Genomic DNA, 72,089 nt, shown 5'->3' with positions numbered 1-72,089 from the left:
AAATCTACATTCATATGCAACAGCTGTCACCTTTTGACTTCTTGGGGACAAAGGCTGATGTCATTACAGTTTCCACGTGTCAATCTGCCAGTCTACTTGTGCCTGTCTCTTACCCACACCTCATTTTCCTTTTTATGAGAGTGATCTGTTCTGTACCTTGCTGCAGGAAGTGGGGTAAATCCTTTGCCTTCAACTAACACAGCTACAGCCCTTGGCTGTACAGTTCTTTCACCCAGATGTGCTGTCAGGACAGCTCCACAGAGAAGGCCATGGTCCCAACAAGTATGAAACAGTGTGTGCCTCCAGGCAAGCTGAGTGTGAAGCATCCTACCTTGACTGGTTTTGGCTTATTGCTGATGGCAGACCAGGAGGAAACTGCTGAATGATAGAGCCTGAATTTAAAAAAAAATAAATAAAAAAGCCAGTGAAATCCATCAGCCCCTTCAGTTTTCTTGCAAGAGAAGAAGCTCTTTCAGAACCTCATGAGGATACAGTTCTAAGTGTTTGTTCTTGCCACAGAAGCAAATCTGTGCACTGCAAATCTGTGTACTATTCATGTCTGTGATTGCCCTGACCCAGGTGCAGCACCTTGGTTTTGCTAAACCTCATGAGATTCCCACAGGCTCACTTCTTGAGCTTGTCCAGGTTCCTCTGGGTGGCATCCCATTCTTCAGGTGTGTCAACAGCACCACTCAGCTTGGGGTCATCTGCAAACTTGCTTGAGGATGCCCTTTGTATATGTCAATAATGAAGATATTAAATAACTCTGGTCCCAGTACAGACCCCTGAGGGCACCACTTGTCACTGACTGAGACTCTGAGTCATTGACCACTACCCTCTGGATGGGACTGTACAACAGATTCTTTATCCAATGAACATTCCACTCATTGAATCCATCTCTTTGCAATTTGGAGAGAAGGATGTTGTGGGGAAACATGTCCAAGGCTTTACAGAAGTCCAGGATGTCCACAGCCTTTCCCTTGTCCTTTGATGGAATCACTCCACCACAGAAGGCCACTGGGTTGGTCAGGCAGGACTTGCCCTTGGTGAAGATGTGCTGGCTGTCCCGAATCACCTCCCTCTCTTCCATGTGCCTTAGCACAGCTTCTAGGAGAATCTGTTCCATTAACTTCCCCAGCACAGAGGCGAGGCTGAGAGGTCAGGAACTCCCAATGACTCAAGAGGTGTGGGAAGAGATATTACCATTAAAGAGTGAGACAAAAAACTGGTTGAGTACCTCCACCTTCTCCTCACTGATTGTTACAAGTTTCCCAGCCTTGTTTATCGGGGTGGTGCATCTTGTATGTCTTTCCTTTCCTGGTTAACATACCCATAGAAGCCCTTTTTGGTATTCTTTGCATCACATGCCAGATTCAACTTCAGCTTCGTCTTGGTCTTTCTCACCTCATCCCTACACAACAGAACTTCATCTCTTTATTTGCTTCTTTCTCTTGAGTTCCTCCAGCAGGTCCCTGCTCAGCCATGCTGGTGTTTCACCTTCCTTGTCCAGATTCTTTCTCCTGAGGACTGTTAGCTCATGTACTCTGTGGAAGATTTCCCTAAAGATCTGCCAGCTCCATTCCACTCCCTTAGCCCTGAGAGCAGTCTCCCTGGGAATCCTCTTGACTGTCTCCTTGAGGAGCTGGAAATTGTCTTTCGTAGAGTTCAAGGCCCTGACTTTACTCCTTACCTGAGCCCTATGCTCAGGATTGCAGACTCCACCAGTGCATGGTCACTGCAGCCCAGCCTGCCTTCAATCTTGATATCCCAAATAAACTCCCATCCAGAGTATCCATGATGGGAACAAATTAGTCTCCTGCCATCTATGGAGATTAAAATTTTCACAGTAGTGTTTGAAATCATAGGTTTTTTCTCTCTTCCTCCTTGGTCAAATTTCAAGTTAGACAGCATGCTGTCAGCTTTACTTTATGTAAAGTTTTCTACAGATTGGAATCTTTTTCCTTCATCTCCTCTTCTCCCAGACTGAACTTCCTGTACTTGCTGATACCATCTCAGAGGTAGTCATGGAATCTGAGGATAATGGTACTACTCACATTAAGGTCTAACTTGCAACTGAGTTTTTATCCCTGCAATGATAGTACAACTTCAATATAAACCTTCAAACTTTATGCCATATTAGCCCCTCAGGTGCCTTCATATGTTCACCTCCTACAAAATTTTCTGCACCACTGGTTATTATAACATTTTGTTGTGGTTCTTTTTGCTGTATCCCAAACTCAAAGGTAGGGTAAACAGTGGCAAATAAAGGAATCATGGTGTTGGGCAGGTCAGTAGAGGGTGAGATAAATAGGTGTGTGATGCTGCAAAGCCACTTGCAGAGCTGGAAGGAGCCCTGTCGAGGCAGTAAGATGTAAGAGTAAGAGTAAGATGGTGTGGGAGTAAAGAAACACATTTTCTTCCATGTTGCTAATCTGAGATGGTTTCCTCAGTATCCAGGTGTTTGGATGTGAAGATTAAAGAGCTGAGTGCCCATCCTACCCCTTAACTGCCCCCAGTCCCAAAAGGGCAGCTTAACATCCTTCTAGCACATCATAAATGGGTCTCACACTCACAAGAATGTCCCAAGGTCTCATCAGCTGGGCCTGAATCTCACAGGCTTCATGACTGATTGTAAAGTGGTTTTGTTGCTCAAGTTATGTCGTAGTCTGAGAGATGCTGATCCTGTCAAAAGCTAATTATAGTTCCCTGAAGTTCAAAAAGGAAATAGAGTTTTAAAAAGTGATGGCATGTAGATGCTACTTGTGGAACAGTATTCATTTCCCTCTATTGTGATAACATGGATACAAAAAAAATCACTTTGACAGACATCAGCCATTACATGCTTCTACCACTATCTCCAGAATTCATGTTTGTGTGTTTTTGCTTAGAGACACTCAACAGTGACCTTTTTCCATTACTTTTTTGGTGCTTGCCATTTTTCCTGCCTTTTTTCTGCTGGTGTTATTCTTCCTGTTTACTCTTGAGGCATTAGGTTATCTACACACAACTTCATATTATTTCCTCCTTATTCACCCCATGCTTATTTTAGCTATTTTTCTTTCCTCTTACTTTTTCTACCAACTTCCTGTGTGCATCTATGGATTCCTTGCTTTCCTCCACACTTTAGGGAGTTTCCTCCTCAGAAAACTCTGGTATTTGGAGTTTGTGATGTGCATGTGATTCATTAAAAACATTCAGAAACAAGAACAGTTTCAGCCTCATAAACAGTGTTCTCATTTGTTTGTGACAACATTTGCCCCTACATAAACCATCTATTTTACCTAATGAACATCAGTTCCCTGACTGGGTACAGCACATTGGAAGAAATGGGTCAAGAGGAAGGCAAAGCCACCAGGAGGGGTGGCAGTGGCTCTCTGACCAGGCCTCAACCAGTGGGGACAGCTTAGGCCAACCTAAACTGATGATGAAATGAAAGCTGTTCTCAAGGTGACCTTTTTGTGGCTTGTCATTGTCAGCAGATAGATGAGAAAGCTGAGCTCAGGCCAAGGACTCTGACTTCTCAACTAAAAGCTTGAGTATTTAATATTCTGTATCCACTTTTGTACCAGCCCCAGTCAGAGCTGTGCTTGCCTGGAGTTAAGGAATGGAACTTTCCAACCTGGTCAAACTAATAGTGACTTTGCTGTAAAGAGGCTATTCATAGAGTGCATGCATTACTCTCTCCACAGCAATGTATTTCTCCTCCACCCTTCTGCATAATCTTGCAGAAAGATCTTTATTTACCTGCTTCCTCGCTAGGAATATCAAAAGTGTGCATGGAACAGAATTAAATAAATGGAGGAACACAGAGTGCACATAAAGCAGATCACAACATTAGTAACTATTCTAGCAAGCTCTCTTGTACTCTACACTGCAAGTTGAATCACATCTACAAGAAGAAGGAACACCTGAATTTGGGATAAATTGTTCTCTTTTCTGTAATTTTATTCCATGTTTCAGAATTTCAGTGTTTTACTCCCACTTCACTGGCAGAAAAAATTAAATCCCAAAGATTTTACAAAAAATTCTATACAGGCTTACTGTTTACCTTAGAAGTAGAGTGTGAAAAACTTTTTTATAGTGTATGGCCAAATTTTTTTCAAAGGAAAACAGCCTGTGTAACATATTATAACGTGTTCACTCTTAGCTGGTTCCTGCATGCAACAGCGGTATTTTTTAATATATAAAGCATTTAATTTCTTACAAACAGAAGTCATCCAAAACACAGCACTTTGAAATTTTTTGTAATGGGTAAAATTATTTTTTCCTTTTTTCCTGCCATTCTGGAAGAAAAAAAGACCTTTTGAGTCACCAGCCAGAAAGAATGTTTACCTTTATAGGTTCAGATCTCTCCTTTTCACTTGAGACCTTCTCCTGGCATATTGCAGGCATATTGCAGTTATAAATCCAGGAAAATCCTCCTTCCCCTATCTGGCTATTGTCTGATACATTTTTTGTGTTGTGCTATTCATCTTTCAACTTGAATAACTCTAATGTTTAACAGCACAAAATTTTAGAAATTTTATTTATATTACTTTATAAGGGTTACTATATTCATGTTTGTCACTGGTGTCCCTGGAAGTCAATGATGAATACAAGTAATATTCACCAAAATATTAACCAAAACTATGCAGAAAGCTTGTATAATATTATTACCTTAGAAAAATTCAAATAGCAAAATTCTCTGTGTCAGGAAGCTGGAGCAAACAAAGATGCATGATAAATGAGGAAATGTTGTGGGGTTTTGTAGCATTCCGGATGGTAAATGTCTGGAGGAAATTGTCAGGAACAGTGATACAATCAAATGCAATTATGTACCCTGACAGTTCCCTGACTCAGTTTCCTTGCAGTAAGACAGGAATGCTCGTCATCTACTTTCACATCCTATAGAACATACTAGATCATCCTAGTTCCTGAGTGGGATGGCACACAGGCAGCCTCTGCCCTGGTGTCAGCATATAGCCATGAGGGCAGACACTGATGTTTTATTTGTAGGACAGGGTCACATACTTTGCAAAGGATACGTCCTACCATCTTGACCCTACAGAATTTCTCATGTGCGTAAGAGACACAATCAGATGAGCAAGAGATGGCAAGTGATCACTGAAGAGGAGATGGATATCCTGGAGGGGTTCTCAAAAGCAAAAACCACAGGTGGGGTTTAGAGCTGCTCAGGTGGCTGGATTGCAGCCAGGACACAGCCAGGCTGTGCTGCACTGTGCAGGGTGTGCCACTGGACACACCACATACCCAGCCTCCTAGGCTTGCATCCTAGGCTTGCTTCTTCCCAGTGCCAGGGAGGGCAGCATGGCCTCACAAATGGGCATTCAATGAGTCCTGGTTGGGAACACCAAGTGAGCTGCTTGAGAGCTGCCAACAGCTTAGGAGACAGCTGTAGCCCTTCCTTGCTGCAGCAGAAGGGCTTCCTGTCTTATCTGCTCAGCAGCCAAAACAGAGATAAATCTTTACCTTAGACATAGAAATAGCAGATGCTGGGTTAATTGGGTCATAAATAAAGCAAAATTCAGAAAGATGCACAGGTTAATGTTCCATGTGAACCAGATTTCCTTTTAGATTATATCTTCTTTGCATAGTCTGGGCTTTTAAGTTCTTTTCCGTCTGGGACACTGGATAATTCAATTAGGAGATTCATTTCCAGTCAGAACCTCATTTGTCTTTTGGAGGTAGCACAATAAATGATAGCCCTGTGAACCACAGCACAAGACAGTGGCTCTGCCTTCCACCTTGCTCATTGATCAGACTGACAAGAGCACATCTGTCTCCAGGGTCTGGAGTTGGTTTTTGCTCCCCTGGCAGCCTGGCTCCAGGAGTGTGAGCAAGAGCCAAAAAACTGAAGCAGAAATAACACCAAGCAGGAAAAAAGTAATTTTCATGCCACTGGAAATGCATGTGCAGAGAGCAATCACCTGTAGCCTGCAACAGTGTTTGTGAATAAGTATTTCAGCTATCATTCTTAATATGAGTTTATTGGTGGCAGTGGCCTTGTGCTGAGCAGTCGTGTCACTGGAACTGAGCTTAGTATTTGAGCTCAGCTGAAAAATAACAGCAATGCATGTTTTCTGCCAATTTTAATATGAATTCAGCAACTGAGCAAAGCACTCTTTACAGATACAGCATTTGGGGAGCAGCAGGGCTGTTTTGCAGAGCAAGTCAGAGAATTGGGATTAGCCAGCAAGGCATCTCTATCAGCAAACACATTTTCTTTTATAGGGATTCCCTAAGGGATAAACTACTTGAATTTATGTGTTTGTGATGTGTCTTCATTGTCTAGCCATGACCAGGATTACCTCACCCTGCTTTGAGGGTGGCACACCCTCTAAATGCATTCAACATGCATTTAGACAAACAGTGCTATCCTATAAATAAGATCTTGACTGGACTCAGATGACTGAAAATACAGAACTGTATAGACTGGGACTGGAAAGTGGCAAATGAGGAGAGATATTAAAGACATTGATAAGATCATGGATACTATGAAGAGATTTATTATTACACTCTTTTCTTTTTTCAGTATCTCAACAAAGTACCAGGTTGTTTTGTCATGCACCATAGGAAGTCAGTCAGGCACCATAGGAACTTACTCATGAAAAAAATCCCATATGTTTAAGGAGTAACTAAATGACACTGCAGCAGAGAAAGCCCCCATAGGAACACATGAGCAAATATTATGTGTGCATCCTCTCTTGATTTGTGTTTTGGTAGGTATCCAGTATTGGCCACAGGATAGTGGGGTAGATGGATCTTGGCATCTCTGTGGTGCTTGTTATATATATATATATATCTTCTTAATAGCCACGGGAATTATCCCAGTCTTCACAGGTTTGTAAATCATGTGTGGATTTGGTGTGCACAAGACATCTTGAGAAACTGGTGATAACAGGGAAGAAACTCCACTATTTTTAAACTACCCATGGGAACTACACCTCCAAATGTCTTAAAACTCTTACCCAAGTGAGAAATTTTTAAAACATGCTATGTCTCTGTCACGCTCAACGCGTTTTTCTATAAATTAATCTCTTTAATCAGAAGGAAACACTAAGAAAGCCTTGTGAATTTTAGAAATAGCCTGAGTTCAGGAGAATACTAATGTTCAAATGGCACCTTCTGCTTTGTCAATTTGTGTAATGCTTGTAAGTCAATATGTCACTTTGTCTTGATAAAGGTTAAGGGCAGGTAATGAATTAATTGGATTATTGGGTGTAATGAAAAAAGTCCCAGGAGACTAGAGATCTAAAGGGACATGAGCAAGACTGTGGACTGCCCGGCAACAGCTGAAAACACTTCTATTTCAGACACGCAGATCATGATCTGACTTTTAAGTGTAGTGATCCAGCAAATGGTTTACAGTGGAGTCTTGGAGGAATAATCACCAGTGGTGGTTATTTTCTGGAATGTCAAGGAAGATACATGACTCTCCTGGCATCACTCAGTGTATGAATATTTCAGTCTTCCTGGATTAACACCGTAGCTTTTCTACTGGCAAGTATGACACAGTAAGCACTCTTTTCCTCATTTTAAGTAACTCAGACATTGTATCCTACAGATGAAATGACAGAAGTAATTTAAAAGCATTTTACAATGCTCTCTCCTGGTTTATCGTTTTTAATTTATGATCTATGGACTATTTCTATGATGTTCACCAGCAGCAACAGAAAGGAAAGCCAATTGTCAGCAGGCTTAAATTCCCTCTCAACGAACTGTATTTTTCCATGCAGTGGAAAAGACTGGTGACATTTGCAGATGAAAAAAATAAAATAGAATCAATTTGTGCCATTTCAAATAGAACTTTTTAAACACCTAATTTTCTCTGAAAACAGCCCCAGTTTTATAAAAGGTACCAAGGAATTGATTTATCAATTAATTCAGTACTACCATACTTCTCTGCAGAGAAGCAGAAAAAGGTGCTTTTGTTACACATTGCTCAATATAGGAAACTGCACACAGAAATTGATGCCTTCCCTACCTTTTAACTGTTAATGCATAAACCAGCACAAACTCTCATGACCTAATGTCTGCATGAGGAACTTTCGTGTTCTCTCACTTCTTTCTTTCACTTTGGGACTCATGGAGGTTTTTTTCTTCATGCTACCTTAAAATATCGCAACAGAAAGAAGGAAGAAAAATCAATTTAGACAGTCAATGTGATATAAAAGATCCTTTTTTCACACCTTTTGAAATGCCTAAAGTATGTAGGGCCAAATTCTAAGCAGTTTTAAAAGTGAAGGCAGAAAGTATAGTAATAATAATAATTTTAATTTTTTAAAAGTATGTATTATTTATATGCAGAAAAATTTCCATATTGGCCAGATTATTTATTCAAAATTAATAATTCATCTGGATCCATTAAATAACTTTAAATCATTGCAGCCTCTACATCAGGCTGTCCAGATACCTCTCTTAAGATCTCAATCACACTAAAATGATTTTATCATCTGCAACACTAATTCTGAATATTTAAAACACACTTTTAATTCTGCCCCCATTTAAGGCTAGAGTAGCCAGTATGGGATCAGGAACTGAATGTATATAAATCAGGTTCCTTCCATTGAGATGAACTAATCTGAATCCCTGAGGAAGTGAAGGACTGTCTTGGGTTCTTCATTTTTGAATGTGGGTCCTCATTTGTCTGCCCAGGACTGCTAGATCATGGTGCAGATGTACTCTGTCATTCAGTTCAGTTGTGTGCAACTAAGAGATAAACCTTTCCTTGTTTCTCACAGGAGTCACCTTATCTATTCTCTTCTACCTGAGCAAAACAGTTCTAAAAAAACAGTTTTTAAAACTCAGTTTGGCAGGTTAAAATGCACCTTGTTGAGAAACTGGATTTAGTGCAGGTAGCCTCAGCAGCACTTGGGATGTGTGGTAATTGTAGGACCAGACCTTTCTTTCAGGAGACAAACCCCAAGAATTTTGACATTTCTTTTAAAAATATGTAAGAGCTAAGCCAGTAGATTAGTTAACAGTTCCTTTTTGCTGGCAAAGAAATCTTTTCAAACTTACTCAGCACTATGTGTCAGATGCTGAATGTCTGTGGTCATTATCTCGAATTCCTGTTTGTTTTCAGTCAGCTGTTTTGCCTTTTTTCAATAAAAACAAGTAGTTTAGCAGGACTTAGTTTCCCCAGATGTCATATTTTCACAAGCAGGGTGTAAGTCACTTGTCCTCCTCAGTGCTGAGGTCATGAAAATCACTCGGGTCACTTGTTTCTCTCCACTCATTTCTCTCCTGTTTCCTTCACACACAATGCCCTCCTGCCTTTTATGAGCAGACCTGCCTATTAATGGCTTGCTTTATAAACATAAAAACTGCAAAAGCCATTCCCTTCATGTCCTGAAGAATAATTCAGTGCAAAGGGAATTAGGAAACCAAAACAATACATGTGAACACATGTATTTTTGATAGAGTGGCTAACATAACTCACTGATGAAAGCTATATATGACTGTGAAGCCACTGGGATTCTATATTCTCTCATCATCCACGATCCATTTAAGCATTTTGTTGCTGTATTTTGCTGATGTGAACAGTCTCCACTCTTTTTTGATAAAGAACCATGTCCCAGACTGATTTTATATGTGAAATCTCCCTGGGGGCTTTGCAGTCCCACAGAAGGTGGGACTATTTTTCAGATAACAGTGCCAGAACAGTAGAATATACAGCTGCAAGCCACAGGGCACTGCTGTACCTGTGCTGTCATCTCCTCCAGTGGAGTGAGTCTCCCACAGGGGAAAAGCCTCTATTTTCAAAGAGGCTAAAGATTTTGGAGCTTGTGTACTTATTTCAACATAGTGTCCAGGAACTGAAACATTGCCCAAAAAGGTGGTGTGAAGTGATGCTGCCACAAGCTGCACCACTGTGTACTGAGGGTTAGCAGTGCACTGGAGCACAGGGAATACAGTTGTGCCAGGTGGGACAGTGCTAAGGAATTGACCAGTGCTGTGGGATATGCCTAGGCAGTGACACTTGATGGTGTTAGATCATCAGGATCACCCTCAGTGAGGTTTTGGTCCAACAAAACAGTTAGATTCCCAAAACTTCCTAGACAGGGTAATTTCCAGTTGTGGCCATCACATTTGGAAATACAAGTGGGGTTAACAAGCTGTGAGCTCAGAATTCCAAGACAATTGGCCTCTGTGCCATTAAAAATCTCTGTTATGCTTGATTTACAAGCATAGACAAAATCAACAAATTGAACTCTTACTTCAATGACTCAATAATTGTGATCTCTGGATTTTATTATTACAATAGCTGGTATCTACAAATCATATTATGGCCCCTAAATCTGCCCCAGAGCATGCACAGCACAGCAGGGTAGAACCCATAACTGTAATGCCTCTCTGTCTGCAAATATCCTCACTTAACCTTGGGTTAAATCAAACTTTTCCATCTTCTTTCTGAGGCTGACACAAATGATGTGAGAATTTGTCTTTCCACGATCACCTTCCAGTGGAACTGATAACTGCACAGGCAGGACTTGGTAGTCCCAGTACACATCTTTCTGGACCGCTAACACAGGAAAATGAAACTTGTTTTTTGGGGGGAAAAAAAAAAAAAAAAGAAGCACTGACAAGTTCTTGTGCTTTTGGAATGAAATTTAAAAGTAATTTTTCCTGGATGGGAAGAGAGAAAAAATACTGGCAATAGCAGCTCAGTCCAAAGAAGCCAATAGAATTTTTGTTGTAGGCTTTTTTACTAACAGACCACATATATTAAAATAACCACTCTTATAAAAATTGGCTGCTTTTCCCCAATTTTGCTCTTCAGATGCAGTTGCAGCAATAACTCTGCAATTGTCATGTAATCAACTTGTTATGCCAGAATAAATTGAAAGAGTGCAAGTTTCAGAGAAAAGTGAGTATCATATAGATGGTCACCTTTCTTCAGTACATCATCCACCTAAATCAGCAAGAATCATATAGAAATAAATACATTGATAATAGATAAGTGATGCTGTGCTGATTTTTTTTGCCTTTTTCTTTTATATATTCTCTGTATTCTTTACACATGTGTTTGTGGCCTATTATTGCATAAGTGGCTAGTTGTCCTAGTAGTTTTCCCTACCTTTTCCCTAGGCAGAAAGACAAAACATATTCCAGAGTTCCAGTCCTGTTTTGGTGCTCTCTGGAAGCCAAGGCCGAAAAACAGCTCTTCAAGATACATTTTCCTAAACAAGGTCTAGTTCCCAGCTGAGAAGGGAGGATTTAGAGAGGGTTGAACTGATATATAATTACCTCACCACCTATGTCTCCAATTGACGTCTTTTTGTTAATTATGCTAAGCTTATAAAACTGTATTCACCCTATGGAGGGTGGGCGTTTGTGGGCATTTTTCCATATTTGCCCATGGAGGCTTTCAACCAAAAACAGCTTTTATATTACCTCCTATACTAATATTATCTCAAAAGTGAATACACTTTCATTTCTAGAGTCTAAGAGGCATCATAAGGACTACCTTATTCTTTGTGCATTTTGAGGCTGCCTTGTTAATAAAGCTCTCAAAAATTACTTTTTCCACAATCATTTTTTCCTCCTGTGTTTCCCTTTCATTCTTTATCTCTTGATCAGACCCATGAAAAATAAAGTTGGAAAGCATAGTTGCCCATGGAACAAAGGGAAAACAAAGCACTATTGGAGTGGAGGAAAGAGGGAATCTGCAGTAGAGGATTTAGAGTAGTTTGTAGCATCATCTTTCCAGACTGCCAGCAAGAGGCCAATTGCTCAACTCGTCATGTTTCAATGAAAGAGAAACCCATGACTATTGCAATCAGGAAATGTTGACATAATGGAGTTACTGAGAAAACCTGAATCTTAGTCATTCTCCATGTTAGACACATTGCAAGCAAAGTCGCACAAGTTTTATGGACATAAGTACCACCAATTTTTTTGTTGTTTCTTTGTTTGTTTTGTCTTGAAAGGGCTTATGATAATCAGGCAAAACACCCTTTTTTTGTCAGTGCACAAAACGAAATGGCATTTTCCACGAGCAGATGAAAAAGAACATGTTGAACAGGTAGCATGGTTGTATCCTCTGAATAGATTCATTGCAAGGAAGGGGCATTGCAGAGAACTGCCACAGGACAGATTCAGACACGTGTGGGTATCTCCTCCTCCAGTTGCTATCATTATTGCACTTGTAATGCCCTTGAAGAGACAGTAATCCTGTATTTAACAATTCTCATTCAAAGGATTGAAAATTCTGGACCATGAGCTGCCTACAAGACTACACCAATACTCTACCACACGTTGAAAAAGTCACTCCTGGGAGTAGCAGTAGCAGGATATAAGGAAGATGAGCCAGTTAAATTCAGCTAAAGGGAGTTACTGTTGTAGGCAAGGCCTCTGTGGCATAAAGCAAAGAGGAGAAAGGCAGAATTAGGTTCTGTGATTTGACTAGGATGAGCAAGGCAAGGAGAGAGATGGAAAAAGACGTGATCAGGTGTGGGACCTTATGCACTTGTGATACTACAGGTGGTTATTCCCACTGTAGTGGGAAAGGAGGGGGTGGATGCCACTGTAGGGCACAGGACGTCTGGGGTGATTTGCATGAGAGGAAGTGAGAGGAGTTGCAAAAGGCAGTAGGGCTGAGCCTGTGCCTCTGTCTTGGCACCCAGACTGCTGTAAGTCCCTTGTAGGGACCTTTGGTTTCAGATCAGTTTCACATCTCCCACTTCTACACTCTGCTGTTAGCAGCAATTCACTTTCCATGCTCTCCCCCTTTTCTGAGACTGTAATATGGCTGAATTCCATTGATTTAATCAAAATAAATATAAAAAATCTTTTTAAAAAATTAATATGTAAATCTTGGTGTCAAATCAGTGAAGATGATGGTTATCACTCAAGTCAAGAAACGTATTTTGGGACAAACAAAAGATAAAGTGTAGGTGTTTTTTTAGCCATTGTTTTTTGATGATCTTCACTTTTAGGCCCTGAAGATGTGTGCAAGTGGTCTCCATAGTAAAGAGCTTCAGCCAAAGACATTGACTAAGTCAGTCCCAGTCAGCATTAGAAGCCAGGATTTCTAAAATCTTGATAGGCATATTTAGCTACCTCCTATTACCTACAGCCTTCAATTCAGAGCAAGTGACCACAGAGAAGTCACAGATCTACACATTTTGCAAATAATGTAAAAATTGTGGAAATAATTGAACTGAAGTATGAGGAACGTATAGTCAGAATTTGAATTGCTTGTCTTAACGTTCCTGCCTGCTGCTAAGTTTGAATCCTCGAATCCTCTGCTCTTCTAATCAGTACAGCAATACAAAATGTGCCTTTTGTTTAAGAATTCACTAGTATATCAACTTCAACTGAAATAATCAGAAATGAAACAAAAGCTTATATTTTCCTGCAAAGATGAGTGACCAGCAGTAAATTCTGGGTAATGAAAGGGGTGTATTTCATGACAGAGAGATCTCAGGCAGAACAAACCAGAAGTATATGTCGTTCTTTATTTATTGTGAAGTTGAAAGGGGAAAGTTAGTCTGCCTTTAACATCTGAAAGCCAAAATTCATACTCAAAATATTTTCAAGTAATTGATAAAATTAAGGTTCTTATACCTGCTATAATTCCCCAAATATATAAATACTCTGCTTTGAATATGTACTTCAAATAAGTTCATACCATTACCAGTATAACCCAAATAATTTCGTACATTTTAAAACAACCCATTAGGAGCCTTTCTAATTGATTGGCAAACAGGTTTCTGCTGGGATGGCATTATCATCTAATGGCCCTAAAAAGCATAAAACTACTGAATTATTGAACATAATTTAAATTCCACTCAGAGGTAGAAAACCCACAACAAATCTGTTCTTGCTCAAAATAATTTTTTGTTGTTCATTTGTGATTTCAATGTTTAAAGAATTTTCTCAAACCCGACTTTATTTATTTTGCTGACGTATCATGCTTATAAGACACTGCATATTTTTATACTGGGAAATGCTCAAGTCATTTACTTTTTGAGCTGCAATTAATAGTATCCTTATTATTTCCCATACTGCAATAATTGTCATTGTTTTCACCCTAAGAGTTTAACTATTATAATTCAAAACAGCAATACTTAAAGAGAAGTGAGCCTTTAAAAGTAAATCATCTTGGTTTTATTTGTATTTCCCTTCATTTAATTTGACATGAACATTTATTTCCTGATTCAGAAGCTCAGGATAGGCACAGAGACTCATAATGTGGGGCTCTGAGCAACTGTGTCTAGTCAAAGATGTCCCAGCCCACGGCAGGGCTTTGGAATTAGGCAATCTTTTCAGGCCCCTTCCAGCCCAAGCCATTTTCTGATTCCATGATAAAAAATACAGCAGTACCCAAAACTTGGCATCAGGGTGTTTCACAACATTTTTGTCTGAGAAAAAACAAAACCAAAACCACAACCCCAACCAGAAACCTTACCTAGTTTAACATTTCCCCAGAGGTTTTGGCCTCTTTATCAATTACTTTGATAATTTCCACTGATATCGACACCTGTTCTTTGGATACCTGATTTCATTGAGGACACTAAACAGAACCTTGATGTTATATAATAAAAATGCTTTTTAGGAATTTAAAAACAGAGTGAGAAACATCTTTTCTTCATTTCTCCAAGAGCGTGAGCTGTATACACAGTGTGAAAATGCAGGACAAATCAGGTAATATATTTTTCTCTGGTGGTGTAGACTCTTCCTTGTCTTGCTCATTGAGTCATAGCTTCATTTAGGAACATATACTAACATAATTTCCTTTCCAAAAAGAGTAGTGATTTCTTCTGTTTAAACATGGAGAAGAACCTAAATGTCTCTGCACTGGTCAGTCGGAGAGCTGCTGCGCTCAGGGAACACAGCACTGGGAGGGTTGTCTTTGCTGGGCTTTGCACAGGCATCCAGATGCAGCCAGATGGTTACTTGACTCTTCCAAAAAAAGTATTAATTAACAAAGGCCTAAGGAAGTACAAGTCAGCCCCTCCAGCTTTGCTCTTTCCTTGCAAGCCCTCAACTTCCCTCCTAAACCAAAACTTCACTAGTCTTTGAGAAAAACATCTGCAATGACAGAGACTGAGTGCACTGGGGCCAACATTTAAATTTAAGGTGTCTTTGATTAGACTCCAAAAATGCCTAGCAGAATACTTATATCATAGACTGATTCAAAGAGGTAAAGAGCATACTATGGCTCTGTTATTTTAGAAGAACTTGAGATGCCAGCCTATTTGTCAGAGCAAAATGTGAAACAGCCAAGGCCCGAATGATCATCCCACCACTTCAGAAGTCCATGTAAACATATGGCAGGACCCACTCCCACTGGACCTAGAAACCAGAGATTGTTGGGATGTGAGAAAGTAGAGGCCAGGAAAGGGAGAAATCCTATGCTGTGCCCATGAGGATGTACTCAGGCATCAGGATAGGCCAGCCATTCATTTCCCCCTCCCTCAAGCAGAGGAGGTGAACAGATCCCTTTGCTTTGCTGGCATTCCTTTTTTACCTCACCCTTTCTGCAGGGCATTTCAGCTTGACAAGGCTTTGCTCTGTCCTTGAGTTTATAATTTTTCAGACTTTAGGTCTAGTTAAGCCTATGAATGTCTTTGGGTCTTCATATTTAAGAAAGGCTTAATATGAAGGCTTAATTTGAAGACATCCAAGTAAACAAAGTACAATGATGTTCCCATGTATGTTTTTGCAATACTTAAGCTGTGCACCAGAAACGTTTTCTATTCCCTCTGCCTTTTCCTGTAACCTCTGTTACTTGTTAACTTCCCAAAGGCCATTGTCAAGACAGATCTTGGTCATTTCTTGTAAAGCAAAACATTTGTGGCTTATTACTCTTCTCAGAAGAGGGAGAAATTTGGTTTCCTCAAATATCCCTCCTCACTGTAACACTCTGGTTTAGGTTCCTCTCCTACTTCAACTACCTTTCCAAACATGGACATCAGCATTGAAAAATCTAATTCATTTAGCTCCCAACAATGCTGCACAGAGATAATACTTCTTTCTTAAGCTACTAGAGCCAAGGATTATCCTCTTTGATCTAAAAGACTGGGCTGCAGATCAGGTTAACCTGGTCAGGTTTTCTACTGTCATGTGTATTCTTGTACAGTTCCTGTTCAGTGTCAATGATTTTGAGAAAGAGGAAAAACTCCCTTTTGTGTTTTTTTCTTTTTCCTCTGATATGGTTATGTGTGGATGCAGTTGGGGATTTTCAAAAGTCCAGTCTCTCCTTGCAACTAAAGCACAGAGAAGAAAAAATGGAGTCAGAATTTGGTGGGGAGAAAATAATAACCCAGTAAGTAAGACTACCACAGGAAGAAGAAATGAGAAGGAACTGTAGCAGCATGTTAATTAACATTTATAACATTTATCTTTGACAATCACAAAACATGTTTTAAAACATTATGCCTCATTCTTCAATTATCTACAAAACATCATTTTACTAGGTTCCTTCTATGTAGCTGTTTTACATTTCAGTCTTTCAATATATGCAACACTGTAAAATTCATTTAACTCTGAATTGTTTCTCTTCCTTTCTAGCTTGTTTTTCCATAGGAACTACCCCTGTACAACCAAGCCATCTGCCCGTCTGCCTCCCAGCTCCTTCAGTGCAACAGCCAACCTATGCCAAATTTGAGAGAGGTCCAATGTTCTCAAAGATGCTACGTTCTTACAAGCTCAGTGAAAAATTAGCAGCCTGAAAACAGAATGAAGCTCAATTTAGTATCTCATGGTGAGTCAAAGACAGATCCAACTCAGTGTCTCTATTTGAAGAGGCAGCAGCCATCTGGCCACTGTGTAGGCACATTTTGGCTGGTTTGTCAAGACACAGAATCACAGAATCCCAAAATCACTGAATTATTAATGCTGGAACAGATCTCCAAGAGCAGCTGTGACTGATCACGCCTTGGCAACAAGATCATGGTACTAAGTGTCATGTCCGGTCATTTCTTGAACACCTCCAGCAACAGTGATTCCACCTTCCTGGACAGTCCATGCCAATGTTTAACAACCCTTTCCATGAAGAAATTTTTCCTGGTGTTCAACCTGAACCTCTTCTGGCACAGATTGATGCCATGTCCTCTCGTCCTGTTGCTGGTTGCCTGGGAGAAGAGACCAAACCCCACCAGGCTACAACCTCCTTTCAGGCAGGTGTAGAGAGTGATAATGTCTGCCCTGAGTCTCCTTTTCTCCAGGCTAAACACCCCCAGCTCCCTCAGCTGCTCCTCACAGCACTTGTGCTCCAGACCCTTCCCCAGCTCCATTGCCCTTCTCTGGACTCACTGCAGCACCTCAATGTCTTTCTTGCAGTGAGGAGCCCAGAGCTGGACACAGCACTCGAGGTGTGGCCTCACCAGTGCCCAGTACAGGGGGACAATCCCTGCCCTGCTCCTGCTGGCCACACCATTGCTGATCCAGGCCAGGATGCCATTGGCCTTCTTGGCCACCTGGGCACACCCTGGCTCATGTTCAGCTGCTGTCACCAGCACCTCCAGGTCCTTTTCCACTGGGCACTTTCCAGCCACTCTGCCCCAGCCTGTGGCACTGCCTGGGGTTGTTGTGATCCAAGGGCAGCACCCAGCACCTGGCCTTGTTGAACCTCACACCATTGGCCTCAGCCCATGGTCCAGCCTGTCCAGATCTCTCTGCAGAGACTATACATAGAGCTGTGAATCAGTGACAGGAAGCACTGAATATTTTCTATGTAAGACTGGTGGGGAAGCAGCTGAAGATGAACCTGAAGAAGAGCAGATCCAGGGCCTGTAAAACACACAACCACAGGAAGCCAGACTTCATTCATTTTGCTGCTCCTCATGCTCCACCAATTAATTTTAAAGAAATTACCAATTTGTTAAGGAGAAAAAGCAAAGGAGAATCACTGGTAAATTTTGGACTCAATACCAGATCATCAGTGGGTTTAGTTAGTTATTTCACTATAAGAAGGAGTACCAGCACAGACAAGACACTAGGAAATTCCATCAAATCCAGAAAACTCAATGAAGAGATGACAGCATTATACAAACATACCTGTTGTGTCAGCTTTTCCCAATGCATAGTCATCATTTTACACCATCCTTATTATATGTAAAAGATCACTGTACAGACTAAAATATTTGAGCTGATTAAATTTATATTAATTTAATTCCAGTTTTAAAAATCATTTTTATTTACACTTGATGAAGGACCTTTCTTTGTTTGTGTCAATATTGCTGCTAGCCTGTTTGTAGCTTAGACATGTGTAGCTCTTTGTATCACTTTCAGCTAATTACAGGACCAGGTTTTGAAATGCACTGACCCGAGAAACCTGATGGGAAGTCACAAGGGATTCTTAAGTTGAACCCCACACTCTTATGTTATTATTCCCACGCTCTAAAAGCAGCATTTAATAAAATTTCATTCTGCAGCAAGTTTGGGCAGTGTTCTGTGAAGGCTGTGTCCTGCATTTTTAAAAGCAAGTCAAAATACTTTCTTGCTAAGTGGTTCCAAAACAGCATGGGTCTGTGAGTGTGATTTTGTGTTGTACTTACCTGAGACAGAAACTCCACCATAGTGGATTCACATCTGCTGCCAGCTGGGCCCATTTATTGGATGTTAGAAAAAACAGTAGAATATGGAGCCACAATAGAAAAACAATCTGTCAAGACAAAGATATAGATGAATATAACCCATCAAAACTTGAAAACAAAGTAAGCATTGTTGCAAAAGCAACGGGAAAATGTGTCTGTTGGGTAACTGCTGTGTGGCAGTAAAATGTCAGAAAATTCGTTTTGCCTGAAGCTGCAGGAAAGTGTGATAATATGATTTCTGTGGGACTGTTTATGTGAGAACTGAAGATAACAACAAAAAAGAAGTCATCAAACAACAGAGGAAAAAAACCCTTGGTATTGACATCCACAGGTGGTTGTCTGGAGAAGAAAATGCATGCAGCGCCCGTGCTGCAGAGCACCTGAATACTTACACAATACTTACACAACTCTTTGCTGGGAGGCAGTGGCTTTATATTTTTAAAAAAATTACAAATAAAACCAGTAAGCTAGTGTGTTAGACACATGAACTCAATATACACAGTCCAAACCAGCATTAGACATCTGAAAAAAATTTTCATAGTTGCTACTGATGTGGGCCTGGAGCTGCCTGTGCCAACCAAAAGGAACAAGGTCTGTATCATGAAAGGGATAAAAGGGATAAAAGTTGGTTCCCAGCAGGGGGCTGCAGGACAGGGCCAGTCTCCATTCACCATGGACTGCCAGCCCTCCCCAGTCAGTGACTCAGGTAACAGCTAAGCCAGCTCAGCAGTTTTCCCCAGTAAGCCCTGGAGGTTCCTCAAGAGGAGAATATATTTTCCCTTGCTTTATGCACCCTTGCTTTTTGCTTTTTCTGCATGGAAAGAGCAGAACCCTCACCTGGCTTACTGAAGTCTTGACCCTAGTTCTCCGGAGAGCACCCTACATTATTGTTTAGTGCCCTCTTGCTCCTTCAATATTTTTGCAAAGAGCCCGTATGGCTCACAGGAGCCATACTCTCCTCCTTTGGACTCTCCTCTGGGATTGGAAGGGTACATTTTCTCAGTCAGAGGCAGAAGATTTAAACCTGGATCTCCCCAGTATTATATCAATGCCCCAGTCACCATCCTTACCTAACCACACCAAGACTTTCCCAGAGTATATGGGATTTGCAAAGCTGGTGGCAAGTTGTAGGCTAGAGCTGGATCATTTGATACCCTGAATTGCCAGCCTGGGCTCTCCACTCCATTCAGCAGAGAGAAAATCCAAGGCAAGACCAATGAAAGGCCAGTCTGATTTCAGCATCCTCTAGTGAAAGGCGGCACTGCCAGAGCTCCTACTGGACTGTTGAAGGTTTGGTGAATTCTGGTGCATGTCATCAACTATGCAGGTGATTCCAGGTCCTTTTTGTGCTTCAACATCAGAGTGAAAGAGCTCATTAGTTGCTCTTCAATTTTATCAGTGGCTACAGCCAACACACAAGATTTCACAGGCTGAGCAATGCCCCAGTGACAACAGTGCTTGCTCCCATTACACCCCCGTGAGAAATCCCTCTGAGTCAGGTTTGAAGGAGCAAATTGACACAGAGGAGTCACTTCCATTCAGAGAGGCTATGGATTTGCTGTGTAGCTATCTGCATTTCCAGCACCCATTCTATTTTCAAAGGATGTAGGAGTCCGGTTTGCCTGCCCTAAAGCAAGAGAGGCCATGCCATTTCCTGTGCCTGTGGAATCTTAAAAGGCAGTTTGCAGAGACTTTGAGTCAGGCATCTCTCCAATCACATGCTTCTGTGGAACCTATTAGTCACTTGTGTCATCTGTTCTAGCACGGGACAAAAAGTTGAGCTCAGTGAAATACTTTGTAAATACAAGTATCTCCTAATTGGAAAACAACTTCCATTCCTCTATGGAAACCGTAAACAAGAAAATAAAATACCTTCTTGAGATGCTTGCTGGATCCACCGTTGGTATTTCTCAAGCACAAGCTGTCAAGTATAACCAGTTGGATGATTTATCCACACAGCATCCAAAACACATTTCCAGTTACAGCTGCTCTGCACTTGCTAAAGAAGGGCAGTCAGTCTCAGTGGACTCTGCACTGGCTGCACAAACAACTGGCTTCATGATTTTTGCTTTCTTTTGTTTATTATATGAATAGCTAAGAAAGAAAGTGGTCCATGTCTTGCATACCATAAAAGAATGTGAAGACAAAATACATTTTACTATTTCTTTCAAATTATTCTACAGTTAGCTGTGTGTAGCAGGGTGAGTGTGTTTTTTTCCAAAGTAGTAAGAGCTGGAAAAGTTGCCAACAGCAGCCATGCTGTTCCTTGAAATAGACTTATCAGCTCCAAGAGGCCTGGAGTTAGAAACTTTCAATCATTTGGAGTAATAGAAACTTTGTGTTCCAAAATCTATGCACAGGAACATCTTCTAATTGAACTTTCCCATAAAATAAACCTATATTGGTGACCTGTGGCCAGTGAGCAATTAAACCATGTAATAGCTCCATAACAGAGACAAGTGAATTCCTAGGCAGTCAGACTTGCTAAAGAAAATGACAGCACCCACAATGGAGAATGACTTAAACTGTCACTGAGGTAATGGGCAAAGCTGCATTCAGGTGTGTACATCCATCCTATACAGATTCTAACTCTAGTGCCTAGAACTCTACAGATTCTAACTCTAGTGCCAGAAGAGATGCACTGTTTACAACTATTACAATTTCTGAGAAAAGGTCTGATTTCTATATGTGCTTATATATTATTCTTCTCTGTTTGTGTTTCTTAAAACAGAAGGTTGGTTGGGTTTTTTTTAAAGGAAGCCAAAACTCTAAAGCAGAACATGTACATATGGGTTTCTTAGCAAAGTACTGCCCTCTGCTCACACCTGCCAGCCTGAGAATTCCCCAGCAGTGTGGCAGTAGGCAATCTGTGAAACTGGTTTAGGGCTCCACTGTCTGACAGAGCCTGAGAGCAACTCCTTCAGCTGCGCTGAAGATGCAGGAGAGGACCTCTCTCTGGTGGTGGGAGCAGCGCAGAGACGCCAGGCACTGAACTCTCATCCTCTGTCTGTGCAGCAGCCCAGTGTGACATGAAATAGGCAGCTAAATGTCCCAGGTCTGCCAAACACAGCATAAGCTGCAGCTGAGCTCAGTGTTGAGGGAATAAGCTGCTGCTTCCTGAGCTGTGGAGTCACTGAGGGGCACCATGAGCCCACCATGTTACAATCTTTCAGGCTTTCTGAGGAACCAGTGAAACGGAAATTAGTTTAACGTGTCTTTAAGTGTAACTTGTGGGTTCAGATTAGGGTGGGCCATTACAGAGTTCAGTGGTGACCAACTATTACCTCCCTCCTGGCACTTGAATGGCACACACAGAAGTACTGGTCTTGTGAGGGCAGATCCCATGCTCAGAACCAAGAAGATGTCTCTGAATCATAGAAATTAGCACCACAGGGAAGACTAAATTAACCTAAGTGCTACAAACAAAAACAAGGTGATTTAAGGAAAGAAAATGGGCACTCACTGATAATTGTACTGCAGCATTCCTATAAGCATATAGGACCTTCAATGTCTAATACAGATTGAGAGAGTCTATGAAGAAGGCAGTTGTGTTCTAGTTGATTCATCCCACTTCTTATTTCTACACTGGTCTAATCTTATCCTAGTGCTGCTTTTCAACAGTGTTTTGTGCAGCCATGTGTAAATGAGATCAGCTCTCCACCTACCCTCATTACTTTTCAAGGACTAAGCTCAGGTCCATCTTTGTCTGTTAGCTAGCTCAGTGCTCAAAATTCAAGACCACTGTTCCCTTACTTATATATATATTTTTCAGTTTCTGCAGATTGCTAGATTTACCATGAATCATTAATTTCAATTACAGTCAGTCAAAATCCAAAGCAATCCTGTCCCTTTCTGCACTTTGACCAAGACACTGGGAATTTTTAAGGTAATATTCTATGCCAACAGACATTAACATCTGAGTTAAACCCTAGGCAATTTAACTCAGCCAGTCTGGGTGATGGTTATATAAAGAAGGATTTTATTGATTTGATCTGATGAATCCCTCAGGTGGACTTCTTGAAAGTTAACATTCAAACATTTATTAAGTTAACATTCAAAATGTTCATGCCATAGAAGATTTACTTCTACTAGAGCTCTTGCAAGCTGAAGACGGAAACAAAAGAAAAGGCAAACTGAGCTTCTAAGTCTTGACACCCCTCTCTAAGCAGGACTCTCCTTTCTAGTGGGAACAAAGCTTGGCACTTTTCCCAAGCAGTGTGGCGGATCACAGCAGCTTGCCTAAGACACAGCCCAGAAAATGACCTCTGCCTTTCAAACTAACCCACAGGTCTGCTTCCAAATGACCTTCCCGTTTCTAGAAACGCCATCTAAACCCAGAAAGCTTGTGTCTGTAATCCTCCTACCTCCCCCTATCTCTCTAACCAACCCCTTCCTCAGCACTCACTGCCAGCAAAGCAGCTTCCTCAGTGACTTTGCATGTCTCGAAACAACTTCCTACATGCCTTTCCCTTAAAGATTCAATTTCATTGATATGGACTTGACTGTCTATACTTGTATATGAAATGTGAGCTCTTAATTACTCATTTTTTTATTCTCTTGGGAATTTCCTCACCAGTGTGCTTTCATGCAACACATACAAATGTATCTATGCAAGATAGAGCATATGATCTGGAGCAAATCACTGTGATCAGTCACACGTTATACATCACACAAATTTATTCTGATCTATTGTCCGTGTTCTTGCAAGAAGTTCTGACACTCCCATCCCGTATCAATGCTCAGTCTGCTTCTCCTTTGTTTTTCCTCAACAAATTTATGTAAACTAATGCCCCTCTCACTGTGAAGCCATGCAAATGCTTTGCAGCAAAAACCTCAGTCTGCAAATAACTTCATGTCTAGCAGTGCCTACCAGCATGTATAAAGCATTCCCACAAAAACAACCAAATACAAGACTGGAAATGAGGAAATGATCATGTAAAGCAAGCATTTCACCACACAGAATCTCCCTACAAGCAGATGTGAAAATATAGATTTCACTAGTTGCAATGAAAGAACATTTTGTTCTGAGACTGCATTTGGGATACGCAAGCTCTGGCAGGAATTATTTCACTTGAAATAAGTAAAGATAAATTAATACAGTTTCCACTGAATATGCCAGAACAATTATTTTCAGCCTGTTTAAAAATATTCCCAGAATGTACTTCAACATAGCACCACAACGACTGACTTGAAAAAAGTGGTGCAAGCAGGAGGGAGGCCACGTAAGTAGATTATTCACTGAATTTGGCATTGTAGAAGATAGTAAAGGCTACTGCAGCAAAAGTTATAGCTGGCCCTTACTGGTATTTCAATAAAAGGGTTTATGACCATTTCTGTCCTATTTTCTCTTCTTCCCAAACCAATCTTTTCTGAACTGTAGGAGGGGGACACAACTCGCTACTGCTGACAGATTTTAGTGTTTAGGACGCTGATTCATGGTGTAGGGGAAGCTGCTCCCCAGGGCCACCAGTATTTCTGATGTCTCAAGAGGAAGTTCCTTACCTCAAGCTACAGGAACAACTACCAACCAGCTAAGTTCTGCTTGAGAAGAAAAATCAGGTTGAACAGTGCATTTGGAGTGAGGCTGGAGTGAGTGGGTACTTTTGATCAAGATAAAAATGAAAGATGAAACAGCATTTATGTATTAACATTAATATATTTAAGAATTTGGCACTTTAAAATCAGGTGCAGTTAATCACAGAAAATCTTTCTGAAATAAACCCAATGGAGTCCTATTTGAGCAAGTTAAAATCAATGCATTTATTTTTATGTTGCATTCCACAAGTGCTGGATGTGGCCAGGTCAGGTGCACAATGAGGTGTCTCTCCTTTTTCAGCCATACACACTGAGTTGAACTGGGCACAGCACAACAGCCATACCAGCACATGTGCAATTTGAAAAATACAACATCAGAAAACTCAGAAGAATTTTGTTACTGGCAATGGGATCGTCTTGTGTCTCTGAGCATCACAGGTCTTCACAGAAAGCACAAAGACATTAAGTGTATGGATATAAACAAAACAGTTTATTGATTTAACAGATGTTTACAAGGCACTTTCATGTTGCAGTTTAGAACTCCATTTGGCAAAAAGGGGAATCCTTCATAAACCCCACCTTCACTAAATAAAACACACAACTTCAAGGTCAAGTGAAACAACCAAAATATCCAAGCCAGATTCTGACCATAAAACATGTATGTTCCTAGAATCACAAAAGAATTCATAAACATTAAATGGGGTGGTTTTTTGCACTTTCTATATTGACTGTAATTTAGGAATCCAGTATGAGATTCATCCTAGCTAGTTTTTATCATCTCAAAGCTGGACATCTAGCTAAGCCAGAGCAGACTTCTCCCACCAAAATGAAATATCCATGTACGAACAAGCTAAGCTGTCCTCTACTAAAGACTATTCTGTACTGTCCACAGGGAGTTTACTTTAACATAATCAGATTTTTTTTTTTTTTACTAGGGATTCAGGGTGGAATTTTAAAGCAAAATTTGTATGTAGTTACCAGTTACAATATTACCTCTGTACTTTGCATTAAACCAAGTAATCACTGATTAGCAATAAACTTAGATCCACAAAAAGTTTCATTCCATAATATGGCAGGCATTTTGGCAGTTGTCTCACAGCAGCAAAAACTGAGGACAAAAACTGAACGCTGGCACACTTCACTGATTAATTAGGTGTTCAGGCTGATTTTAACTATAAAAAGAAAAACAAAACTGAAAGCAAATCCATCAATGCTTTCAAAATTGAGCCAAATGCTCAAGATTCAATCCCATAATGGCTAATCTACTTGAAATGAACATCTGTTGTCAACCAAAACCATTTCAGAAACAAAGATTGCAGCCCCTTATGCTAAAGCCAAAAGAGCCAGCACAAATTCTACCTTTTTTGAGGTTTTCATTTTCTGCTCACAGCATGCAAATGCTCAAACTCAAGAATACCCATTCAATTGTGAAGTTCCAATGGCACTGCAGTTTTTTTGACTGTCACTGTTATGTAATGGTTTCATTTTTTACATCACCAGCACTATATCAGCCTTATGTTCCATCTCCATTGCACACTGAGCACCACAAATTTGGGCACACCTGTCTTTACACCAATACATTTAGCAAAATCTCATGAAGCACATATTCCATTTCCGTATTTTTGTTCAGCCTGTCACAAGCTGACAGTGTGGATTTTGTAACCAGACTCCAGGAGTTTTCAGCAGTGCACTATTTCTGTACCAAACTGTAGGCACACTGCTTGGTACATATTGAAGAATGAGGTGTCTTTTGCTGTTGACAGGAAGGTCTCGAGGTAGAAAAATGTGAGACAGGTTTCTTTACATGGCAGAAAATGTTGGGATTAAAGTTCTTTACTCCTCCTTGGAGTGTGGCCTGGAGAAGGTGTTGAGGGACCAGGCTGTGCTATTGTCCAGAAGGCTTTTGAGGCAGGCTGCATCTGATCCAGCTGGGATCTGGACGAAGCTGGTGTCTGCTCGGTGTTAGTAGAAGCAGTCTCAGGAACTGGACAGAGACCTACAGTTGTACCTCCACAAAGGGTGCAGGGGTGACCCTGTGGTGGCTGACAACGCCACCTCTCTGGCTAAGAGTCCCAAAGACCTCCTTTTGGAAAGCAAAAAGGGTCCACCATTCTACAGTGGACCTTACAGACCACTGTAGACCTTACATACAGTGATGCACCTGAGACACCTGAATACCCAGAGCCCTCTACACTGATCACACACTTGAACTCACACACTGGCCAGCAGGGAAGAAATGGTAATGGCAGACATAAAAAGTGTGTTACTAGGTTCTAATACATTTTAGCTAGAGCATATAAAGAGTTCATATCTTTAGTCTCTCGTGCTCTAATAACTTGACCAGCTGAAGATGTTGCTTACATATTTTCCAGTGACATGGACCACACTTCTTGCAGTGGGCTCTGAAAAATGCACCACAACCATGTCTGCCCATGGCAGAGGTGGTAAAGGTAAGAAGGACTACCCCCACTGCTCCTGTGTTCAGCTCCCAGAACACAGCAGTACAATTTCCCACAATTCTATAAATGACAGAAACATTTCTATAAATGACAGAAACACACTTAATCATCAACAATTAAAAAAAATCATCCAAAACAAAGCAGCGTGAAACAAATAGACCAAGGACCTTGAGGCCCATAAATCCACTCTATAAAAGTGAAAAAGGCAGTACCTAGGCCTAAATAAAAATGGTATTCCAGTATTTACTGACTGAACACAGTGCTGAGACTGCTGAGAACAGTGTTTTCACAAAGAGGCTGGCTGGAAGCTGTGACAATATAAAGGTACAAAACAGATTGGAAGTTCAGTATTAATAAGAGACTGGTTATGATCACAGCACTATTCCCTTGAAGTCAGCTCATTCTTTGAAGTCAACAGGAATTTTATTATTTGTTTTCAGTGGAAATAAAACTCGACCTTAACTGAAGACTGCACATCACTACTGAGCTTGGATTTCCAAAAATACAAAAATATTCCCTTTGCACAGAAATTATTGCACATTTTATCACTAAAGCAAAGCTGAAGTATGTAATACTTGGTAGTAGAGTATAAGGCACATTGGTTCAGTGTTCTGGAAGATTCAGGGTAAACTGTGAAACTTCAAAAGAAGATACATACTACATGGCAGGATTACTTCTGTCAGTAGCTTCAGGACACATGACAGTATGCAGCACAGGACCTGATTCTACTGCCAGCTGCTTGAATACATAGACTCCAGAGAAAGTCGTCTTTGCTTCACTGAAAGCAGAATTTACCCCCTTCACAGGAGCAGGATATTTTATGCACATCCAGACATAATCTAAGCCTAAAGGTAATTCAGCAGACAGGCTGATTGACAGATACACTGTGCTTGCCATGTGGAGTAGAGGTAATGGATACATTTTACCAGTTTTCAGACACTAAAGGCTAGGGTTCAGCATCAAATAAGGACAAAACAAAACCAAGAGAACAAACAACATCTCACAGTATTCTACCAGAATCCTTATTCACAGCTGTATCATTGTTGCTGGCTTGAATTCTGGATGTCCAGTTCAGTGACTCATCAAAATAGGCACAGCTTTGTTTCTTTAGTATTGGCCTCTGAACAGCCTTCAGGTCAAAATTACATTATTGAAATTAGCACCATGGAAATTACTTATAGAGACAACTTAAGTTCTTCAAAAAGAAGTAGTGATTCTGGAAATAATACAAAACCTTTAAAGCAAAATTAGTTTTTAAAAAAACCTCAAAAAGTTCTATTAGAGATATATGATCCATGATGGAAGATTCTATTTTACCTGTCATAGGAAATAAAAAATACTGCATACATAGGGTGTACTCAAAATCTATGAGGCCAAATTCCCCACTGAATTAAATGAGAATTTTGCTGACATACCAACTGAAAATCTTCTTTTATGGCCACTGAAATCGGTAGGATTATTATTATTCATAAAAATTATTGTTTCACAGGTATTTAGATTCCATCTAACGCACATTATTTCATTTGCCCTATAATAAATGAATGTAATACAGAAAAAATTATATGTCAACTCTCTTTTCTATACTACATCAATTAGCATGACCAAAACTGGTGTAACTATACCCAGTACTGATTGCGCTTCAAAGTTGGGTTTGTTTTTCGACAATATTGGATCATTTCAGGATCAAGATTTAAAAAGCTGTTTTTCAGATGCCTTTCTATAGTTGGAGAAACCACTGTAGGAACCAGCTGCTCATGTCTTACTGCCATGAATGTTGAGGCTGTATTTCTCTCAGCCCCCTTCAGGAGAGGAGTCACTGTGACAGTGGGCACAGTCAAGCTCCGTTCCAGACATCGATCTGGACTACTGAGGACTGCATCTGTTTGACTTTTGACAAGAGGTTTTGTCTTCTCTTTCTTCTGACACATTAACAAAATGCACACAGAAGTGACAGCAACAATGAGCAGCACAGACACCAGGACCAGGGGGATAATGATGTACCAAAGGTTGCTTTCACCTGCCTCCTCTCTGGGACTCTTGGCATTAACCTGGTTTGTAGTCTTCAACTCCTCAGATACACTTGTTACCACTGCGAGATTTAGCAATGGGCCTTCCTCATGTAGATTTCCCCAGTGACTCTGCCCTGCCCACACAGTTGGTTCAGTCTTCTGTGGTGCTACTGCAGGCTCTTCGTTCTGTGAGGAGAATGGTGCCCCATCCTTTGAGGTAGAGTGAGCCTTGAAAGTGGCCGTGCTGGTTACAAAAGGCACTTCTGCTGTAAAACCCTGCACAAGTGGAGGACTGTGTGGCACAACAGAGTACTGAAAACAGCCAACGGCAGGCTGCACAGAATCTGCCCTGAGTATAAATGTAAATGAGTCATTCAACACATCAATGCCTGTCATATTTGTGTCTATGTCTAGAAGCAAAACACCACTATCAATGTCAGCCTGGGTAAATGTCTGAGTATCTTCAAACACTGCATCACTCACAAACCTTTTCTTTACAATCCTTCCATGAGAGGGGGGAACTATCACTTCAAATCTAGGATTACTGTTTGTCAAATTGGCTAGCTCAGAAGCATCCAGGTCACTGCTTCCAAATTTATAAGCAGCTTGATTTGAAATCTGCAGGTCAGGTACAATTTGTACTAAAGGCTTCACTGTGATGTTCAGCACTTGTCCTGTTAGATTCCTTTCTGCAGTGAAAAGCATAAATTCCAGTACTTCATTGGAAGCACTGAGATTTGTCAGATGGTAAGAAAGCCTTCCTGAGTCCAAATCAGCCTGCTCAAATTTAGTAACCGGCACATTTCCAATCATGAGGTGCCCATATTTGAGTGGCTGAGTTATCTCATAAGTAATATTAGTGCTTTTTCCATTTGTGACACCTGCAAGCTGAACGTCAGTAATAGTGACAGATGTCTGGCCCTGTGGCAGTGCAACATTGGTAAGGTTGACTAGGACAAGAGTGATTGGTACGACTTCAAGACTAAAGAGTTTGTATAAAGGGCGATGTTTACCATCAGTCACACTGAAATAAAACACCCCAGAAGATGAACTTCCATCCTGTACAAACCAGACTTTACCACTGTCAACGTCAGCTTGTGTGAAATCTTTTATAGAGACACTGAGATTGCTTTTCATTGCTAAGTAACCATTATTGGGGTTGCTAACAATGGTGTATTTCAGCTCAGCTGGGGCATTATCTAAGTCTTCAACTTTCAGATTCTCTGCCCCCAGCATTGACACGTCTCCCTGCAGGACTTTCAAGTGCAGTCTTTTAGTCTTCAGCTCTGGAGATTGGTCATTCACTGGGAAAACAGTGATATTAAACATCTCCTCTAAAACTTCACTATGGGGCTTTGTAGCAGGCTTGCTCTTTAGGTTTAACCAAACAGCAAAAGTGAAATTGTCATTAAGAGATTCAGAATTATCATGTATATACATAATTCCAAATTTGTTCAGTATGTATTGGGAGAAGTTAGGTTTCTCTTTGGTAACATTTCGTTCTCCAACAAAAATCATGCCATGTTGGGGTAAAGATACAACCTGATACCACACTTCATACATGGAGCGCTGTACGTCAGGTAGCTTAATCAATAGGTTTGAAGCATCTAAATTTGTTTTGTTGATTAACACTCTACCTCCTTCCTGGACTATGGCACCTGGCAGAAACAAAGAGAATCTTAGAAACTGAACATTTTATAGTTGCACTATGTCAGAAATTACATATCAAACACTGAAGATGGTCAGAAAATTTTCTCCTTTGACATATCCTTGATTTCCACATCTCATGGCTAAAAATATGTTACCACTACTTTTAAAATACAATAACATGTAAGAGACAAGATTTTTGACTGATGTATACACTAAGATTAAAAAATTATCAATATCTCAAAGCTTCTGGCTCTGTTTTTGCCAACCACTATAGAAAACAAAATACCTTCTACAGCAGTAGGAAGCATCAAACATAGGTAGTTAATCTCATTTCTAAAGATGCAGTGAATGAAGCTTTCCAAGCTATTATCTACACTACTCTCTGTCTCAGAAGTATTCTAGTCACTGCTTAATGAAGAGAAAGAGACCTTTATTTTCTCAGCTCTTTAATGGAACTGTGACAGATCCAAAGCAATCTGGAGCCCAAAGAATGAAGCATTTTTACCTGTATTTGCTAGAAGACGACTATTCCAATCATGCCTGGCACTTTCATATGAAATGACAACATGGAACACTTGGATATCCAGAGCTGATGGTGGAGAGGAGACAGTAAATGTAAAGAAATCTTCTGCACTCCAGTCAGCTAACTCAGCATGTAAGTGTTCATATACGACCACACCTTCATCAACCTGTTCCAGGTAAAGAAAAGACATAAGGATAAGAGTAAAACTTATTATAAATAGAGGAGTGTTAAGGACAGAAAACATCTTGAGAACACTGTTCAAAGAGGCCTTTGTACCTTACTCCATGCACAGTGAATACAGAATCACAGTATTGTTCAGGTTGCAAAAGACCTTTAAACTCAAATCCAACTGTTAATCCAGAGCTGCCAAATTTACCACTAAACCACGTCCCAAGTACCACATCTACACATATTTTAAAATATTTAGGTTGGTGATTCAACCACTTATCTCAGCAATCTGGTTCAGTACTTGGCCATGCTTCACATGAAGAAAGGTGTTGTACTATTCCATTTAAACCTCCCCTGGCACAACTTGAGGCCATGTCCTCTCATCCTACCGCTTGTTACGTGGGAGAAGAGCCTGACCTCCACCTGGCCACAACCTCTTCTCAGGCAGTTTAGAGAGTGATAATGTCTGCCCTGAGCCTCCTTTTCTCCAGGCTAAACACCCCCAGCTCCCTCAGCTGCTCCTCACAGCACTTGTGCTCCAGACCCGTCCCCAGCTCCATTGCCCTTCTCTGGACTCACTGCAGCACCTCAATGTCTTTCTTGCAGTGAGGAAGAGCTGGACACAGCACTCGAGGTGTGGCCTCACCAGTGCCCAGTACAGGGGGACAATCCCTGCCCTGCTCCTGCTGGCCACACCATTGCTGATCCAGGCCAGGATGCCATTGGCCTTCTTGGCCACCTGGGCACACCCTGGCTCATGTTCAGCTGCTGTCACCAGCACCTCCAGGTCCTTTTCCACTGGGCACTTTCCAGTCACTCTGCCCTAGCCTGTGGCACTGCCTGGGGTTGTTGTGACCCAAGGGCAGGACCTGCCCCTGGGCCTTGCTGAACCTCACAGCATTGTCGTGGGCCTGTATGTACACTGAGATTATATTGCATTTATTTTTCTCTTAAGATGGACTCTGTGTTGCCAGATAAGCTTACCTGAAAGTGGGTGAAATGGTACTGGGCGTGAATGCCTACTAAAATCCCTATGTGAAGAGCAGAGATATATAACAAGAAACTGTCTCAAACTAGCAATGGTAATGGTGATCATGAGCTCAGTTGGACTGTATTTTCAGTACATCAGAGTGACATTTGTCTTAGGGGTTTTTTTGTTTGGACACTAGTAGGGCTGGACTCCTTGTCCTGAAAAGGCACATGAAAGGCTGAAGGCTGGAAAAGGACTTTGATGCAGTTACTTCCTGTGAACAGCAAAGGATACTTGGTAAGAGACTAAGAAAACCAGAAGTGTAAAGACCACTGGTATTACTCTCACTGATAAGCAAAGAATTGATGGAACCACACAGTGGAAAATTTCGACATCACAGCAACAAGGGGATTCCTAAAAGACAGGAAGGAATCTGTTTTGTCCTATCCCTGCCTGCATGGACCTTGCAGATCATCATACTCAAGAGAATCTAATCAGTCCACTGTGAATAATCAAGCTTCAAAATATTGCAAGATACAGCAGTAAATCTCCAGAGAAACAAATGCACCTACAAGATAAAAGCATTTGTCTCTTTAGACTGCAAAAAAAAAAAAAAGCAGTATTTTCAGATTATTTCTCACCAGCTGGAACTATACCTGAATTTTAAGATCAATACCATAATACACTGGAACTGCAATAGAATTCCTAATGACAGCAAGACTAGAACACTTATTGAATCTCATCCAGTACATTCAGCATCTGGTTTGCTTGATAATTAATTCACTGGCCTGGAGAGATGACAGTTAAACCTGTTAAATACTTGGCAAGTTCCCAGGCAACCACTGACCTGACCTGCATGTGTTAGTTTGTAATTGCCAGAGCGAACCTTGTGTGAGATGGCGCTGGCTCTAAATTTATTATTTTAACACACTCCTCACATCCTGTAAACACCTTGAAGGGACTCATTAGCACACATTTCTATCACATATGCCTGAAAGATGTAAAAAGGAAAAAAAAAAACCCTACTGTTATCACAGATGAAGCATTTTAGTGGTATAGAATCTGAGGCGCGAATAGATAGAAATTGAATCCTGAAATTACTGCAACAGCCCCCATTGAGATCACCAGGGAAGCTGGGCTGTTAGGGTCAGTTTTTTCAGCAGCCTCAAAACCATCCCTCTTTTTTCTCTAAAAAATTCAGAGTGATATGATAAAATACTATATGCACATCTCCAAGTTTCTGCTTTCTCTATACTAATTTCATTCTTAATAGCTATTATAGGACAAACAAAAAAGGGTATGTTAGTTCAGGGTCATTTTCCAAAGCCTCTAGGACTTCAAGCTGAGGACAGCAAATTTTTGTAACAAGTACATGCACAATATACATCCTTTAAATTCAACACTGTTTAGTATGAATCTTGGCTGGTTGGTTGGGTACGTTTTTTTTATTGCAAATCCATGCCAATGTCTGGGCTAAGAACAGAATGGAATTGGTGAGGATTTGTGTTTACCTCTGCAATGACTCGAAATATAATGACAAAGCTGTGGTTTGCTGCAAGATGAAAATACTTCTAAGATATCCTAGAAAGTACTGCAGAGAAAATCAAAAAGCAAACATCATGTTGAAAACCTCCCGTGTTACTCAAGAGTGTTTAATGTGCAAATAATTTTCTTACATTAGCTGAACAACATCTGTTCAAGAAAAAATGTCTTGGAATGCAATAGTAATTTCAATTCTTTTTTTTTCCTTTGGCAAGAAATCCATAAACCACAGGGCACAGGGAAGAGTTCAGCACCCCAGCAACAGTGATAACTACTTTTATAAGCTAGCAGCACAGTACTTTTCCAAAGTGAAATTTCAAGTTCCTCAACACAGAATTAGGTCAATGAAAACCCAAAGACCTACACTAATGCAAAATTTTTTTCAATTCAAATCAGATTTACAAGCTTATTACCAAACAGAAACTAAATGCCTTGGTCTCCATTACATGGAAAATGTACAATGTTTGTAACATAAATGCAGTTTTCTCACTCACTCACTCACTCATATTTAACTCTCTGATTACAACACAATGGACTGAAAGTTTATTTAGGATCCTTTTTTTCTCCCTTATATCTCATTCTCTATCTCTAGAATAAACAGCAAGCTGGTTTTGGTACCTTAATTCCACATTCAAGAAGTCACTTAGCTCTACTTGTTTGAAATTATGATTTCAATGACTAATTGAAATATCTCCAACAGACATGAAAAGCATACATATTATTACAGGTCAAATCCCTACAAAATTTACAAAGTTCAAAGGAAAGTTAGCTATACATTAGTGAAAACTAAAGCTAGGGAGAGTAAGTGGCATGTTCTGACATGGTACTGTCTGATTAACACAAATAATGGTCATATCCATAGGCAAAAGAAGTGACACTTCAAAACCCTAGCTGAAAGATTTTCTGTCTAATATGCTTAACTGTTTCATCTGATACTCATAAAAATCACACACATTGGGATCAGAAGGGAACAGTGTCATTATACAGTTCACCTCTTTCATAAAACAAGACAAAACTCAGCAACTTTTGAAACAGCTACATTTAAAATCTGTAAACATATGTTTTTCCATAAGGAAAGTCAGAAGATTGATCCCCTTTTGTCTCCCTCACTTCAATTTTCTGAGAATAGCTTAATGCATGCTGAAGATACAGTTATATTCAGATTCTGCACACAGACAATAAATTCCTTTTGCAAAAGAATTTTTCCACCAAGTTACATAAGCTGCCACGTTTCAGTCATTCAGCATGAGAACCTGTATTGCTTAGTACCACAGCCAATTCAGTCAATAAAAGTCATCCTGGGGACACCCACGAGGACTGTGTACAGCTGAAATGAATCTGATACTTGGACTTTTCCTAGAGAAAAAGGCTACTGCTTCTGCCAAAACCGAAACACTTCCTACCTCTGACTACTGGTTAATGGCACCAGAACAGGTCTTCTTGACAAATAGTGTTACAAGCAAAACAGTGGAAATTGCCAAGACCCTGCTAGTATCCAAGCAGGAGTACAAAGGCTCCTCTTGTGTTCATTACTAGATGCAAATGACATAGCTAATCTGGGTGATTGCACTTATGGGTCACATATGCCTGGTTACTTAACAGATATAAATGGATCACATAAAGAATAACCAACTCAGATACCCTTTGAAGTAACAATCTACCCCTCAACTAGCTATTATAAAGTAAATGCTTACCATAGACTGTGTAAAACTGAAGATCTCCTGAGTGGTGTTATCAGAATCTACTCTCATCAGCTTTCCAAGTTTTGGGGAAGTTGCAATCACAAAAGTTATAGTTCTGTTTCCTGCATTGGTCACATCATTGGTTACAGCTTTCAGATCATGTTGTGAAATAGGTTTCCTGGAACCTAAAAAATGTCAATTATAGGAAGAAGATTTACAAGAGCATTTTTTTCCAAAAGGTTAAGTTTTGTATGCACAACTCACACTCTCACCCAGGTAGTCTACTTAGCATTTCAATAATGTAGTATCAGCAGAGTTACTCTTTTTCTAGCTACCTTCTGGTGACAACCCTTCCATAGCTTTTTCAATCAAAAAGCCCATTAGTTGGATGTACCCTTGTTTTAAAGATGCAAAAAATGCAGTTCTCTTCAGCATATGTAATTGCTAATTACTGGCTTCTGCAAAAAACACACCAAGTATGGAATAGAGCATGTAAAAGAACTTTTGTTTCCACATCACATGTCTAGAACTGAACCCAAACTCCAATGTTTCTGGTATTCCCTGTCGCCACAGAAGACACTCATCGAGAAGAATTTCATTGAAAGAAGCCTCAACACAGCAAAGTTTCTAGTGAAAACATAAACCAAAGTCAATCATTAACAGAAGTATGCTTTATCAATATGAAATAGGATTTTCATTAAATGAAATTAAAATGTAAGTACTGAATTAAACAAATTAGGAAGAAGACCATATAACAAATAACAGCTTGAAATGAAATAATGTATTATTTATTAAGGTGGATGAAGATTGAGTGGTAACAAAATACTTTTAATACACAGCACCACACTAATCTAATTAAAGTTACTACCTTCTGTCTTAAAGACTGTAAAGAGCTTTCTGGCATTAGTCAAACCAAGACAATTTTTGACATTGCTGTGACAAAACCAAACCTAGTAATTTCCTAAAAGAAAAGAAGTTTTATCTGGCTTCTTTTTGATGCCATTTCAAGGTACACAATCAGCAAACTAAAATTCATGTTCAATTATAATTTTGGAGGAGTAACAGATTCCCATAATCCTATTTCCCCTGTATTTCCAGTTCTGCCTCCATTTTCACATTTTCTTTTTCCCTTGAGCAACAAGCTTTTATAGGTTTCATTACATAAATTAAAAGACTATATAGTAGTATATATCCTTGAAGTCTGAATTATCAATCCATCTTCAAAAAAGGATAATTTTCATACAAGAATAACACAAAATAACATATATATATTCAGAAGAAAAAAATACTGTAAGGACACTGAAGAAGAGGGATGATTTGCAGGCCATTATTAATACTAGGAGTCTGCTTGTTCACATCTGCTTGTGCTCTGGTTCAAATAACTATTTTGATACAGATTTGCTATAATAAGAACTTCTGCCTCTGCCTGTTTTCTGATTTTTACCTTCCCATGTCTCTCTGTGTCCATACTGTTTTGAAAAGTGAAGGAGTCCCTCAGGTGGAGAAAAATTCTCCCGCACAGTATCTAATTCAAGAAGTCTTCTTCCTCTGCCTCTCCTTTCTTTTCCCTTTTTTGTGTGACAGGCATGGAGGGAAGCATGACCTCGTGTGTACAGCAGATGTGGTCAAAGATGCACAACTATGCACAACAGTTTATCAGACCCCATAAATCTGCAAATGCAGATATTTATCAATAACCTGCTACTTATGCAAATCAGGCCTTATTGCCTTAACAGAGTAGGACAGAGTAACTCTGAAACATGGTCACACTGTAGTGATGGAAGTTACTGCTCCAATTTTTCATAACCATACCAGGGTATCACACCACTGCCATCACAGAGCAGGGCCATGGGGAGCAACGATGTCTGCCACAAAACTCCCTTGGTTCCTAACAGACCTGACCTCACTCACTGCACAGCACAGGCTGAAATACAGTCTGTACACACAAACAACACGTCTATCATGCTCTCCTGTAAAACAACTTCCTGCCCCAAACATCACACTGGGTGTGTGAACCTTCTCCTTCACCCAATCCTGACCTGAGAGTTGAGAACCTTCCCCAGCACCCACAGTAGCTCTCTGGTCTGACACCTCAATGAGGAGAGGAAGGTTATTTGCCAGCCAACAGACTGGGTGAAGGAAAACGAAGTGAGAACGCCGTCTGTGTGTCCCTGATCACAGGAGAGGTCATAACAACAACCCAACCCAAACACAGGCGACTCAACAGTGATAGAGGAGGAAGACACACAACAAGAGCAGGTGATGCTGAGTAGGACCAAGCTAATCAGTTCAAGTAGACCGCAACAGCAAAAGGTCAGTGCCTAATAATTTTGTTACACATTGTTACTGCCTATATTTAAGATGTGGAAAATGCTTTGGCGTGAGCATTCTGCCTATTGCTGCTAAACAGTTAAAAATCATCTCATCTACGGACTGATCTACAGACACCTCTGCTTCCAATTAACTACAAGTCAGGCTTCCTCTTCTTCTCAGAGAAACTCAGCTCATTCCTTGTTTGAGCAATTGCCTTCCTGAAGAAGCAAATCCTCACACTGCACATATCTAGCATACGTTAGAAAAAGCTAATATATCTAGCAGTCAATTTTCTGAGCACACTGAATAAAACAAGCTTCTGTTAAACAGAAAAAAAATCTATAAATCGCGTAAACTGATCTAGTACATCCAACACAAAAGAAGACAGTAGTACATGCTCTTATAAAATTGCAGAACAATGTGCTTTAGAGAATAGTTTACACCCAGTCATGAAGACGTGGTAAATTCTTCACAATAAATTCAATTTTTACTACCACAGAGACGACTTCTCAAGCTGGCTCAAAATAAACTTTTTTTTTGTAGTGCTATAAAATATAACAGGACACTGGCTCTTTTTTTAATATATATTAACCATTTGGCACTGTTATTGTTGTAATAGTCATTTCATGATGGCAAAATACAGCTGAATGCCATACAGCTCCAGAATGTCTTTAAAATATACCATAACGAGAACATGTGAAAAAGCTAGTAACACTTATTAACACCTAAAAGGAATTCTGCTAACCCAAACTAAGTGAGAATTCAAGAAAAAACTGCAACTTTGGATGAATACGGTTTGCAGAGCCGAAAGAAATACTGTATTTTGTAAACTGAAAAACTGATTGATGGTCTAGAGACTTTGCCTCCTATGGAAGTATTAGGCATACTTTTCTTACAATTATCATTGGCTTAGGATAGAATTCCAGTAAATCTCCGTGCCAAAGGCAACCTTACAAACCAAAATTCAGGTTAATAAGCTTTGTAAGTGGATTTACGTGAATCCCATTTATACTGACTGAATTAGAAGATCATGCTGCTACAATCTCATTTTTTGTTGCCTGTATTTAAGTGGCTTTTGTTACAAACCTGTGTTTATGCAACTTATATTCAGGAAGTTTAAGAAGATAAAGTGCTCCTCTTCCATATCCAATTAATTAATCATGGTACAGATTAATACCTCTAGAACTCTGCCAGTTCTTAACACCTTTCTGATTCTAAAGATCATATTCAGAGGAAAAAAAGAAGGCAGCACAAACAAAACTGTGATGCAAGATATTGCTGAGAGAAAACGAATCTTTATATGTCCTTTAATCCTGCAATAAATGTTAGATTCCTAACTCAATGAGGGATTACTCTTGCCAGTGCAAAGCAGTAAATGGCTCTGGTGAGACTTCTAAGCACAACTCCTCCTTCAATGGTATGTTTTCACTAAAAAAATACTCACCTGCTGAACCAATTAGCTACAAATGCATAAATATGAATCAAAGTTTTCAGTCTTTCTGATTCATCAGTGAGTCTGTGCTGCTCTCCACAACTCATTTTAAAGAAAAGAAAAGTGAACTAGCAATCTGGAAAACTTATATGTTCTATTCAGAATCTCATGGACACAAGCTTCACTCTTCTATCACTCTTACAAGGCAATCTAACAACCACCTAAGACATCTCTAAATATTTGAATAGAATATAGAACTTTTAAACAAGCCTAATGGGAAATCTCCAGAGCTTAGGCAGACTTGAACATTTCACTGCCAGTTTCTACAACTCCAAGCATGCGCATATCAAAAAGTTAAAGACTACAAAACGAAAAAGCACTATCTTGTTTGAGAAAACATTAACCCTTTTTAAAAAAAATACAGATGAATGTGGGCAGGCACAGTTTTCCACAGTTTAGTCAGTTAAGGATCTGACAAATAACTCTGTATTATGCCATATTTTCAAGCAAAAAAAATCATTATAATCTTAAAAAACAGACCTGGAAAGATTCTGAGTCCTTTGTTCACTTCAAGGCTAATGACCAGCATCCGAGCTGTGATGCTAAAAATCTGTCGGGGTGCTAAGTTCAAACCATCTGTCACCTGAAAGTTGAAGCCTCCAGACATTGTCCCTGTAGAAATCAAAATCATAAATTTATTCTTGTATTACTCTGTCATACAAAACACAAACATACACTGGACACCTTTCTCTCTTGGCTACAGTGACATACGGTTGAGGAATACATTCAGATCAGGTAGCTCTGGGTGCAGCTGCAGTGGAGCTGCAGGTTGAGCTCAGGGTGGCAGGAGCCCAAGGCAAGAGACCTTGAACTGTCAACCCTTTGCTTAACAAAGGGCACAGGGACCTGCAGCCAGGGATCAGCCCTCAGAGACACGGCAGGAGCCAAAGCCTCCAGACTTTCATGGCTTACACTGTGAAGTCTTTTGGTCAGGGTCCCACCTCAGGGACTCCTAGCTTGAGCTGTTATGCTGTTGTTGCACCATGATCAAATTATTTTAAGGATACATGCACCTGAGATTCTGCTCATGCACCAGAGATTCTGCTAAGGGAAACATGGGATCAAGTCAGGGAAATGCTGTCTAACTGTGTGAGTGTGGGGCGTGCAGAGTCAAGCAGGGCTTCTATCAGCTCACTGAAACCACCAGATGTGAAGGGGGCTCTGTCTCAACAACGAAAGTCTTGGGTGGTACCAGTGTGACTCACAAAGTGGCTCCTGGATGGGCAGACAGGAAAGTTTCGTTAGCAATATATCCAAAATCATCCTGAAAGCAACTTTGGATCAGAACCCTTGTATCTTAACTAGAATTAAATAAATTAATAATGCAATTAATACCTTCCCCAGGAAGAACTACTGGCCATTGTTTTCAGTGAAGGCCAGACATCCCTTAAATGTAAATCAGCAAGAGTGCCCCCTTTTTCTCTTTCTTCACTGACTCAGTAGAGCTGAAATCAAGTTAAACTTGGGGAGACAATGACTCTGATTTCCAACTCCATTTATGTCCTAGAAAGATCCAAAGCACTTAAGCAACCACAATTTGGCAAAGAAGGAATTTGGGGAGAAAAGTATCTAGAATGCTCTTCCATTTTGTTTTAGATTTAAAGGTCTGAATCAATTCTTGGGATGTTTCCTTAGCCTCTTCGCTGCACTTCAGCTTTGCTGAAGAAGGTATGTTGTCACAGCTTAAACTATTTCAGAGGTTATGTGTACTCATAATAAATGCACTTTTTTCCCTTTAATCTTAGGACCTGTATGTGCTTTGGCACATACAATAGCAAAATATCTCCAGGAGTCTGACTGGATTCCTGTAAAAATACATCTCTCAGAACTGACAGGCTGCTTTTAAGCAGAGGCTCTCCAGGCTATTCAACTAGGTAGAAAGAATGAAAAAGTGAAACATTAACCGTTATGAAGAGTCACCATGGCCTTTTATTTGCTTTGCCAAATTTAGCCACAAGATACTGCCATGAGAATAGACACTGAAAGCAAGAGGGTGCCATGTCAGCATACATTGCCTAACTACAAATTAACAGATCAGAAGAAGCAAATGTGGGTTCTGAGACTACAGTTAACAACACTCCTAAGAAGTGCTCTCAGATTCAGCCAGTCACTGAAGCAGCTCTGGAAGATCAGATCATATTGTTTTTATTTTAGAAGTTTTTATTTTCTGATGTATTCTCCCAATAAAAATGAACCAGCTGCTTATTTTAAAAAGCATCATGGAGTCTACTATTTGCACTAAGTTGAAAAAAAGCCCAAGCAAACATGCTTACATAGCCTCACTTGCTTTTTTGGCTAAGGCAGATCAACTGCTTGATTGACACAGACATTGTGTCATCAGCAGTCAGGAACAGAACTACATCTCAAAGTTCTGCTTGGGTGGAGCATTTATTATTTTATCACAATTAATTTGTAAAGACATATTTAATCAGAGGTGATTAAAAGGACACCAGAAAGAGGGTTTGTAAAAGCTGCATTGAGAAGACACTAAGACTTCAGAACCAAAAATAATTCAATTCATTACTGCCCTAAGAAAAACACTGTCAGGGTTTAAGGGCAGGCCCTATACTGCAAAAGCAAGAGGGGAGCACCCTGGAGTGAAGTAAGAACACAACAGGAAAAGAATTCTCATGCTGAGAGTGGTACAGAAAAGGAAAGGTGTGTTCTACACTTGCATTTACACTTGTGATAGAACAATCAGAGATTATAGAGGAAACAAATTCAAGGGGAAAACATGAGAGCAAAGAGGAATATTTACAACTCACAGCACAGAGTAAGCAGCATAATGTAACTCATAAGGCCGAGCAATATGAAGGGAAAATTCTGAGGTCTAATTTAGAGGCATAAAAGCAAAGTACGTTGTCCTTTCACTGGCAGTACTAAAAACACTGAGGATAGAGAGTCATTACTGCATACAGCTGTAAAAAACGTATAGTGCCATGAGGAGTAGCCAGAGGATGGAAGAGCTGCCTCAGCCAAGAAGATGCCCCTTGGAAAGGACTTGAGTAAGTAGGAAGAGTAGATGGGGGTACTTCAAAGAGGAGACAATGAAGCTAGTACACACAGTAAGACTGATGACATGGAACAGAGAAAATGCAGAGAAAAGGGATCAAAAGCTGAATGACAGCAACAACACAAGGACAGGCCCCAGGACAAGGCTGGAGGCAACAAGATGAGAGCAACAATTACTCTCAAGGTCAAGATGAAGGAGGAAAGAAAATCACTTACCAAGAAATGAAAGAAGCAAAATGACCAGAGTATTCTGTGAAGCACTGGAGACCATAATGTTGAGAATACGGCAGAGCCAGAGCAGCTGCAAGACCTGACATACAACCTGGGCACTTTTATGTTACAAATTTACTGTACACTCCCACTCACTGGAAAACAAAATTTTCTGTTCTTTTCACTTTCATTAATCAAGATTCACACCCTAAGACCAGATGTGCATTTGCCCTTTCTGGAACACAGTGGCTTAATTTCCGCACACTGAGACTTATCACTGTCCTACCATCATAAGGTTTTTCACACGTCAAAGTCTCCCTTGGAACAGTTTAAACAGCTTGGCTCACTTTTGTCATGCTCTTGACCTTCCATTTCCTGACGAAATCATTTGACCAGGATACTTAGAGCTCACCAGCAGCTGCTTGTAAAACAATTTCAGCAACATACATGCACTCTGCAAGACAGTCCATTGTAAGGCAGAGCACTTTAACCTCATGAAAACACAGCACAAATCTGGAGTGACTGCTGCACCCCAGGGAGCACTGGAATTCCAGACGGCCTCAGGGCTGGCAAGAGAGCAACCTACCTCTTCTATCTCCAACCTGAAACAATGATTAATTCATTCTCTGGCAAGTGCTTTCTTCTTTCAACTGAGGTTACATTGTAATTGAGCTGGAAGCGGAAACAGGTATCACGCTGCGAAAGCCCTACCTCTTCTGGCTAGAACCCCACTGGGAAATTCATTTCTGTGGCTTCTCAGCACTGCCACTCAAGGATGCATGAAGCTGCCCCGACTTTTTTTGTTCCCTACACATTCTCTCAAATGTACAAAAAATCCAATCCCTAGAACCAGACACTGGGAGAAAGAGCCAATGTTCAAAGCTTAATTCCTTCACAGCCTGAAAGGGATGCCAATATCACACAGATGAACCATAATTTCATCATCCGTCACTACACCGTGGCAGGTATCTGTGAGACATGTTGGTCCATTAATAGCTCTGCACTGTAGCAAGACAGAAAGGCTTTAGGAAATTTTCAATCACAACAGTCAAAAAAATGGATTTCATATCTCTGAAAGGTGCATGGAAACGTTCCTCTACTGCAAAACTGCTTTCAGAAAGAAGGCTGCTATAAAATGAGTCACAAGAACACCAAGGTTTCCCACTGAGCACACATTTAAGTAGACATCAGACCCCTTCTTCTTTAGATTTTAAGAAAATGTATCACATAACCAGTGCTCTGAGATCTTTGTGACATTACAATGGGATCTTCAATGGATTACAAACATAAATATACTGAATAGAAGTAGTATTTTGATAGCTGATGTGGTATTTTTGAAATCACATACCATTGTGTACAAATATCAACTGCCCTTTAATTATATGAGCCTGGGTAAAACTAAGGATGCTCTTGCTTGGAGAAGACTTCAGAGCCAAGTGCCCATTGCTAGGTGGAGTAATGGAATACACCAGTTCCGATGGTGAAGAGTCCTTGTCTTCTGCACAGAGGTCATCAATAGTTATTTCTGTGACTGAACCCACCCAGACCTGGAAAACAAAAAATCATTTAAAAAAAAAAAAAGAAAGAAAGAAAATGCATACAGAAGAAAATTGGACTACAGGAGAAGGGGGATGGGAATGGATAACACATGACTCCAAGAAAAAGAAGGAATAAAGATTTATGCTGTGCAACACTAGCAGCTATGACAGGTTTCCTTACTGTTCATCCAAACCTCTGATCATGGCCTGGCACAATTCATGTTGGCAAATAATTTTCAAAATACAAGGCCTTGAAATAATACAAACAAACACACCAGTTAAGAGTTTCAGACAGTTGGAGCACAAGTGCTCTATTTGTCAAGCATTATACAAACTCTTAGAAACATAACAAAAATTGTATTATGATAACTGAGTCAAGGAGCTGCTTTCCAACACATACACATGAATACTAGTGCCATGTATTTCACAGCAGGCAAGGCATTCACTACGCTCTACTTTCACCAGCAGAAAAGATAAAAGAAAAATAGCCTGGGGACAGCACAGACTTTAATACAAGAGGAACACTTCTTGTAGCTGCATTATTTTCTTCCAACAAAATGCATTAAAGGCCCTTTTCTAGTGCACTAAAAACCCCAGAGGTGCTCAGTCCAGAGACAGATGAACGAACCAATGTCTCCAACAGCTGCCTACCATTTTGCAAGGTCATAATCCTAGACAAAACAGTTAAATAGTTTGCAAAAAGACGATATACTCTGTCTCTGCTGTACTTTCTTAGTTCCATAAAATCTAAATCTGGAGCAGATTCTAAATCTAATTACAGGGGAGGGCCAGAATGTTGATAAGAGGACTGGAGCACCTCTTCTATGACGTTAGGCTGAGAAAGTTGGGGCTGCTCAGCCTGGAGAGGAGAAGGTTGTGTGGAGATATTGTAGCAACCTTCCAGTATCTGAAGGAGCCTACAGGGAAGTGGGAGAGAGACTGTTTGACAGGAACTGGAGTGACATGAGAAGGAGTAGTGGGTACAAATACCAAGAGGGGAAATTTAGTTAGACATTACGAAGAAATTCTTTACTGTGAGGGTGGTGAGACACTGGCACAGGCTGCCCAGGGAAATTGGACTGGATTCCCCAATCCTGGCAGTGCTCAAAGCCAGGCTGTATGAGGCCTTGACCAGCCTGGTCTAGTGGTCTAGTCCCTTCTTTCAAGCAGAAAGGACTGCTCTCTGACCTTCATCCCTACCTTACTGGTTTATTTCTTGTTTGGAAAGGATAAGCTATGGCCCATTTTATACTTCATTTCTGCTGTATTTATTTGGAATTGGAGACAAAAGTGCTAACGAAAAACAATACATATTTGTCTCAACATGAAAGTAAATTCTTAAAATATTCACTACATCAGTATCAATTCTTTCCATGCAGAATTTATATCATGGCTTAAAATCTTAAGAGCCTAAACCTTTTAATACCTCAGCTTGAGCTTCAAAACACACACATCATTCCTTCCTGTCTTCCTAGGGTCTTAGCACACTTACGAAATATCTGGCAGTAACATCACACCAAATGTTTAAAGAGGAAAAATGATCCTTAATAAAGGGCATTTTAGCTCTGCTAAAGCCAAAAATCAGCTATCACAATTCACTAAGCATTCATTTTATTTTTTAACAAGAACCATGAAAGAAAACCTTTAAAAACCACTGAAATTTGTGCCACCACACTTCAAGAGAGGAAAGATTTCATTCTATATTGTGCTACAAAATATGTGCCATGGAAAAGGAGATACTAAAGTGAAGTTAGATGTTCTTTTCTAATTAGAAAAAAGTTTTAAAAATAATTTTATAACAGTAAATACCTTGCAACTAGCAAATAGTTATTTTCTCTCCTGAAATATGTATTTCACTGTAATGTAATTATTTACATCAAATTTTGATAGAGAATGACATGACACAGGATGACAAATTACTAAGCTTCAAATTCTTTTCCTTACTTAAGGAAAAAAGAATTAAAATTTCTAAGTGTTTTTTCTATCATTTCTAATGTCAGTATTTAATTCTGTTGTTCCAGCACACTATCACAGAATGCTTTTTAAGTACTATACATGGCCTGCCACATGATCCTTAAGGAATGAAAGGAGATCTGAGAGCAGAAAAGAACTGTAGGGAAGCAACCACTGAGAACATAGCAAGAATTGTACAAGCATCCTATTTTTCGTATCTTGAATCAAGATCTCCTTGTATCTGGACTTCCAGGGTGTAGCATGACACTAATTTTTCATGATCCTAACATACTGCACAAGCATGGTCCAAAAAAAGGTTCATGACCCTGCTGATGGGAAATAATTTATTCTGCTCTACTTAGAGGATTCAGCTCATCAGTGACTCCTTGCATGCCACATATCCTACCAGACACTCTGTATTGACAATTAAACAGTACAGTGAGCAACTTACAGGAAACAACAAAAGCAATACATTTAAATTCGTGGGGTTTCTAAAAAACCTAATTCTAGGAGAATATAGCCCTCTTGTGGCAACAGGAGGATAATAATTTCTCAGCATTGTTACCCACATATTTAAACACACAGATAAATGCAGCATATAATGGCAGAATAGTGATTTTTTTTTAAAACATCCTATTTCCCTTACCCATTCCCACTCCAGAAAAAAAAAAATGTCCATAGAACCTGTGGAAATTTTAGGAAGTTGTATCTAAAATGCCAATAATATAAGTTACGAAATAAAAATATATCTCACTGATTTGTTGCAATGGAAAGGCTTTAAATTAAATGCATTACAGAAGTTCCCAGGACAGTACAACTTTCTGTATCTTGTATGTTATGTCATAAATTCTGAGCCAGGGGGGAAAACAAAGAAAAAACAAAAAGCCAAAACACCTAAAACCTTCATTTACTATCACCACCTAGAGAAAAAACAGAAAACTACTCCCAGAAAGGTTGGTTGTCTGTCACCCTGAAACTCCTCCTACGGTGCTAATAACCTTGATAGTGACAAGGCTGTCTGAAGAAGGGATGTTATGGATGCCTCTGAAGCGAGGAAGCTAGAGTTAGCCGCATTCGGCATGTGTGCACATTCCCAATAGTTTCCTGCATTTGGCCAGAAGTCCATGACAAAGGCCAAAATTAACTTCCCTACACCCACACTAACATCACATAATGCACCTCTTCACTTAAGCTGCTTCTCAACAGTAGATGCCATATCCTAGGTCATTTTTTAATCTTTCAGTGGTTCCTTCTGACTTTTATACTGTGACTTGCAGAATTTCTGAAGTCCTAAACTTCAGTCAACTCAGACAGTTTTAGTAGACTTCAGTCTCCACAGTACTGGTCTGTCATTTTATATTTTTGTTCTTTTTCAACCTTACAAAATATATAAAAGGGCTACGGAGTTTTTAAAAGCAATCTAGTCTATCATTCAGCATTACCACTAGCAATGCCTTGGGGAGCACAAACTGTTTGGGTAGAACATGGAGCCAGCCACTACTACCCCTACACAGGAATGCCTGTCTCATCTCAGTATTTAGCAGGACTAAGAAAAGCCCATTTCAGCCTACTGAGGATGTGCAAGTTTAATCTGAGGAAGAATCATCTCAGTGTACTATTCCTCCAAGCAGATAACATGACTGCCAGCTTTGTTTTAGACTGCACATGAATCCACCATATGTGTGCATATTGGTACCCACTAACAACAAATACAAGCCAAGTTTCTCAAAAATAGCTTGTGCATGACTAGTAAAACCACAGGCACAAAGGCAGCATCCTAGCTCTAGTATGCAGACTGTCTCCAGTGGAGAGGACCAACTCTGGGTAGGTGAAGCTTTGTTATCCTTGCTCTTGGGAAGCCTAGATTCACAGATATTTTTAGAAAAATCCATAAGCTGCATTGCACTGCACTGCACTGCACAGCCTTAGTTCTGTTAAGACTGCAATTCCAGCAGTTCAATGCCAACAGTTTAACAGTTAATGCCAGCAATGCATCAGAATAGAGACACAGAAAAATTTGACTGAGCATAGTGCCCTCTTCTCTATGACTAGACAAACATTACTGTGTGTTGTGCTGATGTCTGTAGAGTACCACTATAATTACTTCAGCCAGGGAAGGTTTTGCTCTGTGCCACCCAAATGTTTGTGAAGCCAGTCAGCCCTTCTGCCAGCAGTCTCTGCACAAGGCAGGATGTCTTCTGTTGTGGGCATCTGCAGATTATTTGCTGTCACTGCGAAGCTGCACAGTACTGCCACTATGTATTTAAAAACTATGTATTTTCTCATGCAAAAAGGCTAAATACACAACACAAGGTTACAATCATCTTTTCAATAATACACTCTCCCTCTCCAACACACAATTAACTACATAAGATTAAATGCACATTTTGATGCCATCAATTTATAAACTGCATCATAGAGCACTGGGAATGATGGCAGCTTCAAAATATCCAGCTTAGATTCTTTCAAACCAATTCCTAAATATCTTCTCTGCTTTGATGTTTTCCAGCTGATTTACTGTGACCACAGGTTCATTAGCTGACCCATGTTCATTTCATTCTGCTTTTTGGAGTCATTTAACTTGTTTTTGCTCATCAGATCTCATTTTGGAAGTCTTTACATGTGCAGACTTTTTGGACACAGCGACTTTACTAAATTGGTTCTAGTTACTGAGTGCTACACAACTGAGTGCTACACAAACAAATACTATACAAATATGTACTGGTTTAAATACTACAAATAAACAATTAATTAATCAACCTGAAAATGCACTGAAACTGCAATGACAGCAGCCACTTCTGTACTGGTAGATAACTTCTCAAAGATCAGTAGATTAAAAAGTCAGCTATGGTTATTAAGAGCTAAGTGTAGCATCAGTCAACAACTTCAAAATTTTCTTCGAGATTTTTTGGGGGGAAGGCAGAAAAAAGTTAACATCTTTTTCTTATCTCACAGTATCACATAGTAATAGCTTCTGTGACTCCATTAATATTTTGACAACCATAGATTTTCACAGATTGCACTTCATTATTTGCAGCTTTTAAAGAAGGAAACACTCCTGTTTTGTGTAAGAAATACCCAATACATAATCAATTCTCTCTTGTCCCATCCCACTGACATCTGGACAGGAGCAGGCAGCAGAATGTACCTCAGTAGGTCTGACCCTTTAGTACACTTCATGCCAAGATGCATATGCACGGAAAGCTGTGCAACGACAATAGCAAAAGGTTGGCATTCCCATCAACACTATTCCTAAAACTTTGCTAAGTCACATGTTCATTAACAGCTCTCAAGGCACTGCAACAAACACTAAAACATCCAGTTGCATGCAATCCACCACCACAAGCCCTACATCAGTCCAAGAGACTTCACAAACTTTAAGATTAAAAGATTAAAAGAATGCTCGTTCAGCCTTCTACATAAAATTTACAACAGCCAGAAGTGTTCTCCATGATGTCTAAAATCTTCCTAAATACACACAATCCTATGTACTGCTTCCTTCCATTAGCATTAATTTCTCTAAATCCAAAGACTACTATGTATTATATTGACTATCCTATCAGATACAACCCCCATAGTCCGCTAATGAAGGTGCATTACATGGCATCAGAATTAATGGAATTAATTTTAACACTTCAAAATGTTGACAAACATACCTGAAGAATTCTGTTTACTTTTATAACAGGAGCTTTGTCATTTACTGCAGTAACAGTTACAAACACAGTTTGGGGCAAACTTTGCTTCCACAACTCTGTGTTATTTACTATCACAGTAAAATTGTCCATCAGTTCTTCACTGTCGTCATGAACATAGTAAATTAATTCTTGTTCCACCTGAAAAATACAACAAGCTAAAAAACAAAAGAGGCTAGAAGAAAATAAATGTCACATTGAAAAATATCCTAGTCATGGCTCCCTGTATTTACTGCATGAACATTTTATGACTTTTAAGACTTTATTTATGCTGTAATATCAGATCTGTACCTCTATCTTTGCTCCATTCACAGCAGTAAATTTTACTGCTCATCTGTCCATTCCTCTAGACAGAATACCTTGCCAGTTTTGGCATTCTTCCTTCCTCCTGAAGGAAGAATGGAAACCCAATCCCACTACATTTAATAATATTTCCTGGAATCTATAAACTGAACATAGTGTTAGTAGATGGTAACTTACGACACCATTTTGTTTCTTGGAGCTAAAAGACTCAAAATTAGCACATTGTGCATATACTGGCTGGCTGTGAGTGAAGAAATTACCTAAAAAAACTACTTTTTTTTCCACTTTTGTCCTTGTTCCCCCTACACACCATTCACACTGGTCTTTTCAAAATGCACTCACAGTCTCATGCTTCCAGAGTATCTACCTGAACTGAAAGTAACTCTGCCTGAATATGAGTGGCCCATCAGCCTACTGTGATTACAGCACACTAGTCTGTGCCAACAGTGCCATCAATGAAGTTATGTGGCTCACCATAACAAGGCACCCTCCCTCCCCACTCCAAATGGCCAGCTAGAAACTGGAGAAAGATCTTCAACTCAAGGTCAGAATAAAGCTCGGACTCATGTATCTCACCACCTCTCACAAAATCCCATAGCTTTCAGCAATACATATAATTAATCAAGATTACATCTACAAAGATCTAAAGGGATTACCTGTTTTCTGGTAAATGTGGTTAACTTTATTCCAGGAGCATGAGAGTTTTCAATATACCCATGTTTTGGCTGCTCAGTTAAAATGAATTCACAGCTGAGTCCTGCAAAGTGTCTACTTGAAATTTTTATATAGTCTTCCACCAGGGCTTTCGAGCCCCCTTCAATTACTGTGAAGTTCTGTACTTCCAGTGGAATCATTCTGGGGATGATGTCCACAGAGATCTCTATTCCACTCACTGTTTGGACACCATTGGTCACATCCAGAAAAAAATGGTCATCCAGTTGGTCAGAAACTGTCTGCACATACTGAACTTTGCCCTCGTCGACATCTTGCTGTGTGAAGCTCAAAACTGGCCTTTGGTCAGAACTGAGATAACTTTCTTCTGAGGAAAACTTCCGAATGTATCCATGTACTGGAGGCTGTCTTACTGTGAACACAATCTCAGATGGAGAACTATTTTCATGAACAACCTTAAATTTAAGAACACATCCCAAAATTATTCAAATGGAAGTGGGAGAAATTCTGTAACTCTCTTCTGAATTTTTCACTTTTAACCCTGGGATTGTCTACCTAACTAAATTGCCATTCCTTACTTGGTTTACACAGTTCTCAAAGCAATACAATACTTTTAAGGAGACACATGTTAAATAAAGGTGGCATGAGAGCCATTCTGTAACCCCAAATATGTTTTGCAAGTTTTGAAAAGGAACAAACTGCATAATTCACTAATAGCCTCAGAGCTATACATCCCTGCCTGAAACAAGGATTTCAGGATTTCAGTAACATGCAGCCAGAGCCCTCTCGCGGTGGTTACTGGAAGGCTACACACAAACAACAGGCAGGGAAGAATTAATCAAACAGAAATGGCCTCAGGTTTGTGACTTGACATTTTTTAAAATTTTGGATGTAAGCATTGAATGATTTTAACTCAGCTAGCTCCAAACTGAATCAAGCAAAACCCTTTCTTCCTTGGCATTCCCCACCAGCTCCATTAAGAACGTTACATGGAGTACATATAATTGTTCCAACTAAAACAAACATTACATACAGCACCTCCAAATACTAAATTTCCTAAGCACCAATAATCAACAGAGTAAAAGACTATGGGCATTCTTTTTCTTTAATGTAATCAGTTTTCCCTCCTAAAAATGGAAGTTTGCTAGTGTCAGTCTCTCCTGAATTAAGCACCCAGAAAGCAGTCATGTTAGTGGTAATCAAAAGGAGTTAGAGAAGACACAAACTGAAGATGAAGACACTGCAATGGCTGAAAAAACAGTGAGAAAAACTTGCTACAAGATCGGAGGAATGGACAACATGGTTAACCTACTTGCAGTTTTCCTTTACTGATTTTAACTGGTTTTCCTTCTTCAACCAAGAGATTGTTTTTGTTCACAATCCTTGGTGGCTGCTGATGACTTTCCAAATATATGTGAATCTGCAGTCCAGCATCCAGATGAACATCTCCAGCATGAACTGTAAAGTTAAAGCTGTCAATAAGGTTACTGCTGTCATCATGTCTGTACGTCACATGCCCTTTTATCAGATCTAGATGAGTAAAGGAATCCATTAATAGATTATTCACATATACTCTCCCGTATTTTGGGAAGGAGAGTATCTCAAACGTAACCTCGTGATCACTTCTTATGTCTTGGTTTGTAGTAGCACTTAGGTTAGCTGTTGAAATAGTTTCTTCTTTCCCTTTTTGAACCAACAATCCTGTATTATTTGCCAACCTAACATAAGGATCGGTGGCATTAACTTCTAGAAGCAAAGAAGTATAGTGCTTGCCATCTGTCACAAAAAGCACAAAACGCCCAAAATCTGCACCATGGTGTATGAACAGGACTTGCTTTTGCTCCAGGTCCACTTGTTTGAATTGGTAGAGTCTATGTAAAGTATCATTTGTTAGCACCAAGTCCCCGTTGGAAATACCACGTCTAGCATATAGCAACTGTCCATCATCAAAATCAGAATCAGGATCATGATAGCAAAGATCTGCCAAAGTTAATAATCGCTGCCCATTTCTCACTATGTTAAATATCTTATCAATTATGCGTACTGGTTTCTCATCATTCTTCAGCTGGACAGAAATGTAGAATCTAATTTCTACTGAAAAAGGTTCTACTTCTGGATCAAAGTCTGTCCCCTTTCCTGACTCTTTGCTGGAAGCTCTGACAAGAAATTCGTCAAACGTGGTCTCAGAATCATCATGCACATACATAAGACTCTTATCAGTTATATGTTTATTAGTGAAAGTTGTAAGATTGCCATTATTCTCAAATGGACCAGAAAAATTAGTAAGTTTTAGTTTCCCATGCTTAGGAAACTGTATAACTTCATATTGGAAATTCTTATTATCAGGTGTTTGCACAAACAATTTTGAGCTTGTTATTAATTCTCCTTCCCCTTCAGTAACATTAAGACCATTGTTAGTCAAAATAACGTTTCTGAAATCTGATTTGATGTACACTTCAAAGTCATAGAAATTTGATTCCAGATACTTTGTAGAAATGAGAAATCTAAATGAATCATAGCTGTCTTCATGGTACCTGCTGATTAATTCATATGCCACTTTTTGATCAGTAATATCTTTCTGGCTAAAGACTGAATCTTTTTTCAAAGGCTGGTCATTAAGCAGTATCTGTCCATTCTTTGGTAGGGACAGAAGTTTAAAATGAAGCTCATCTTCAGGCATTTCCAGATCTGCAATCATAGCAAAAAGATTATCAGAATTCAAGTACTTCTTTTTTGATTTTTCAATTTCTAGAGGAGCATGTTTCAATAGATTGTACCTTAACCATTTCACTTTGATTAGAAATGCATGCTCTTCACTGATTCCGTTTCCTATGCTGACTTTAAACTTAAATTGGTCAGTAACATTTTCCAGTTGAATGTCTTTAAAAGTGCTACAGTATCTCACACGGCTGCGCTGAAGAGAGCGTTGAGAAAAGGAGCTGACTTGCTTCCATTCCCCCTTTGAATGCTGCCTTTGGATCTGACCAAAGCGAGGAGGCTCAGTAATCTCATACCGTATCTCCATATCCTGGAGGACAGCATTTGTTTCAACTGCCAGATGCCTAGGTCTTATAAAAGCTGTAGCACCTTGGAGCAGATTTATTCCTGAGTTGTTGACAACTCTGTAATCCAAAGGAACTGCCATGACACGTAACACAACAGTGTTGCTCACCTTCTCTCCATCACTTGCCCTGAGAACAATCCTTGAGTTCTTGACGCCTGTGTGGACAAAGAAAACAGTGCCTTCGCTTAAATCCTCATTAGAAAAAGTAGTGATAGCTTTTCCAGGACGCTTTGAATTTTCTAAAAATCCTGCATCTGCATTCAGAGTTCCAAGCACTGAAAGACTGAGATCCACGGAATCCGTATCTTTATCTAGAACTTTAATCATGCCACTAGTTAAACGTTTCTTTGAGTTCTCTAAGAGAAGCAGCAAGTTTCCCTCCGGAAGTATGATCTCAGGTGCATCATTTACTGGAGTGACAGTAATGCTAAACATATGCTGCTCATTTCCTTGCAAATATGGAGACACAATCTTCTCACTGCTGGTAGAAATGGTGAAATTAAAATAATCATAAGTGCCCTCAGAGCCATCATGGACATAAAGAATCTTCCCTTGCCACACGTCCTGCATAGTAAATGTATTTACCTCCTGCATTGGTTCAACATTCAGTTTCAAGTTTCCATGAGAGGGTGGTTCCTTTATATCAAAAAGGATTTGTGACTGATGAACTCCTAAATTCTGAAAGTCTAAGTTAACTTCAATATGCTTAGATTCAAGAGAAGCTTGTCCCCCCTCTAGCACAATCAAGTCACATAGAACTAAAAGGTGGCTTTTGTCTTCCTTGCCCAGAGAAATCGAGCTTTCATGGGAAATGGCAAACATAGGAGCTGCTTTCATAGGAGGGTTCTTTACAGCCATCTCTAAAGAAAGATTTGTATTAAAAGCACTCTGCACTTCACATCCAGCTGAAATGTCCTTTGTTACTACAACATTCTTCAGCGATTTCTTTTCTGAGTTGACTTTCAGGTTTCTTAAGCACCCTTTGAAGGATCCTCCTCTGGCGTACTTCCCAGATACTGAGATTAACTCTAACTTAATCACTTCTGATCGTATGCTGTCATCTACACCACCTACAAAGAGGGATCCCTCCAGAAGTGGCAATTTACTGGGGGGAGGTAATGATTTTTTCACAGTTTCTTCATCCAGTGTTAGCTGCAAATATTCTGCAGTAAATTTCAGTTTGATGTGGTGCCAATGACCATCGTTGACTGACCTACGAGAGGAAAGATGGGTTCTACTTTTATGTTTTCCAATGTAAGCTTTAATTAAACCATCTTCCATTTCCATGGCAATGAAATCTCCCTCTTGCCCAGGGTGGTAAAGCAGCAAGCCACGAGCAGCTGAGGTTTGTAAAGTATACTCAAAGATTCCCTCATCATCCACACTCCATGACGGGAAAGAAATATAGGACCTGGAACTGAAGAAACTAATGGGCTCTTCTTCACCGGCAAAGAACTCATCACTGCACCCCACTGAAACTTCATAGATGTTTTTCAAGCCAGGAGAAGGTCTCAGAGGCATCAGAATGTCTAACTGGTTGAACAGCACATCATCAATACATCCTCGGAAACTGGGTAGTGCTCCAACAAGGTAGGGAGCATCAAGTTTACCAGTACCACCTATGTAGAATCCATAATCGATGTTTAAATCATAAAGAATTCCAGGCATTTTTGCATTGGTTCTGTCATGTTTATCGACTACCAATGTGACATTATCTTGTTCATGATGTAGTTCAACCAGGTGCCAAGATAAATCATTCAGCTGAGATCTCTGCTGGGAATGCAGTACTTGTTCCCCCTCACCAAAGTTAATTCTCAACTGCAACAGACAAAATTTTAACTATCAAAATCCAAAATGGTATTTGTCACAATCATACATTAATATATAGTTAATACATTAATTTTCATACTTTTTCATACTGAGCATATAATTAACAAAATATAATTGAAAAAATAAAATTCTACTAAAATTCTGTGTAGGTTTACTTGTCATCACAAATACAGCTTGAATAACTGCAGAAGCAGGAATGGACTCTGCAGTTCTGCTAGGAACAACCCCTGAGAACCCAACTAAAAGTGATCTTTCAAGAACTTACCTTGCAGAAAAACAATTACTCAGATCCAAGCACTTATTGTAATGCTACCATCATCAAATCTGAAATTTTGCCTTTACTGAATCTCATGCTTTGAAGACAATGATCTTGATTTTAACATCCAGAGATCTCAAAGGCTATAGAGATATAATTGTAAGAAATGAAAGTCATGCTTTGAAATTCTCAATTATATTATGTGATTTTTCCATTTCTTTAAACAGAAATTTGTTTAGATACCTTGTTATAGGTAACAGACTAAAGAAAAACTGTGAGCAATACAGGCTACATGCATTTTTTAGCTACAATTGTAAAGCATACTTGTACATATCCTGAGCGTAGCTCCATTAAACAATAATCTGTCTTCCCAGCTGCAAGAAGAAGCAGTCCCTGTGGCTTGCTTGTTCGAAACTGCAATTGTAAGGATGTCTGAGGGGATGCTTCTACCATGTTCAGCTCCACAAAGCTATCCCCATAAAATGACACTGAAAGAAATAAAGGAAAATAAAGAGACAATTTAATCTCTCTCTCTCACACACACACACAATCTCTTTTCCTTATCCATACCTACATACATGTAAAAAAATGTGTATTATTTTCTATATACTTATTCACATTAAAATGCAAATAAAATCTCAGATATCAAATTCACCAGTCCAAGCAACTTAATAAGAGCCCAATGGCCATACCAGAACTGATAAAGGATGAATACAGTACAGTATTCTTATCTCCAACAGTGATGACTGGGAATTTTATTATACTGCATAATTTCTTTCAAATACTTTTTGTTTGTTTGTTTGTTTGTTTGAGGTGTTTTCCTGAGCTTGTCACACCCAGTCTATTTTGTAAGTGCCAAAGAATTTCACTCTCAAGTATTCCTCTAGTTTCTCTTTGGAAAGATACTAATCTTCAACATGCCCTTACATCTCCATCAGAGACATCCCACGCTACCTCTGCAGAGAAGACCCACAATTCTCCTGCCACTAGCGTCATTTTCAGATATTTGTATCCTTCTACTCCATGCAAAACTGCCCTCTTGTATCCTGTATGCAAACTCCAACCAGCCCTGCTATCCTGTTGGCCAGTCACTCAGCTCTGTACAAGCCTCCTTCACTGTCTCCTCCCCTCTTTTCTGCCCTGAAGAATTGTAACACCAGGAAGATTTCTAATTTGACTACTCATAGCATTCACCATCCCAATTATTACTATTCTGAACAGCACCAATCCTAAGACCAAATCAAAACTCTCCTGGTAACTTGCCTCTGACACACGAAAAAAAAAAAAGTCATTTACCACTTCTCCTGTTTAATCAAAAAGCCCTGCACTCCAATGACTGCTCAAAAGCCTTCAGCAGCAAACTTTATCAAGTCTTTCAAAACTCTAAGTCTTAGAGTTTTTGCCCACCCCCATCAAGAAAACTCCAAGGGGTTTGTAAAGCAGAACCTGACTTTAAAGAAATGTTATGGACTCCTCCAAAGTTGATCCTTCTCACTTGTGCATATTTTATCCTTTGTTACAGTACTTATAAATTTGAGTTATGGATGTCAGGCTTACAGCTCCCTGGTAATTCTTGTTTTAAATACTGGCACGCAATCTGCCACCATTCAGCCTTCAGGTACCAAGGAGTACTTTTAATCATGAGATTAGCAAGCAAGTTATTTCATCCTCAAGTTTTTTTAAGTCAACCCCTTTGCACCCCTGCCTCCACCCCAAAAAAGGAACTTCAGTTTGGGAATCTTCCCAATTAGCAGTAAATGCCATTTAGTTTAGCTTCTCTGCAGTAGCCATGCCCTTTCTGAGTGCTTCTTTTACACTGGTAACTTAATCAACTGGCTGCACAGATCCTCTGAAGGGTTTTTGTTCTTGATGTACTTAAGGAGGATTTAGTAAAAGCTTTGATTCCTTCAAGCTGATCCCTGACCTTTTTTTTTCCCCAGACATGCCCATTTTCAAATTCCATCTGCCAAAGTTTATGATGCTTTCAGCTGTGTTTGGATATAAATTGTAAGAACACCACCAGTTAAATATTTATTTTGCAGGTTTTAGCTTCATTCTGAAATAACTTTCTCATTTTAACACAGTTCTTTTTAAAATCAAGCATAACTGCAGAGGACTTTTGAGGTTTAATTGTTCTAGTCCCTACATTAGCTGTCCCCTTGCTTAACCTAATATACTCTGATGACTCTTATAAAAAGTGTGGCTTTGACTCTGAACTGGATTCTGCAGAGAGCATCAAATCACAGATCCCATTTAGCAGCTCATTAATGAAATAATAATAGTATCTAAAAATTTGCTGTAGGATACATAAAAATTCTAGGTAGCTTTCCCAAGAATAAGATTTCAGCAAACCCCACAGACAAAAAACTATATAATACCAAGTCATATTAAGTACCCAGAGAAACACAGGAAAGATCTTTACATTACTAAAATACACATATTTCTTCCAAAGGAAGAGTCACCACTGTGCGTAGAAAAATTTATTCCAAGTGGAACAAAAAGAAATTCTTCCCCAGCAGTTTGCTTCTAGTTCAAAAGCTTTCTTCAAATAGCTTAAGTACACCTCACAGGTTTTACATTAAATTTTTACACTGAGAAAACCCATGCCATTTGATGTACATAGAAATGTTATTCTGTGGGGTAAATAAAGAAAGACCTCATCTTCAAAGCAAGTATTGGAATAACATAACTACAGACAAATGCCCAGTATAAGCAAGGAATAACTAATAGGCCAGGAAACAGGTTAAATAATTTTTTTATATTATGTTAAATTCATAGTATGGCAGTGGATAGGACTATCACTGTCCTATCTAACATACAAATGGACTACAGGAGATTGTCCCTACCCCTATAGAGCTTTAGATCCAATAAGACAGGTAAGACAGAGGAGTTCTCTCATTTCTATCTCAACAAATGACACACAGAGATACTGTCTTCCTCTACAGGTTTTGGCCGTAATAGAGTTAATTTCTCCCTAGTAGCTGGTACAATGCTGTGTTTTGCATTTATTAAGAGAACAGTGTTGGTGATGTATTGATGTTTTAGCTGCTGCTGAGCAGTGCTCACCCTAAATCCAGGACGTTTCAGTGTTCCATGCACAGCAGTGATCAGGTGTACAAGGTGCTGGGGGAGCATGGCCAGGAGAGCTGATCCGAACTGGCCAAAGGGATATTCCAACATGCCCAGGATATGAACTGGGGGGATGGCTATCAGTCAGCAGATGGCAACTGTACTGTACATCACTTGTTGGTAGGGGGTTTTACTTCTCCCTTTTTCATTACTATTATATTTTACCTTTTTTCAATTATTAAACTGTTCTTATCTCAATCCACATGTTGTTGGTTTTTTGTGATATTAATCCTCCCCATCCCACCATGGGGTGAGGGACTCAGCAAGTGACTGCATGGGACTTAGTTATCAGCTGGGGCTAAGCCACAATACTTCCTAAAGATGACAGGAATATTTCAGACCTTGCTGTCTGAAATAAGCTGTCTTAACCAAAAAACTCCATTGCCTTCAGAACTGTACATCACTATAACATTACGGGTACAGAAAGGTTTTACTGGCAGACAGACCCTTTGCCTCACTCTACTGAGACTCCAAGAAGCAGTTACATTAATTTTGCTATGTTACATCCTGGCACCCCTACAGAATTGGCAAGTGGAAGATTTCATTGTATTGTATCAGTGCCGTTCCTCAGAAATTAAGTGAAATCAAAATCTTTCACAGATGTCAATATTCAGAAAGTTTGATTGTGATCACTGTAGTACAGCTCCTAAATTTAGTTGAATTTCTGAATCAAAAGTAATGGCTGCTGGTGGAAATTGACAATTACTTTTCAGTAGACCTGAGCATGAAAAACATTGGCTTTTGGGAGAAGCAATTAAACAGAAAGATTAACTATCTGTGGATTACTAGGTGCAATTTAGAATAACTAGAATGAAGCTGCAAAGTCACTATTTTGCAATGCATCCCTGGGCAAAAGTTTGGTATTTATACTATAAATTAATTTCCTGCAAAGAAATAAAGAAAGCTAAGTTAAAGCTTGTGCCTTCCATAAAACTCTTCAGCATTAGAATCCATCACTGAAGGTGGGGTAGGCAGGCACTGATCCAGCACTAAACAAGATTTTGGACCACCTTCAGTGCCTTGGGATGATTTCTGCTTCACTACCCACCAAACTAAGCATGTTATCATACTACAGAAATCAAATTCCTCTAGGGCAGACACTTCTAGAATGATTTCTGGCTGAAACCAAGTTATGACTGATCTCAAAATTATTCTGGTGCTTTTGAAAAGGGGACATTTTGCCATGGACCACCTGATGTTAATCACACTATTACAGAAAACAAGTGGAGTTCAGCCAGCAATACCAGTCTTGGAAATCCCTTGCTACTGGAACAGGTGAATTCAACATACCAATTCAATTATTCCTTTGGAGCGCATGGGCAGACAACCTATTCTGTAACATCTTTGTGCCTCAAATGCAAAAGAGAGTGAAAGCAGATGAGAATAATAACCAGATCTACATTAGCTATTAATGTCCATTTATGGACATGGAAATAGACACACAAAGGCTCACAAAAATCACTTGGGATGCAAATTTAAAGATCTTTTCAACCAGAGTTACTGGCTAATTTCTGGTCCCCGTATTTTTTCCTTCTTCCCTTACAGCCAACCCTCAAGTCTGGGGCTCAGGCTATAAATCCTTCCCTGTATTTCCATCATAACAGGCAACCTTTATATGGAAAATGTAAGTTTTGAAAATTTTATTTCAAGTAATTTCACTGAAGATTCTTGACCAGCTCTGTTCACAATATCCTTCTTTGAAGTAACAATGAGAAAGCAGGCATAGCAGAAGTCTTCATAGTAACAGAGCAAAAGATTTTTCACTTATCCCCGACTGATGGTTATTAGGCTGGCATTTAATCCTTTCGTTCGGCCTTCATTCTCTTTGCTAAAACAACATCAAATTCTACAAACAGCTACCCTTTGAATAATATTTCTCTTCTTTCTGTATGCAAAGCACAAAGAAATAAAAGCCTCATCTCTTCTCCACTGCCAAAACTAGTAACCCCACTAATGTATCTACAAAAAACCAAACTCAGATTCTGTTATCACAAGTTATGCACATGCATTCATAAAAAAAAATCAAGACTAAAGAGCTAATTGAAAAAATGGAATTTTTTCCCCTTTGTTAGTGTCCTTTTTATTTTCAGCTGAGACCAATTATCTTCTCAGCAATGCTGTAAGTGACCTTGGAATCACCATTCCACACTCATTTCTTAATTGGAAATAATAAAGCCTTCATGTCTGCTCAACTCCTTTTGGTCTCCATTGCAGACAGGAAACAGCCAAATCTACATAAATGTCATTCCTTTATTTCTTTGGATCCCTTTCACATCTTATTCCCAAAGAAAGTAATGTAGAAAGGCTTTCCCTACTAGCCTGAACCAGTCTTTCAGGAATTTTTATAAAGATGTAATCCAGAGAGGTTTTTACACTCATGCCAGATGAAAAAGAGGGACACTTTACCAGATCCCTTTCCTGCCTCTAGTATCCACCCCTTTATATGAAAAAAATTGAAATACAAAATTCAATCATCAAGCAGAAAAGAAAAATGTTGTTGTTTCATGTGAGAGAGTTTTTGGACAATGTTTTTATCTTCAAAATGTTCGGGAGATATCAGTGCCAGAGCGCTCTAAAGGTAAACCTTTCACCAGAAATCTACAGTATAAGAAAAAACAATGTTGATAATATTTAAGATACATTCAAATGTCCTGCATCCTTCTCATGTAGACAAAAACATTTGTTTATTTTTAATAACCAATGTACTGATCTTCTGTTTTCAACACTACAATAAATGCCATCCACAGAATTACTGTTGCTCAGACAAACTGTGCCCATGTAGCCCACTGATTTGCTGTAAAAACAACTATATATTTTTTGGTTTACTGGAAGTCATGGAATCTATTATATTACTTAGTCAGTAAAGATAAAATCATAAAAGTCAAGGATTAAGTCTAACATAGCCCATGTATTCTCAGTCAGGAACCTCTCCAATCTCCAGAACTGCTGAGCCAGGAGCAGCATTTTGTTGGCTTGTTTGCTGCCTACTGCAGAGTGAAGTCACTTCTGTGCAATGGTAACTCCTCAGCTGAGATCACAGTTCCTGCAGTGGTCTCATCAATAATCTTCAATATCAATGAGCTCTACAGGCTGGCTGTATAAAAAGCAATTTACAAGAAGAAGGTGGGGAGGGGGTGAGGAAAAGAGGCAGGAATGGAATGAATTCACCCTACATTTTCACTCCGACCATCTACTGTTGTCCTGTGCTGCACTGGTATTTAGGTAACACAGACAAGGTCCCTATCTGCTAAATGTTTGATGAACACCCCTCCCAAGTTACTCCAACCATACAATGTCCCTTCAGGAAAATAAAAGTACTCAACTTGCTATATGAAAAACACTAAGTCAGATTAAAGGTTAATTCATCTGCACTAAGAGCACACTGATAAAGTGTAACAAGCACCTACATCAGTGAGGTGCTGGCTTCATCAGCCCTAGTGTATCTACAGGGAACACTTTTTTTAGTAATTTGAGCTATTTGAAGAAGCTTCCCATTGTCCACCTGAGATCTGTACCTTGAATTCTGCCCCCTGCAGCTCATTCACAAAGCTGTAACAGTAACAGAAATCCACTCATGAAGGTAATTCAGATAAATATTAATTTTTCAGATGACAGTGGTCTTCTATCTGTCTGTTGACAAATTTTGGTATGTTTTTGACTCTACTATTTGGGATGTTCAAGTAGAAGCCCTTCCTAAGAGCACAGCCCATTTCTCCTGTGATTAGTGAGAAAACAGCATAATCATCCTTTTGCATAACATACTTTTTCAGACCAATATCAGATAATATACTACTAAATACATTCTCTGAGAACTCAGTTCAGGACTGTAGAGAAATCAAAGTGGTATAATTTTGTCCCTCCCCCTGCCTTTGCCCCTTTATTCTCAAAACAGAGCAGCTGTTTTTCACACTTAACAGATTTCTTCCGTACTAAAAAGTTATTTATGGTGCTTCAATAAGAGGTAGAAGGGTTGTACAACCTACAAGTAAAACAAAGGCAAGCTTCCAAATAGTAAAAATCCTTTCAGCTATATAAAAGTATAGCTTGAAGCCCCATTAAGAGGCCACATGCACAGAATGATAGGCTAACCACAACAGACACTTTGAGTCCCAACAGCTTCTGCTGTAACTAAGATAAAATATTCAGATCCCAGCCATGAAGATGCAAGTCTGAACTTGGTTTCCCTAAACCACAGGAAAAACAGCTCAAAACTGCTAACATAAATAAAATATTAAGATTCTCCCTCAGCATAGGATTTGAGTGATGGAAACAAGTGCTCGAGCCTATTAATACCAAATATAAATAAGCTTTTGTGATATTAATAACTTTTAAAAGCCCTGTTCAGTCTCACTGTACAGCACAAGTAGATTAAAAAGGGAGAAAACCTTAGTGAAAGAGCACCAAATTCCAGGTATCCAATATAACAAAAAAGGTAGAATGAGAGATTAAAGAATACATTTGCAATTACTGTATGCACTCACAATTTGCACTATAAACATGCCTAGAGCTTCCTCAAAGAACCAAATCATTCCTCTAGCTCCTTCCCACTACCACTCTTGGCACACAGCTCCAAGATTTCAATCACTGCACCAACTGAGGAGTTGCCAGCCCTCTCCAAATAGAATTCTCTGGTGTACAGACACTCCTACAAAACTCTGTCACTTTAGAATGTTTCAGTTCTGCGCTGAGTAACTTACCTGGAATAGAACTGACCCAAAGTGATGCTTCTCACATGCTGCAAGCATTTGTTCCAAAATTTTGTGATTCATACCGTTATTTCCTCATCTAGTTGTATTTCTTCCTTTCATCTTGAATCATGCCAGTAACATGTTTGATACCACTATGACCACAGAATCCCAGCTTCTGAGTTTGAAGAAATACATATTTAATTCTAGCACTTACATGCAGCTACTTTAAAAGTAATTAATTTATCCTAAACTTTCCAAAAGAAAACTTGTCCAAGCAGTATGACAAAGATGCTACAAAGACAGGAGAAAAGAAAGACTCTTTAACTAACTTTAAAATATTTCTTTCAGAAGTATCTTACACGGCTAACACTTTGCTGGAACTTTGAAAAGGTCTGCATAACTGTCCTGGGTTTGGCTGGGATAAAGTTAATTTTCTTCTCAGTAACTGGTATAGTGCTGTAGTTTGGATTTACAGCACATCAGTGATAAAAATCACTCTTTTTTAAAATATGGTGCAAATAGCAGAAGAAATTGCTAGAGATTTCATGGCATTGTCAGGAATGCCATATCCTGGAAATTATGATGATCAGTTCCTCTGATTCAAAGCTCAAGAAACTAGCAGTTAAAAAATAAAATTTGACCACAATCACTTTCTTAAAGTAATTTCGTAACTGCTTTTTCTGCTTTTGAACAAGAGTGAAGAATCAGGTCAGTAGTTAACTTTTCTCAGGTTTCTGACTGAAACGTCACCCTATGTTAGAAATCCTTACAGTTAGTGTGACTGCCCATTAAAACTCAATTGAATGAGTTTTAACGTCCAAATCAGAACTTCACAAGCATGATGAAATTAAAACTGTCCTTACAGTGATGTAAACCTATGCTGATGATAATCCAGTCTCTTACAGTGAATCTCAATGCTTCTCACTTTTGCAGGAGGAAAAAGTGAACCTCCTTTCAGTCTGATTCATCAGCATTTACTATTTATCAACTGTGGAAAAAAAGCTCCAGAAAATACAGGCTTTGGGAAAAAAAAAGCGCTCAGGGCTTCTTTTCTTTTACAGCTAGATGGAACCATATTTTGAATATTTTTTTTAACACAGTACTTGCTGCATCACAGAGAGCATCAAATTCAACTGTTGAGACTGAAAAACTCCACAGAATGCATAATATGGTTTCTTTACAAATCTTACACTCTCCAAAACATGGTGCTGATACTTCAAAAACAGGGGTTTCGTTAATGAAGCTTTGCTACAAGGAAAAATAGCAAAAGCAATGCAGCAGAATGAGAGGAGGGGGGGAAAAAACCTCCAAAGAATCAAAATAGGACACTTCTATTCCTCCATTTTTGTCGGCTTATCTAAGATGACAGCAGATGATATCAATGGCACGTGAGAGACACAGAAAAAACGGGAGTGGAAAAGGAAGCTGCTAGATTCATTGGGAATGCTCTTTAAGGTTAAATATAAAAAAATTCCCTTATTCAAAAGGGAATTCTAGGGTTGATTCATACTTTCTCAGTGTAAAATTTAGTAAGATTTTGTGGGTAAATCAAACACTTAGTGAGCCTCTTACACTCACCTAAAATATACGTGAGAAATATCCTCCTGTTGCAGCTACAAATGCTTTACACACCTTTAAACAATGATGTTTAAAGGTCCCTTCCAAACCAAAGCATTCCACGATTTCCAGATAAAAGACAGTCCTATAGTTAAAGCACTGCATGTGCAATGAACAGAGCTGATGCTATTTTCTTGTTCTATCACAGAAACTCAGTAAAAAATTGAGTTGAGAAAGCCACTTAACAACCAATTTCAGTTCACTGCCTATGAGAAGCTAGCTCTTTTTTTTCCTTCCCAGACTTCAGCTGTTTTCTTCCCTTTCACTAGATTATCTCTGGGTAAGGTTATAGCTATAACAGCAGCTGGACTAAATGAAGAGAACTGGAATTTAACAAGCTCTCCTGGCAGTGATGTCAGTCCACACAGCCCAGCAAAGCTCAGCTTGAAGGCAGCTCAACTAAAGCATCATGGGTTGATGTACCTAGAAGCAGCAGGCTTGTGTCCCAACCAGGTGGTTTGGAAATTATTCTTCTGGCTTTATCTTGCACTGACTGCAATGCCAGGGACAGAGGACACTACTGCAACAGCAAGCCACAAAGCACTGGCTGGCCTAACACTACCAGTAATATCCACGAAACCCTTTGTCATATTCTTTAAGACAATGCTACTACTACCAGACATTGCCATCTCAGTGGCACTCAAATCTTCCTGACATCCCTGATATGTCTGAGACATCTCTAAGAGGAATAAAAAAATTCCTCCACCCATTCTGGCTGCAGCGTATTCATTCACAGAACTGATGAGAATAGCGCTTAGAACTCCACACACTGAAATTCCCTCATGTAAAGACAAGATAGGTGTATTTCATTTATAGTATCCGAATGTAATCCTTTCATTAATCCCTTCATTAATTTCTAAAGTAAAAACTATCTTTTTTAAAGTTACAATTTAATATTAGTCCGTTTCTAACTTGTGTTCTCAGCTAGTGAAATAGATGCCACACCACCGCAGGAACTGACCACTCAATATTTCTAAAGAAAGTTACAGTGATTTTCTAACATGGGATTCCAACGAGGGATAGAAGGTGGATGAAGGTGGATGAAAAAGCACACTTCTACAAATGCTGATCCATTAATTTTAAAAAGGCATTTAAAAAGTAAACTTCATTACCAGTCTTTGATGCTCAAATGGCAACGTACTTCAAGTTCCATCTCAAGAAGAAACAGAACTTGCACCTCAAGTTTCGGCTGTTTCCACGGTTTTCATGACTGCCCAAGACCTGCACCTTAACGTGGATCACCACTGGTGGTGTGACTGGCAATGTCTTGGCACATCTGAAAAGCTAGGCACAAGACAGCTGAAGCTGTATGCTAAAACCCAGATCCCTGCAGCTGCTGCCTGATACTTATCATCGGGACTACGAGTTCACACGCATGCCAGAGCAGGGGAAGAAACTGCAGGGAATTGTTTGTGCCTCAGCACTTTCCTGGTAATATACTACAGTTATAATACCGAGTAGGAGGAAAAAGTTTACATCTACGTTGCTTGGAAAGCATCCCCATTTTCATTAGGAAGTCTAGCAATGCCAAGTGTCAGCGTCTCTGCAGGAGGAGGGGAGCAGGCACCAAGGCGGGCTCACACCCGAGGGGCCAGCTCGGCCTTGTCTTTAAGGCGAGAGGACACCACGCCTTCACAAAATGCCCGCTGTCCCACCAGCTGTGCGGCCACCCGCCCGGCCCCGCTCCCGGCCCAGCGGCACCCCCACCGGCCCCGGCCAGGGGCACTCCCCGCCGGGCTGCTGCTTTCGCGGGAACACCGGCGACAAGTCGCTTCAGCGCTCCGAGCAGCCCCGTGCCGGGCCGCCCCTTCCCCCGCGGGCGCAGGTGCCTTCCGGCCCCGCCACGGCCCTACCTGCGAGAGCGGGCCGGCCGGCGCCCAGCAGAGCCAGCAGCAGCAGCAGCAGCGCGGCGGGCGCGCCGGCCATGCCGGACCGGGGCCCGCCCGGGCTCCCCCAGCCCGAGTGGCAGTGGGGCCGCAGCGCACCCCGGGGAGCGGCAGGCAGTGTCACCGCCCCGGCCCGCGCTCCCCGCCCGCCGTCCCGGGACGGCCTCCGCCCCCTCCCTTCTTCCCGCCCTCCTCACAGCGCAGCCCCCGAGCTGGCCCGCCCCGCTCCCGGAGCGCCGGCCTGTGATGGGAGACGGGGAATGCCTTCTCACAGCCCCGACCGCCCTTCACGGCTTGGGTTAGTCCGTGCCTCGGGTGGGACCTGCCAGATGTGGTTACAGCTGTCACTCGTTCACCCGCCGCGCACCCTCTCTCTCCATGGCCTGCCTGTCTCAGGGAGAGGCTGCTCCGAGGTACCCCAAACCTTTCCCTCTCCTGGCTGGAGCAGCTCCATCCCTCAAAGTGCTTGCATGCTGTCCATGAAGAAACACATCACACTGCTTTGGGGAAGAAATGTGTTACAGGTAGACCAAACGACAGTTTCAGAAACTGAGATGATTACAGAATCACAGAATCATTTAGGTTGGAAAAGACCTCTGAGTCCAACCTGTAACCAAGCACCACTGTTTCAACTAGACCATGGCACTAGGTGCCACATCCAGCCTTTCCTTAAACAACTCCAGAGACGGTGACTCCATCACCTCCATCAATTTCACCATTGAAATTAGATATTTCAATGTCTAATCACCCCTTCTGTGAAGAAATTACTCCTTATGTCTATCCTAAACCTCCCCTGGCACAGCTTAAGACCATGTCACCTCATCCTGTTTCCTGGGAGAAGAGGCTGATCCTACCTGGCTACAACCTCCTCCAAGCTAGTTATGGAGTGTCATATGGTCTCATTATGATAAGTAAAGGTCCTAAATCAGAAAAAATAAGCGTTTCACATCTCCTGCACTGGTGTCCTGTCCTTAAAGGACAAAGTTTCAGCTTAGAAAATGTTTTTAAAGAGCACATTTAAGCCTGTAATTTATAAGCCTTTACCACACTTAATTTAAATACACAGACACGCCTTGAGTTACATAAATCCTCCGTGCCAGGAACTGCCTCGCAGTCATAAAATTTGCTGTGATTTTATCAGCTGGCAGGGTGCATTGCAATATGTCTCAACAGGTTGGTTGTTTTTTTAACTTGCTGCTCCCTTACACATAGGACTGGAATTTGTGACCTGAAATCTGACACTAAGCAAGCAGATTAAGTAACTGAGATACCAAAACTGAAAAAAAGGGAGAAAAATGGTGATGGCACAAATATCTTTTCTGGGTCAGCTGTCTGGTTCTTCTCTTGCTTTGAGGTTTGCAATCATCATTTAGTCTAGATTTTCTTTAGAAATTTTTGGCAGGCTTTGCTGTCTTTGCATTTTTAGAATAATGTACATGACAGCAGGGGGGATCTGCACCCAGAGGGAAATCATGGGGAGTGATCCTGCCCTAAATATCATTTTAAAACTTTATTAAAGGTCTCACAGACAGAAGCCTAACGAACATCATTCACTTCCAACTGGCACTCAAAGATTTGTGAAAACCTGGAGAAGGTATTACAAAAAGGCATCTATTTAAGATGTGAACAAGAAGGTAAAAAAGAGGACTTAATGTGGGATAACAATTTATAACATGACTGAGACTGGAAAAGCAGATCTCCAGGTGTGGATCAACAAACCTCTGAGATGCAGATGGGAAGCCTGGGGGAAAGTTTTGCTTTTACATCATTCATGAGTTACGCAGGTCTGACTTAACAAATCCGTACCCTGTGCAGAGAAGTTTGCAGGTAGAGTCCTTGCATTTTACCTCAGAAGGGACAGCATCACTTGTAGGCCTTGAGAAGTAGTCGTCAAAACCACACCAGGAAAAAAGTACTGCAACAAGGTGTTTGAACGAGGGGCACAAGGTAGGTAAAGAAATATCCCATATACAAGAGGAGTTTTGGGGCCTAACACAGAGCAGTATAGCGAGCACAAAGGTCCTGGTATCACATGCACACCTGGTGAGGCACGTGCAGGACACTGTGCAAGCTGAGGGCACATTGGTGCTGGACCAGGTCACCGCTGGAGGTCTGAGTGCAGAGAAGGGGAAAAAAATAAGCAATGTTTTGAGCTACCAAATCATTGTGAAAAAGAATGAGCCATATTTTTAAGAATACCTTATGATTCATGGTATAGGATGAAATCTGGGAATATGATGCAGTTATTTTAGGTAATCTATTTCACCACCACACAGTTACACCAATACAGTTGCAAAAATGTAATCAGACTCTAGTGAGTAATGGCAGGAATTATTGAACTAATATTTTCCTTAAACAAAATGAATATTTTCTTTTTTTTATGCTCATTTCAAAACTGCCTTTTGTCCAAAGAAAGGCAATCATCTCTGAGGCAGGCCAGGGACTGACAGAGCTGGGATTGTTCAGCCCAGAGAAGAGGCGGTTCAGGGGAATCTAATCAATGTCTATGAAAAAGCGATGGGAGCATGTGAAAAAGAGGGATTAGGACACGTAACAGGTGTCCAGTGAAAGGACAAGCACAATTATCCCAAACTGAAATACAAGAAATTGCATTTAAATACCAAAAATCTTGCTCACACTTAGGATCAAGCACTAGAACAGATTTCTCAGATAGGGTCTCCATCTCTGTTCATACTCAAAACTTGAGAGAGTGCAGCCCTGAACAACCAGCTGGCAGTGGCCCTACTTTGAACAGAGCGGTTGGTCTGGACAGGCTGCAAAGGTACCTTCCCACCTCAATTGTTCTGTGATCCTGAGACTCAGAAATTTTTGTGGATTTTTAAAACAAACATTGAGATTTCTGAAAAGAAACAGGCCACATCTTGATAAATGACTATAGCTTTAAGCCACATTTTCTTAAGTCATTCAGGATTTTCCAACTATGTGTCCTACTTGCTTTTACTGGAACCTGGGTTTCTAAAGAAATGTAGATTTGAACTTTTCTTTATTTCTGCATTTCCCACATTTCTGTAATTTTGGATGGCATTTATATTTTTTCCCCCTTCTATAATCTTTGGCTTATATTACTGAAGGATTTGTTAATCTTGAAAGCACAGCAGAACTTGTTTACTACAAAAAAATTCCAGACATGCAGTCAGGGAGACAGAAATGTAGCACATCAAATGTCCAGGTTTGTGTTCTTTCTTCCTCCTCTGTAGGATGGTTGCTGTATGTCAGGTGCATATCTAGTAGTTTATCTCAGTGCTGAATACTTCTGTGTGAATGTGAAAAATCATGCAACTAGCTGACAGATTCTTTCCTAATAATAATGGAGATCTGCTTGTTTGCATCTGACAGCCTATCAGTAAAACAGGTTATTTTTATTGCATTTGGTTGGAAAAAGGTTCCACTGAGAAGACAGGATTTTTGTGTGGTACTAGAAACTGCATTAAAATTAGTTCCTATTTAATTTTCAACCAACAATAATCTCTGCAAATTGCTGCTGCAGACAAGGTTTTCTTAGGGTTTCCATAGGCTTCCAAACAGGGGAAAAAAAAAAGAAAAACAAAACCAAACCAACAAACAAAAAAACCCACCAAAGGTCTCAATGGGTCTTGAAACAACTTCTGTACTATTTCTTCGGATTTGGTTAAATTATGCTGAAATTGCAGTTGTGGGTAAGTAACAAACACTTAGCAGATATGCCTGGATAAATCTATTGGGGAGGACTGAACACTGGCTACACTATGTCAGGTGGCAAACATTCAAGTTGGATGTCGTGAATGGAAATGCAGAGTAGTGAACCGAAGCTCCTTAACATCTCAGGTAGAAAGAAGTTATGGATGTATGTTGGCTCATCAAAAGTAAACACAAACTTTCAGTCATCCGTACAGATTCCCAAAGGTTCTGGCTCTAATGACACTAGAGGGAGTCCTGATGCTACAAGAAAATATTTTTCCTGTAACAATTCCTTAAGTAAATAGTGCCTTATGAATGAAAATGTTGAAATAGAGCTTCTGGGTAAAATGAAGGAGCCATTCATTCAGATGGGGTCAAACAGGATTTGAAGTCTAAATTCTAAGTTTCCAACAATTCATTAATACAAGTGAATTTTTAAAAGGGTATTTTTAATAAGAGCTTTTTTATTTTTTTAGTAAAGAGCATGTTTAAAGTCAGCATTCAAGATTATTATTCTGGTAATTTAAATTACAAGGATCCAGCTCTACAAAAGCTATGCTCTTCTTGTGATACCTAACTGAAAACTTAAGATAGATAGGCTCTAAATTTTCAAGTTAGACTAAAGAATTTTACTGAAGTCAATATCATTTGTCAGCTCTCAGCACCACATTTGCAATAAAAATAGGTTTCCCAAAAGTGCAGTGGTGGATCCCACAAATTACTGTGGTATACTGGTCCATGCATATTCCTAAACCACATTAACAAATTTGAAAATTTTAGGTCTCTGAAAGAGAAATTCACATTCATGCAGGACTGGAAGTCCTCAGTAGCGCAGGATCATAGTTCATCCTGTACCACTCTGATTGGGAATGCTCATTGTGCTGTGGGAGATCCTAAGTTGTAAGCCTAAAGCAAGGCAAAGCTCTATGCTCTGAATGAAGCAGGAGGAAGACAGGCATTCTCAAGGGAGCAAAATGCTTCCTTTCTTCCCCATGCCTCAAGCCAATACTTCTTAGCCTATTTCAGGTATTCACCATATTCTCATCCCTTCTAGGATCTCGCAGTATGAGTGCTCACCTCTTGCTCCTCTCCTGATGTTGAGTGAGCAATATTGGGGAGCTCTGAGATTGCACTCAGGAATAGGTCATCCAGGCAACTAAAATCCTCTTTTTCAGCTACAGTGGCATCATCTGAGAAACTCAGCACAGGAGTCAGTGCAGGAGTTACTGGGAAACTGTTATTGGGAAGAAGAGGTTTGGGGAAGCCAGAGAAGAAATTAATGGAATGACCCTGGTAGTTAGTGGTGCCATTTACCTCCATGACAATAGTGTGCCTTTGAGATCAAGCTGTTGAGTGGCCAGCCCAACGGAGAGCCCCAGTGCAGCAATGTTAACAGGGCAAGAGAAAAATCACAGCCATGTAAGCAGGCCAGATAGCAGACTTTTCTCCCTTAAGTTCATGGGTTAAAGGTTTGCTTGTCCTCCTTTTTCCCTCTGTGGGTAGTAAGGCTCAATTACATCAGTTTGCAGCTGTGCACATTTTCAGGCTGTGCAGTAGAGGATCTGCTGTCCCCACTTGTTGTCCTCATATTCATGTCTGCACTGTCATGGCTGCTCAGTTGCACTAGTAAAGGTGGATCTTTCTGCTAAAGCAATAGAGTTTCAGAAAAG

The 72,089-nt window shown here is 40.0% G+C and overlaps 1 protein-coding gene across 2 annotated transcripts; it reads right to left on the bottom strand.

Moving 5' to 3' along the window:
- Positions 1–24,558: 24,558 nt before the first annotated feature.
- Positions 24,559–66,830, bottom strand: LOC146424993 (chondroitin sulfate proteoglycan 4-like). 2 transcript variants are annotated; one of them, XM_085041906.1, is made up of 10 exons: positions 66,709–66,830; positions 55,746–55,909; positions 51,584–55,153; positions 50,256–50,726; positions 49,261–49,437; positions 43,462–43,660; positions 39,372–39,503; positions 35,099–35,271; positions 30,707–30,890; positions 24,559–30,209 (listed from the first exon to the last, which is right to left on the bottom strand). In XM_085041906.1, exons 1-10 carry the CDS (start codon positions 66,779–66,781, stop codon positions 28,159–28,161), a joined length of 7,194 nt encoding a protein of 2,397 aa, XP_084898032.1. In that variant the 5' UTR covers positions 66,782–66,830; the 3' UTR covers positions 24,559–28,158. The 2 variants fall into 2 exon arrangements, with proteins under 2 accessions (XP_084898032.1, XP_084898034.1); XM_085041908.1 differs by lacking the exon at positions 39,372–39,503.
- Positions 66,831–72,089: the final 5,259 nt, after the last annotated feature.

This window comes from Lichenostomus cassidix, chromosome Z (genome assembly GCF_008360975.1).
Source record: "Lichenostomus cassidix isolate B80296 chromosome Z, HeHo_3.0, whole genome shotgun sequence".
NCBI classification, from domain to species: domain Eukaryota; kingdom Metazoa; phylum Chordata; class Aves; order Passeriformes; family Meliphagidae; genus Lichenostomus; species Lichenostomus cassidix.
The sequence above is the reverse complement of the archived record's forward strand: the minus strand, read 5'-3'. Positions and strand labels throughout refer to the sequence as shown.

Coding starts and splice junctions, on each gene's coding strand:
- LOC146424993 (XM_085041906.1), bottom strand. CDS start 66,781: ATGGCCGGCGCGCCCGCCGCGCTGCTGCTGCTGCTGCTGGCTCTGCTG. Junction 35,272..39,371: donor AGGACTCAGAATCTTTCCAG/GTCTGTTTTTTA, acceptor GACATTTTTTAG/GTTCCAGGAAACCTATTTCA. Junction 30,210..30,706: donor TCGTCTTCTAGCAAATACAG/GTAAAAATGCTT, acceptor TGTTTCTGCCAG/GTGCCATAGTCCAGGAAGGA.